The sequence below is a fragment of the Nicotiana tomentosiformis genome, chromosome 4, assembly GCF_000390325.3.
Source record: "Nicotiana tomentosiformis chromosome 4, ASM39032v3, whole genome shotgun sequence".
In the NCBI taxonomy this organism is placed as follows: domain Eukaryota; kingdom Viridiplantae; phylum Streptophyta; class Magnoliopsida; order Solanales; family Solanaceae; genus Nicotiana; species Nicotiana tomentosiformis.
Window position 1 is genome coordinate 38,574,513 of NC_090815.1, and position 72,089 is coordinate 38,646,601.

At 38.8% G+C, this 72,089-nt stretch overlaps 1 protein-coding gene across 2 annotated transcripts; it reads right to left on the bottom strand.

The window, feature by feature from the left end:
• Positions 1-24,491: 24,491 nt before the first annotated feature.
• LOC104094221 (phosphatidylinositol 4-kinase gamma 7-like) lies at positions 24,492-28,930 on the bottom strand. Of its 2 annotated transcripts, none has more exons than XM_009600106.3 (2): positions 28,679-28,930; positions 24,492-26,710 (listed from the first exon to the last, which is right to left on the bottom strand). In XM_009600106.3, exon 2 carries the CDS (start codon positions 26,702-26,704, stop codon positions 24,821-24,823), a length of 1,884 nt encoding a protein of 627 aa, XP_009598401.1. In that variant the 5' UTR covers positions 26,705-26,710; positions 28,679-28,930; the 3' UTR covers positions 24,492-24,820. The 2 variants fall into 2 exon arrangements, with proteins under 2 accessions (XP_009598401.1, XP_009598395.1); XM_009600100.3 differs by having other exon boundaries at positions 24,492-26,973; positions 28,679-28,928.
• Positions 28,931-72,089: the final 43,159 nt, after the last annotated feature.

Genomic DNA, 72,089 nt, shown 5'->3' on the forward strand with positions numbered 1-72,089 from the left:
TCCAAGTAGGCCATCAGATCAGCGGAAGATGTTGGTGCGCTCCATTTGCTCTGGAGTTGCTTCTTTGGTCAGTATGATTTAGACATGTATTGTTTGGTATGGCGGGGCCCTGCCCCGACCTTTGTGATAAGTATATACTCTTAGAGGCTTATAGACAGATGTCATGTATACGAATGCTTGTATGGCCTTGCCGGCCTATGTTTAGAGTTTATAAATAATCATGTTAGCCTATTAGGCCCGTATGTCACATGTATATGATGATGTAATAAGAAAGATATGTTACGTTGGTACTCGATTGAGTAAGGTACCGGGTGCCCATCGCGGCCCATCGGTTTGGGTCGTGACAAAAGTGGTATCAGAGCAGTTTTGTCCTAGGGAGTCTATAAGCCGTGTCTAGTAGAGTCTTGTTTATGGGTGTGTTGTGCACCACACTTATAAGCACGAGGCTACATGAAATTTAGGACTGTCACTCTTTCTTCTTACTCTAGATCGTGTGGTAGAGTTCAGTTGTAGGAACTCAATTTCCTAAACTCTATCTTATTCATAATATGACGATGCCTACATCCAGAAAGACGATTGGTAAGGGATATAGTTGTGGAAGAGTTGAGTCAGAGGAACTCGACTTTTGCATCATGCTTATGATGGATAAAGATAAGGTATTCAGCAGATCATGTGTATACTAATATATGTAAGCTTCTTGATAAGGATCCCTAATATAAGAATGCCTATCCACTCTTATGGTAAAAAGCAATGAAAGAATTAGAATGTATAAGTTTCAAGAAGTAAAAGAAGCAAGATGAAAAAGGGTACGAGGTATCTAGTTAATAAATATTATCATTATTTACCATTCAGGAAGAGAGATATAAGCATTTTGAGTTACTTTCAACAGTGACAGATGTTTGTACAATCGGCCACACCGATCTCAGTTATGCCCTATGGGAGCTAACAGACATAGTTTAAGAGAAGGACGAGTTATCAGGATCCGACTGGGGATAGAGTAACCGAAAATAGTGGATGGATTGGTAGAGTTAGTTGACGTTTCCGAAGGATAGAGCAAATGTGGTAATGGATCTCCTTGTGAGACACCTCGATGGTGCACCCTAAAATAGTACAGCTAGATATGAGTACTATACAGATAAGCACTGGAAGCCTGGAAGAGATAAATATTATCTTAGTGTGGCTCCCGTCCCTAGCAGAGAGAGAATGTCAGGCAACCCGAAGGGCCGGTGGATGGAGCAAGGGGAGCTAAAAGCAAAAGAATGTCTTGTTAGAGTTTTCAGAATAAAGTGATAGTCATAAATATTTGCAGGGGAATAAGAAGAGAATTAATGAAGCATTATGAGTAAGATGTGATACATGGATGACAACGGTAGATCAAAAAGATGACAGTATTACAGAGTCTATTGTCAAGTGAATGAAAAGACGAGAGGTGACAGGCCTTGAGACAACAAAAAAGTATAGGCCATAAAGCCATATCCTCATTCGAGAAATAAGTTCGTGACTCTAACGCGACTACCAGAAGGAAAAGTTTGACCCCAGAATAATAGAAATCAGTATGGGCGGGTGAACAAAATAAACTAAACATGAATTAGGGGCTGAGTGATTTGATAGTGGTCGACATCATGAGAATTTCAGATTTCATTCTGACGATAAAAGAATGGACAACAGAAGAAAATTCATGAGAAATTCAGAGAATGGTCATTCAGGAAGACGCTTCCCTAAAGCAAGCAATATGAGTAAAGTCAAGGTTAAGAGACTGTATGTGCCAGTCATAGCAATTGCCACCCTCGCGAGTAAGGAATTTTGTTATCCTTAGTTCAGAAGGATTACCGCAAGGCGAGTAAGGGTCATCGATGATATGAAAAGACGCCGAAAATGAAGAGGTAAAACATCTATAGGTAGATTGTTGTAGCTCTAACTCTTAGTACTTCCCTAAAGAGGGGGGGGGGGGATATGGAGTGATATGACAGTACGTCAGAATTTAGTGGTTCAAGTAACTATGGAATAGTAAAGGAAGAATACGATAAAAATGAGAAAGGGATGAGATTGCACCAATTCAAATCCTACGTATATGCTACTATTCCAGAGCATTAAGCAAGCACGGCGCCAAGGAGAGGAAGTAAGGATTCCGGCCGGGATGTTATTGATAAATAAAGAGCCAGCGCAAGATGTAAGTTAAGACAAAGGAAATAACCCAAGAAAGGTTACTCGGAATATTGATATGAGAATGGGCCAACGCTTAGTTAGTAGTTGATTCAGGAAGAGCCTAGTTATGGCTAGAAAAGAGGCTACAAATAAATCAATAGATCGTGCAAGATAAATAGAGTGAACCCCAACATGGGGAAATCAGTCTCGCAGATATTGATATCGTGATCCTTGAGAAATATTCAGATAGGAGTAGGGGTAGTTAAAGGTACCGTATGAGTATTACGGAAATAAAAGAGAATGCCACTGGGAAGACAACCAAAATTTCAGTTCAGAAGCAACCCTACGAGCATAAGGACGCGAAGGTAAGTAACTACGGATATTTATAGGCAAGTAGGACATCAAAAATTCCATCGAGTATAAGATGTAATAAGCTCGCAGCCTTGCAAGAATAAGAGGGTCCTCCCTAAGTACTACAATGAAAAACTAGCTGAGGAAGTAAGGAAGAAGTCTTCAACCTAAGCACAGTGACCTAAAGAGGAAATGCTCATATAATCACAACAACATTGTATGTACTCCATAAGAAAGTGGCACCTATTGTGGCTATGAACAGGAAGAAAAAAAATCAAAATCAAAAGGTGATATTCAAGATCATATGGATTGTACGGAATTCCAATATGTGTGGGCACTAAGATAAGCCAAGCATTCATGCAACAAGTGGCAGAACGACCACAAAAAGTTATTGCTTACATTTAAATAAAGTTGAGAAGGAACGAAAGGAATTATTCGATCAATGATCCAAAGTTAGTTACGTTATGAATGCACTTAAGAGTTCGGAGTATTATCCATGCAGCGTATATACTGACATTCATACAGCCGTAGAACGACTTAGGTATAAGTTAAAAGAAAGAATTGAGCCCAGGGTATAAACAAAGGATTGAATTGTTAGAAGATTGTATCATAGATATTCTATAGCACCCATGGAAGGCTAAAGTAATAACTAATACTAGGAGCCACAGATCAGAAGATAGCTCAAGCCTACATAAAGGCTGATCAGAAAGAATAGGAAACTAAAGAGTTACATTAACTGAGTAAATCAAGAGTCTGATTATTGGACCCAGAAAATTATAGACATTATGATTGAGAACATTGCAAAATCACTCTTAATATCAGAGGTACAAGAGAGATAGTACAATAGCCATATTCTATAACGGCTCTACGATAAAGCCAGTTAGAAGAGTACTAGCTTCATAAGAAGTCAGTATGAATCTCCCACCGGATTGTGTATGCACCAGAGGTGCAAGTATTATTATAGAGCTTCAAGTTGTGGATGTAAATTATACCTATATGGAAGGGAGGTCATGAAAGAGATAGAAGATATGATGCGAGACTTTAATGTAAGTAAGGTAAAGGTGGACAACGTACGAGATACTCAAATGCAGAAAGTTGTAAATAGTCCATACTTCGGATAGACGTCTAGTAACGCGGGGATTCAATATCCAAGAATGATAACGGCATCGTCAGTGGCATATTTTCTAGCCTATGGTTTCTAGGTACCGAGATATCTAGTTAAGAGAGTAAAGAAGAGTTAGAGACGATGTGATGTCTCGCTTGATGTTCCAAAATCACATAAGGAAATCTGTGGTGCAAGCAAGTTGAAGGAAGGTTGCGAGTAATATAAATAGATATGTGTAGGCCGCAAGCTAAAGTATAGTAAAGCGACAAGGTTTTAGGAAGACAGGAGTAAGGATAAGAAAGGGTGAGTGAGGAGGTGACGAGAATGGATAAGTCCTCGGGATTAAGCCCATGAAAACAAGAAGAGTAGATAGTTTCTCTAAGTTATACAAAGCTCACTGTAGCCTGAATGAACTCAAAGAGTCTAAGACTAATAGCATTTAGAAGAGATGGAATGCTGCCCTAGTAATAGAATGAGGGTGTAATTGTGATAGATAAAGGATGACGTTTGGGCCTTCGATTGAGTAATTATCTGACGAAGAAAAGAAATGGATCCCATGAATTAGACAGGATTAAAATACCTATGTAAGGTGAATCACATTGGGATGCTGTGAGATACCGTTATGAAAGCATGGTATCACCCCAGGTGGATCAGTCTAATCATTTCAGATGTTCCCCGATGAAACATGAACCCTAGCGGCAATGTTACATAAAAGGTTAAGTTATCAGAGGTAGATCATAGATCAATATAATCAACAATGGATGGATAAAAGTTATAAAGTATGAGATGAGATTAGGCCGTCATTCTTAAGATGAACAGTAATGTGGAAGCAGTAAAAGACATAAATTTATACATATGGGATAAGCAACAAAAGTAACCAGGAGTTTGGTAGCAAACCTCAGTAAGGATAAATCGAGATAAGAGTTATGGTATAATATGACCTACCTAGGTGCAGTAAATTCATACGGATAGATAAACAAAAATAAGGTATAGCAATATTCGTGAGTTCAATAAAGTACCGAACAAAGAACGTCAGTATCCCATAGATGCCCAGAGGGACATCTTGTCAAGCTCTATATATGTTTACAAAGTGAAGCCTAGAGATTGGCCAAAAGCTGGAGGAAAAAGGGGAGAAGAGTCACATAGGCGCACATATAAGGAAAAGGTTGTATATGCTACATGACAGAAGGTAGCAAGAGTTACGAGATTAGAAGAATTCTGACCACAGACCGTGGTGTGAGAAAGAGACCTACAGGTGGGAATACCTTGGACTTTGTATTTATTCACAGAACAGTTGCCTAGATGGCAAGGAGAGTACTAAAGTATTCGGAAGACATAAAAATGATAAGTGCACCAGTCAACATTCGAGGGCGAATGTTCCAAAGGGGGGAATAATGTTACACCCCATGTTTTCGTACGTGAAAGTACGCCATAAGTAAATTGATGAAAGCTCGGAAATGAGATATTATATCCCGCATTTTTCGTACGTTAAAGTTTTATCGTAAGTTAATCGACATAAGTTTGGGAATGAGCTTATTTTAAGATTATAAGCATTTTATGCTATTTCAAACAAGTAATGAGTAAATTCGTGAAGGTGAGAGGGTAAGCAAATTGAAGAAAATGAATTTCGTCGAAGTTCGACATTTTGGTATAAAATATGGCCGAGCTAAAATACCCGGTATTTATGGACTAGTACCATACAAGGTACCACATGGCCATGATAGTAAAGTATATAAGGTATGTTAAAAGTGAGTAGTATTTTAAGTAAGTGAAGATAATTCTTGGTTATATGGGTAATTGATTAATTATTGGGTAATGAGATATTACCGAGTTAATTAATAATTTTTGGTGGGAGATTAGCTAATTAATTACAACATTTGGATAAGTCTAACCTCCCTCCCCCCTAACGTGGCTGCCCAAAGGGGCCTTGATGATGAGTATTAACTCACACAAAAAAAGGTGTCAAATTTTGGAGGGGTTCTTTGCTAAGTCATCACTTAGTGAGGCCCACACTCACTAAAGTAAGACTTCTTAAATTCAACTAATTTCATACAAGAATGATCAATTCACAATCTTAAGTCTAATTCACAAGAAACGTGAATTAGAATTAAGGAAAGTGACAAAAGTGGGTAAGAGTAATAATTGTCTTGTCCACGTGGGACCATGAAAACTAAAGGTTAGTATGACTAATAAGTATTATACATTGGTGTCATACTTTGAGATAAGTGATCTTTCTAAGCATTAAAGTCAAGTGGGGCCTACTAATCAAGACATTGAAAGAACTCATTTGAAACTTCAAGAATTCATTTTAAACTCCAAGGCTTTGGACGTGAGCTTCATATTCAGTAACGTGAGCTTTCATGGATCTTTAAGAATTCAAAAACGTGAGATTTCATACAAAGTTATACTATGTAATAGCAACAGAATTTTGCTATTCTAAGGGAGTACGGTGCAATCCTTCTCAAGAAAACTGGTATCAGAGCGAGGCAGAGAGCTTAGCAGGAAGTGCTCTGATAAACTGATATCAGAGCTTCGCAGAACTGCTCGGATATACGAGTATCGAAGCATAGCAAGATTCGTGGCGGTGGTAAGACGATCAGTAGCAGATTTAATGTTGCTGGTTGAGAACATGGCTTGTGGCAAAAATGCTGAATTGCGCCAAGGGTGGAACAATTTGTGTGAGCAAGTAGTGCCAAAGCCCAGGAAACTCTCTTGTGAAATGGAGCAATAGGGGCGTTATCTGTCAACAACTCCTTGGTGCAGATCCATTAAGATGGCTCGACGAGGACGTTGATTTTAAAGGGTGTGGGTGGTTTGTTAGGACCCAAATCTTTGACATCGGACGTGGCGCAGCTGTGGCAAGGATTGAGGCATGATGGCCTTTCCATTGGCCTATGCGGGAGCAAAATGATCATGTGGGACAATGGACGAGAAACATTGTCATGAGAACAAGTATTGGCCAAGGTCTTGAGACAGGCAAGACAAGCTTGGCAAAGGCTTGAATAGGCAGTTGGACAAGTTTGGGCGGTATGGCACGGCATGCGCGCCAAAGACAAAGGTACGGGCAGTTCAAGTTGTGGGAGCGCCAAGTACAAGCAAGCTAAATCACGGAGACACGGAATAATGGCAAAGGTTTTCAATAGCTAAGGCAAATCTATGTGAGACAAAAGCCAAGAAATGGCATGGGTGAAACAAGGGTTGACAAAGACAAGGGAGAAATGCGGCTAAGGCAATGTGCGGTAAAATTATGGACAGCAGGTTGTGGACAAGACATTGGCGCGGAGCAATGTCAAAATCATCCAAGGCTGGGCGCAATGCCAGACTTGGGGTGTGCAATAGCTGACCAAGAAAAAGGGCACATGTAGTGCACATACCAAAGCAGTGGGCCGTTGTATTTTTGTAATAACTTGTATCCATGTCTGTTTAGTGCTTGTAGCTAATGTCATTTCGTGTAAGATAATGACCTATGTAGTTGGAGGATGTCAACTACTAGATAGGATCAGATTTAGCAAAGCTCTATGTAAGGCTTGGTTCAGTGGGAGGTAAGACCAATGCTCCACCAGAGGGCTAAGTGCTCCACCAGAGAGATAAGTGCTCCACCATGAAAGTTGAGTGCTCCCCAAACAAAACTAAGTGCTGAAGAGGGCCATTTTGTAGGTGAGTACCCCATTAAATGGTTAAGTGCTTATTTAGTGCTTTGACTGGGCAAAGCACAATGCCAGAATTGCCCCTTTGTAAGTTGTCCTTTCAAATATGCCAGTGACAGCCCCTTTATCTATATATATGAAGGCATTTCGTGAAGAAGAGGCATCAAGGCTAAGAGTAGTCTTGCATGAGAGATCAGATAAAAGAAGAGGGTCTTCCACAGAGAAGAGGGTCTTCAAGATCTGAGAGGGAGTTCAAAATATGATCCTTCTAGAGAAAAAAGAAGGTCACATGTGAGGCTTCCAAAGAAGGAGAGGGTCTTCAAAGAAGAAGAGGGTCTTCAGTGAAGAAGAGGGTCTTCAAGAAGAAGAGGGTCTCCGAGCAGAAGGAAAGGGTCTTCGAATGAAGAAGAGGGTCTCCAAGATGATGTGGAACTAAGGCTGGGCATGGGCAGGTCTTAGTGTGTCAAGATCGACCTGTGATCTTGACTAAGTGGGCTACGAACGACTTATGTTCATAGCAAAGAAAGGGAAACAAGTTAGGAAGGTGAGTCTTTATAAATGTTTCAAACGTGGGCTAAGGCTAGGCGTTGAGCAGGTCTTAGTTTGCAAGATCGACATGTGTTCTGTGTAAAGTAGGAAACAAGAGGGAAACGTGAGTGTTTCTAAGTATTTCCGAAAAAGGGCTAAGGCTAGGCGTTGAGCAGGTCTTAGTTGCAAGATCGACTTGTGATCTATGCAAAATAGAAAACAAGAGGGAAACGTGAGTGTTTCTAAGTGTTTCTAAAACGGGGGCTAAGGCTAGGCTTTGTGCAGGTCTTAGTGAGAAAAGATCGGCTTGTGATCTTTGCAAAGTGGGAACCAAGAGGGAAACGTGATGTTTCTAAGTATTTCCAAAAGAGGGCTAAGGCTAGGCTTTGTGCAGGTCTTAGTGAGCAAAGATCGACTTGTGATCTTTGCAAAGTGGGAAAACAAGAGAGAAACGTGAGTGTTTCTAAGTGTTTTCAAAAGTGGGCTAAGGCTGGGCGTGGGCAGGTCTTAGTAGTTATGAACGACTAGTGTTCATAGCAAAGTGGGAAACAAGAGAGAAATGTGAGGGTTTCTAAGTGTTTCCGAAAGTGGGCTAAGGCTGGGGCATTGGCAAGTCTTAGTGTAAAAAGATCTATTTGTGATCTTGGCCGGACGAAGTGGGCTGTGAACGGTTTGTGTTCATGGCAAAGAGAGGTCCTTTGTATATTTTGAAATTAATACAAAGGTTGGGTTTTCCCGTATCTGATGTTGTTCTCTTTATGTTGCTACCAAATCTTGTGTGAAGCCAAACTTGATGAAAAGTTGGCTAAGTATTGGGAAAGGTTGAGTAACTTGAGTGTCAGGTTGCTGCCGCGCAGTGTCAATCGGTTGCGAAAAATTAGCCCAAATTGACCCTGTGAAAACTGGTATCAGAGCGAGGCAGAGAGCTTAGCAGGAAGTGCTCTAATAAACTGATATCAGAGCTTAGCAGAACTGCTCGGATAGACGAATATCGGAGCAGAGCAAGATTCATGGTGGTGGTAAGACGATCAGTAGCAGGATGTTGCTGGTTGAGAACATGGCTTGTGGCAAAAATACTGAATTACGCCAAGGGTTGAACAGTTTGTGTGAGCAAGAAGTTCTAAAGCCCGGGAAACTCTCTTGTGAAATGGAGCAACATGGGCGTTGTTTGTCAACAACTCCTTGGTGCAGATCCATTAAGACGGCTCAACGAGGACGTCAATTTCAAAGGGTGCGGGTGGTTTGTTAGGATCCAAATCTTTGATATCAGACGTGGCGCGACTGTGGCAAGGATTGCGGCGTGATGGCCTTGCCATTTGCCTATGCGGTAGCAAAACGATCATGCGGGACAATAGATGAGAAACATTGTCATGAGAACAAGTACTGGCCAAGGTCTTGAGACATACAAGACAAGCTTGGCAAAGGCTTGAAAAGGCAGTTGGACAAGTTTGGGCGGCATGGCAACGGCCGAGCTAAAATACCCGGTATTTATGGACTAGTATCATACAAGGTACCACATGGCCATGATAGTAAAGTGTATAAGGTATGTTAAAAGTGAGTAGTATTTTAAGTAAGTGGAGATAATTCTTAGTTATGTGGGTAATTGATTAATTATTGGGTAATGGGACATTACCTAGTTAATTAATGAATTTTTTATGGGAGATTAGCTAATTAAATACAATATTTGGATAAGTGTAACCCCCCTAACGCGACTGCCCAAAGGGGCCTTGATGATGAGTATTAACTCACACAAAAAAAGTGGCAAATTTTGGAGGGGTTCTTTGATAAGTCATCACCTAGTGGGGCCCACACCCACTAAAGTAAGACTTCTTAAATTCGACTAATTTCATACAAGAATGATCAATTCACAATCTTAAGTCTAATTCACAACAAACGTGCATTAGAACTAAGGAAAGTGACAAAAGTGGGTAAGAGTAATACTTGTCTTATCCACGTAGGACCATGACAACTAAAGGTTAGTATGACTAATAAGTATTATACATTGGTGTCACACTTTGAGATAAGTGGTATTTCTAAGTATTAAAGTCAAGTGGGGCCTACCAATCAAGACATTGAAAGAACTCATTTGAAACTTCAAGAATTCATTTTGAACTCCAAGGCTTTGGACGTGAGCTTCATATTCAGTAACGTGAGCTTTCAAAAAAATTCAGTAAAGTGAGCTTTCAAAAAAAATTCAGTAACGTGAGCTTTCATGGATCTTCAAGAATTCAAAAACGTGAGATTTCATACAAAGTTATACTACGTAGTAGCAACGGGATTATGCGATTCTAAGGGAGTACGGTGCAATCCTTCTCAAGAATATCATACGGATTTTCCCCTACTTCAATCCGCCATTACGTGTTCGTCACAAAAGACGTGTGTTAGAGGAATTTTCAAGAGAATCGGTCCAGGTATGTTAAAGCTATCCCTTCTTTCTTTTTGGCATGATCTGTACGATACAAACGAAACGAGCAAAATACGCAAGTTTCATAAATGACTCTATTCATAGAAATACTAGGGGTGTCTATATTCTTGATTCTCCATGTGAATTATTATTATATCCTCTGTTCATGGGTCTTAGAAACATACATATTTGATAAAGTTTGTCCGAAAGGCAAATGAATTTTATGATATTCGAGAAATCTTATTAACGTATTTTTTATGCATTTCATGCATTTATTCATGTACATTGACCCATGACCAGAAGGTTTTATATACACGTATATTATATGTATATGGGATGTGAAAAAAGGTTACGACGTTATATATGTACCACCACCCGATCAGCTGGTATACGTTGATGATTTAGCCTACAGTGGCCGAGATGATATGATGGGATTCCCTCAGAGGCCTGATGATGTTATGAAACATGTACTTATGCACGACATGACATTCATACGCATATGCATGGCACTATAATTATTTCATGATTTACAGAGTTATCCAGACTTACAGGTTGAGTCATTTACTCTATATTTCTTCCATGTCAGTTATGTACTTATTTATGTGCCTTACATACTCGATACATTATTCGTACTGACATCCCTTTTGCCTAGGGACGCGGTGTTTCATTCCCGCAGGTTCCGATAGACAGGTCGAGAGTCCTCCAAGTAGGCCATCAGATCAGCGGAAGATGTTGGTGTGCTCCATTTGCTCCGGAGTTACTTGTTTGGTCAGTATGATTTAGACGTGTATTGTTTGGTATGGCCTGCCCCGACCTTTATGATAAAGATATACTCTTAGAGGCTTGTAGAGAGATGTCATATATACGAATGCTTGTATGGCCTTGCCGGCCTATGTTTAGAGTTTATAAGTGATCATGTTAGCCTATTAGGCTCGTATGTCACGTGTATATAATGATGTAATAAGAAAGATATGTTACTTTGGTACTCGGTTGAGTAAGGTACCGGGTGCTCGTCGCGGCCCATCGGTTTGGGTCGTGACAATCGGAGTTTACAATATTTGTTCAAGCAAAAGAATCTCAACTTGAGGTAGATGAGGTGGTTGGAGCTGTTGAAAGACTGATATTACTATTTTGTACCATCCTGGGAAGGCCAATGTGGTGGCCGATGCCTTGAGTAGAAAGGTTGTGAGTATGGGTAGTCTTGCATATATTCCAGTTGGTGAGAGGCCGCTTGCTACAGATGTTCAGGCTTTGGCCAATTAGTTCTAAGGTTAGATGTTTCGGAACCCAGTCGTGTTCGAGCTTGCACAGTCGCTCGGTCTTCCTTGTATGAGCGCATCAGAGAGCGCTAGTATGATGATCCCCATACGCTTATCCTTAAGTACATGGTAAGGTACGGTGGTGCCAAGCAGGTTACTGTTGGAGATGATGGGGTTTTACGGATGCAGGGTCATATTTGTGTGCCCAATGTGGATGGACTTCGTGAGTTGATTATTGAGGAGGCCCACAGTTCCCGGTATTCTATTCATCGGGGTGCCACCAAGATGTATGAGGACTTACGACAGCTTTATTGGTGGAGGAGGATGAAGACGGATATAGTTGCATATGTAGCTTGGTGTCTAAATTGTCTGCAAGTAAAGTACGAGCATCAGAGGCCTGGTGGTGTGCTTCAGAGGTTAGAGATTCCTGAGTGGAAGTTGAAGCGTATCACTATAGATTTTGTTGTTGGACTCCCACGGACTTAGAAGAAGTTCGATGCGGTATGGGTCATTGTGGACAGGTTGACCAAGTCGGCACATTTTATTCCAGTGGCAGTTACCTATTCTTCAGAGCGGTTAGCTGAGATCAACATCCGCGAGATCGTCCGTCTTCACGGTGTGCCCGTGTCTATCATTTCTGATCGAGGTATGCAGTTCACATCACAATTCTGGAAGGCCATACAATGTGAGTTGGGCACGCGGGTTGAGTTGAGTACAACATTTTACCCAGATGAACGGACAGTCCGAGCGCACTATTCAGATATTGGAGGATATGCTTCGCGGTTGTGTTATGGATTTCGAGAGTTCTTGGGATCAGTTCTTGCCGCTTGCGGAGTTTGCCTACAACAACAACTCCCGGTCAAGCATTCAGATAGCTCCCTATGAGGCATTATACGGAGGCAGTGTCGTTCGCCAGTTGGATGGTTCGAGCCAGAGGAGGCTCGGTTTTTGGGTACATATTTCGTACAGGATGCCTTGGATAAGGTCAAGATTATTCAGGATCGACTTCACACCGCTCAGTCCAGGAATAAAAGCTACACCGATCGCAGGATTCGTGATGTTGCATTCATGGTTGGAGAGAGGGTATTGCTCTGGGTTTTACCCATGAAGGGTTTGATGAGGTTTGGAAGGAAGGACAAGTTAAGCCCTAGGTATATTGGACCCTTTGAGATTCTTGAGAGAGTGGGTGAGCTGGCCTACAAGCTCGCATTGCCGCCTAGTTTATTAGCAGTCCATTCGGTGTTCCATGCTCCGGAAGTATCTTGGTGATCCGTCTCATGTGTTAGATTTCAACTCAGTTCAATTGGATAAGAATTTGACTTATGAGGAGGAGCTAGTGGCTATTCTAGCCCGGTAGGTCCGGCAGTTGAGTGCAACGGAGAGGTCAGCCGATCGAGGCATCCACATGGGAGTCTGAGTCAGACATGCGAAGTAGATATCCACACCTTTTCATTAGTCCATGTATTTTTCTATGTCCGTTTGAGGACGAACGATTGTTTTAGAGGTGGAGAATATGATGACCCAATAGGTCATTTATAAATTTAACCTTTCATTTCTGTGTTCCGAAACCTAGAATAGCCGTTCAGCCTTCCTCGATTTGCGTGCACAGTATGTGTCTTTTTTCGGAAAGGTTTTATGAGAAGAATTGATGAAAATGTGAAATCGTGCCTTAAAAATTCATTTGAGTTGACTACGGTCAATGTTTTGTGTAAATAAACCCTGATCAGTGTTTTGACGGTCCCGGTGGGTTCGTATCGTGATTTTGGACTCCGGCGTATGCTCAGAATAAAATTCGGAAGTCCTTAGCTTGATTTAACGTAATTTGTTAAAAATAAGAAATTTAAAGGTTTACAAGATTTCTAAGTTTGACTGTAGTTTGATTTTGTTGTTACTGTGCTCAGATTTTTGGTTTCGGAACTTGATATAAGTTCATTACAGTATTTTATGATCTTTCTGCAAAATTTGGTGCCAGACAGATTTGATTTGACTTGATTCGGACATTCGGTTGAAAAATTAAAAGTTCTTAAGTTTCTTTAAAAATTTCCTTTGTTTTAGTGTCCGATTTGTGGTTCTAGATGTTATTTTGGTGTTTTGATCACGCAAGTGAGTTCGTATGATGTTATTACACTTGTGTGATGTTAGGCTACATATGATTTCGGTCTTAAAAAATTTCTGGTTTTTGACTTCTGCTAGTTACTCATGTGTTCTTCTTCGCGATCACGAAGATACTCCCATGATCGCGAAGAGTAATGTGGGTTGGGGAGGCTTTTCTTCATCGCGAACGCGATGGCTAGTACGCGAACGAGAAGATTTGGGGGGTTGCCCTTCGCGAACGTGGGCAGCCTTTTGCGAATGTGTAGTGTTGAGGGACCTAGGAAGGGGGGTATGTGGTTTGCTCTACGCGAACGCGAGCCCTGGCTCGCGAACGGGAAGGTGATATTTTGCTTAAAATATATATATTTATATGTATATCGCCTCATATTTTACTCGTATTTCGTGGATTTCGGATATGTAATGTATTGATTTATGCTTATTTGTGGTATTTTTATATGTAGGAATCATCCGGAGATAATAGGGGATGAAAGGTGTGAGATTAGAGAAAAAAAGGAGAAAAAGTTGAAAATGGCGATTTCCAGTGCCACAGGCAGCGTGGGGCGCTACCTGTGGCCCAATTTCTAGAATGTTTATTTTCCCAGCGCCAAGGCTAGCGCCCCACGCTACCCTGGGCGCTGATGATGGGAAACATCTCCTACTTTGCCCGGGACAAGGTTATTTCGGTCCAAGACTCCCCTGACTCGTATAAAAGCAAGTCTAAACCTAATTTGGAGGATATATAACATACTTTGAAGGAGAATTCACGTGGAGGAACACACACCACGCTTGGAGGAGACTTCTAACTAGTTTTTCTTCTCTTCTCTTCGTTTAATTTCATAGTTTATTAGTTCTAGAGTTGTGGGGTGCTACATAAACGTTGTAGTTTGAATCTTGAATTGTTATTATTATTATTTTATCATACTGATTTATTTAATCAATCTTATGCTTAATTATTTGATTGCTTGATCACCAATTGAATACTATCTATGAATCTAGGATTGAACTCGAGAGAGAGAATTCTAGATTGCATAAAAGATCGAGTAGAGCAAGATCTTGAACTCGAGTATCGGGAATGAATTTGCGGTTAGGATAGGGATATACCTAATCGCCTTGCTTGGTTATTATACGAGAATTATTAATGCGTTCTTATTAATCCTAATTCCATATGAATATAGGCGTTAGGTTAACTTGAATAGGCGGGTAGTACTTCGGGAGAAGGCTACGAGTAATATTAACCCTATCAACCAATAAACCAGATAAATTAATTAGATAATTTAAGCGGAAGACTCAACGGGATTGTTAGCTAACCCATAACTCTAGAATATCGGCTCCCATTAAATTCGTATCTAATTTCGCCAACTTGTTCCTTTAATCTCTTAGTTTACTACTCTAGATTAGTTTTAGTTAAATTTTCATACTTTAGAAAATCGCTTGAATATATTAATTGTCTTAGTTTAATTTAGTAAATAGTCAATCACAAGTCCATGTGGGTACGATATCTGAACTTACAATCCTATATTACTTGTACGACCGCGTATACTTGCGTGTGCATTTGGGAGCAACAGAAGTCCTGGGAGGAGAAGCCTTCGCGAGCGCGTGAGGAAACTCGCGAACGCGTAGTCCATTTGGGCCGCTGTGCATCGCGAACGCGAAGAAGGCCTGACGCCCAGAGCTTAAAATATTCCAAATATGGGATTTCACTTTTGTTGACTTTTTGGGAAAAGTACAAAGATCTTAACTTTATGACTTGTAATTGATTTTCCTAGCATTATTTGATGTTGTTGAATCAATTTTGGTTAGATTCGATTGGTTTGGAGGCGGATTTTAGAGGAAAGGCCCCGATAGATCTTTGATTTGCTTGCGGAGCGAGGTATGTGTTGGGTCTAACCTTGATTTGAGGGAATTAGGGACCCTTGAGCTATGTGCTATGTGAATTACATATGTAGCGACGTATATGTGAGGTGATGAGTGTATATACACCGTCTAAATACTTGTTTCCAAGCTTTCCTACATTTCATTAATTATTTTATTGCATGTCTTAACTGTTACATATTTTAATTGCTTCTTATGTCTTAACTTGCTACTTGTCACTTATTTCTCTCATATTAAAATATTCGGTCCTCCCACATTTTTATGATTAATTGATACTTGTCTTAATTGTCTTACTTGTACACTTTAACTATCATATATTTGGCTTATCTGGTTGCTTAGTATTAATTGTGGCATTTCTTGAATTGGTACGAGATTCCTTTAAGATTTTACTTTCATATTCGTTAATCATAGAGATTCTTGTGATTTGAGTTGCTAAGTTGATTACAATTATAAATTTTGTTTATGGATCGGGTTGCACGCCGCAACAGATGGAATAAGGGAGGATTGATATTGATATGGTAGAATCGGGTTGCATGCCGCAATAGATGGAATAAGGGATGATTGATATGGTGAAATAAAGGAGGATTATGACATTGACTCTGATTATATAGTGGGATCGGGTTGCACGCCGAAACAGATTTTACTTGTTATTGATATGGTGAGATAAGGGATGATTGTGTTTGTACGGTGGGATCGGGTTGCGCGCCGCAACGGTTTGTGTATTTTATATTCCTTGTTGTATTATATTGGCATCGGTGTTTTCGTACGAGATTCTGAGGATTGGTATTTCTGGTTTTACTCATTTCGGGAATTGAGTTTATCTTCGTAAGTTATCTGCTTTACTTTTTCCGCGTTTCTTTTCTGTTATTATTATTATTATTATTATTATACTGCGTACAAGTTATTATAAATGACCCGCCTTAGCCTCGTCACTAGTTCATCGAGGTTAGGCTCAACACTTACATAGTATATGGGGTCGGTTGTACTCACACTACACTTTGCACTTCTTGTACAGATTTGGGAGTCGGTCCCAGCAGCGGTCAGTAGATTGCTCGGATTGACCATCAGACGGAGACTTGAGGTACAGTTGCTCGGCGTTCGCAGCCCTGAAGTCCTCTTCTACCTTATCCTAGTTGTTTATCTCTTTTCAGACAGTTTTACTTTCATTTAGATCATTATTTGTATTATTCTAGTCGCTTGTGTACTTGTGATACCACATCTGGGTTGTATTTAGATATTGCAGTTGTTATGACTTTTCGCACTTTATTTAAGTTCTATTTCAATTATTTTAGTTTAATTGGTATCAGTTAATTTATTTTGTTAAAAATGGCTAAAAACTATTCTAACATTGGTTTGCCTAACAAGTGAAATGTTATGCGCCATCACGATCCCGAAAGTAGGAATTCCGGGTCGTGACAGAAAGTCCACGTCAACTGGTCAATTTTCCAAAAACAAGGCCTTTCTATATAGGCATGAAGTATTGGAAATTATAAGTTTTGACCGGAAGAACAGAGCACAAGGCAGATAAAGAAGAAAGCTAGGCAGTATAGAGTTTGGTGGCAAACGACGCCAGGTATTTTCTTTCAATCTTTACAAATTTTGATATACAAAGTTATTCAATACTTATGTTGATAAGATATAGTAACATATATCCGTTAAATAAATTGATCCAAATACTACCGTAATTAATAAAACATAAAAATTAAAAGTTAGATGGCTGCTAACTTGGCGGCCTTATCTCTGATTGGTCTCAATTGTACCATATCGCCACTTGTTTTTGGATGTGATGAAGAGAAGGGGCCCGTGCAGTGGTTCAAGTCGGCATTTGTTTTGTCCCTTGAACCTTAAAGTTAGTTGGAGTGACATGTAGATGAAGTTAGATTCAAGATTTCTAAGTCAACGAAAACCGGGGAAATCTTGGCTATAGATTTTAGTTTTTTTTTTTAAAAAAAATTTAAAACATTGTTTGTTTATGAAATATGATTATGTTTTAGGGAGAAAATATCAAAAATTCTCAAAAACTAGTTTATGATAGTTTCTTGGATTTAATTTTTCTTCAACTTACAAAACTTCAACTTTTTTTCAAATAAAATGCATGTCCAAATACAATTTCAGCTTTTAAATTTTTTTTAACACAACTTCAAAAACTCTTTTTATAGATTTTAATCAAATCTATTTCCAAACGCTAGCTTAATAGCACAGTTGGTTGACAACTTGACTTTCACTTTGTTGGGGAGGGTTCGATTCCCCCAACTGGTATTCCCCTCCCCAATTTCTTCTTCCCTACCCGTATATAATTAAAAATATTTATAAAAAAAGTCAACAAATACCAGTATCATTATAAACACACACACACACACACACACACACACACACACACACACACACTATATATATATATATATATATATATACACACTATATGTACATCTTATATCGATGTACTATATATACATCTTATATACTATATATATTCGATATTAAATATTAAATATTAAAATTTAGGTCACAATTCTATAATAAAATTTACAAAGCATTGTTTTAGATATTTTTTTTAACATCCTTTTGTCTCTAATATCTATTTAATTTTATTTATGTTTTTAAAATATGTTGGGTCACTTAGCCCACTTAGCCCGTTTAGTCCGCGGGCCGGGACCGTTTAGCCCGGGACCAAACGGTCCCGGTCCCGGGCCGGTCCCTATAAAAAGCTCGTTAGGCCCGAACCCGTTTAGCCCGTTTAATTTGGGACCGGCTCGGGACCGGGGCCGGGACCGTTTGGACCGGCCCACTTGGCCCGTTTAGGTCCGAAACCGACCCACTTGCCAGCCCTACTCGGAACCGTGATGACGTCTAACATTTCACTTACTAGGCAAGACAACGTTAAAATAGTTTTTAGCCATTTTTAACAAAATAAATTAATTGATACCAATTAAACTAAAATAACTGAAATAAAGTGTGAAAAGTCATAACATCCGCAATATCTAAATACAACCCCAGATCTGGTGTCACAAGTACACGAATGACTAGAATAATATAGATAATGGTCTGAATAAAAGTAAACCTGTCTGAAAAGAGATAAACAACTAGGATAAGCTAAGGTAGAAGGGGACTTCAGGGCTGCGAACGCCGAGTAGTTGTACCTCAAGTCTCCGTATGATGGTCAATCTGAGCTATCTACTGACCGCCGCTGGGACCGACTCCAAAATCAGTACAAGAAGTGTAAAGTGTAGTGTGAGTACAACCGACCCCATGTACTCTGTAAGTGTCGAGCCTAACCTTGACGAAGTAGCGATGAGGCTAAGGCGGGTCACTTACGATAACCTATACGCAATATAATAATAATAATAACAGGAAAGAAACGCAGGAAAAGTAAAGCAGTTAACTTATGAAGATAAACTCAATTCTCGAAATCACTAAAACGAGAAATACCAATCCTCATAATCTCATACGAAAACACCAAAATCAACACAATACAACAAGAAATACAAAATACACAAACCGTTGCGGCGCGCAATCTGATCCCACAGTACGAACATGATCCTCCCTTATCTCACAACATCAATAACAATAATAAGTAAAATCTGTTGTGGCGCGCAACCCAATCCCACCATATAATCATAATCAATATCATAATCCTCCCTTATTTCACCATATCAATCCTCCCTTATTCCACATGTTACGACGTGCAACCTGATCCCACCATATCAATATCAATCTTCCCTTATTCCACCTATTGCGTTATGCAACCCGATCTATAAATAAAATCAATAATTATAATCAACTCAGCAACTCAAATCACAAGAATCTCTACGATTAACGAATATGAAAGAAAAACCATAAAGGAATCTCGTACCAAATCAAGAAATGCCACAGTTAATACTAAGCAACCAGACATGCCAAATATATGACAGTTAAAGTGTACAAGTAAGACAATTAAGGCAAGTATCAATTAATCATGGAAACATGAGAGGACCGAACATTTTAATATGAGAGAAATAAGTGACAAGTAGCAAGTTAAGACATAGGAAGCAATTAAAGCATGTAATAGTTAAGATAGAGAACAAAATAATTAATGAAATGCGGGAAAGCATGAAAACAAGTATTTTGACAACGTATATACACTTGTCACCTCGCATATACGCCGCTACACATGTAATTCACATAGCACAAAGCTCAACGGTTCCTAATTCCCTCAAATCAAGGTTAGACCCAACACTTACCTCGCCCCGCAAGCAAATCAAAGCTCTACCGGGGCCTTCCTCTAAAATCCACCTCCAAACCAATCGAATCTAATCAAAATTGACTGAACAACATCAAATAATTCTAGGGAAATCAATTACAAGTCATAAAGTTAAGATCTTTACACTTTTCACAAAAAGTCAACCCCAGGCTCGGTTGGTCAAAATTTGAGATTCAGATCAAAACCCAATTATCCATTCACCCCCGAGCCCGGTTATGTGATTAGTTTCGAAATCCGACCTCAATTAGAGGTCTAAATCTCAATTTTTCAACCCCTCCCCCCCTAATTCTTCCCAAATCCCTAATTTTCAACCATAAAAGAACATAGATTAAGGTTAGAAATTAATGGGTGATGATGGAAATGGAAGAAAATAAGTTAAAGTATACTAACCTATGAAAGGATGATGAATGTTCTCTTCAAAATCACCTCTAGGCCGAGCTCTAATGAAAATATGGTGAAAATTGGGTAAAATCCCGTGTTTGGAATATTTTAAGTCTGGGCGTCAGGCCTTCTTCGCGTTCGCGAAGGGCCTGTCGCGTTTGCGATGCACAGCAGCCCAAATGGCCTACGCGTTTGCGAGTTTCCTCACATGTTCGCGAAGGCTTCCCCCCGGCCTTCGCGTTGGCGAGTCAGGGATCGCGTTCACGTAGAGCAAATCACAGATCCCCTTTCCCAGGTCCCTCAACACTATGCGTTCGCGAGGGGCAACCCCCATGTAATGACCCGGCCTGTCGTTTTGAGAGAATTAGCCCCAAAACCCTAATTATTGATTCCTCTACTTTATTTTGTGGTTATGTGACTTGCCGGGAGGATTTATTTTTGGGTTTCGGAGTGAAATGAGACACATAGTCCCTAAAATAAAAGTTTAATTCGTAGGAATCGACCGTAGTTTGAACTGTGTGAAAAAGACTCCGGAATAGAGTTTCGACGATTCCAATAGCTCCGTAGGATGATTTTGGTCTTATGAGCCTATTAGGATGTTGAATTGGAGGTTCGTAGGTCATTTTAGCGTCAACTGGCGAAAGTTAGAAAATGGGATGATTTTAGAGAAGTTTGACCGGGAGTGAACTTTTTGATATCGGGGTCGGATTCTGATTCCGAAAGTTGGAATAGGTCTGTAATGTCAGCTATAACTTGTGTGCAAAATTTGAGGTCAATCAGACTTGGTTTGATAGGTTTCGGCGTCGGATGTAGAAGTTTGAAGCTTTAAAGTTCATTAGGCTTGAATCGATATGCAATTCGTATTTTTAGCATTGTTTGATGTGATTTAAAGGCTTGACTAAGTCCGTATGATGTTTTAGGACTTGTTGGTAAGTTTGGTTGAGGTCTCGGGGGGCTCGGGTGGATTCCGGATGGTTAACGGATCAAATTTGGACTTGTGAGAATGGCTGAAGGCGCCAGTTCTGGTGTAATCGCACCTGCGCAAGATTGACCGCAGGTGCGAGCCCGCAGAAGCGAGCAACTGGGTGCAGATGCGGGGCTCGGAGACTTGGCCAGTAGTCACAGATGCGACGTGAAGACCGCAGGAGCAGACTCGCTCCTGCGGAGGAATGAGCGTAGAAGCGAAAGGCCTGAAAGGCCTGTCGGTCGCAGAAGCGGACTTGGTCCGCTGGAGCAGGTGCGCAGAAGCGGAAGCGCATATGCACGTTTGGGTCCACAAAAGCGAATGTGCTTGGACTAAGTTAGAACCGCACCTGCGATGAAAATTCCGCAAATGCGGCTGAGGACTCGCAGAAGCGATTTCGCTGGGCAAAAAAGAGGGCAATTCCGATGGTTTATTTCATTCTTCATTTTGGACATTTTTGAACTCGGTCTAGGGCAATTTTTGAGAGCACTTTCGAGAGATTCTTGAGGTAAGCCACTTGTGAACATTTTAATTCAATAATCTTGTTTCCTCATTGATTTTCCCACCTAGTTAGTGTGCATTTAAGGTGAAAATTGGGAGTTTGAGGTTAGGAATTTGGAGTGTTTAAGGTGAGGAATTGAGTGGCGATTTGGTGTCGAATTTTGATAATTTTGGTATGGGTGAACTCGTGGTCGAGTGAATGTTCGTATTTTGCGACTTTTACCCGATTTCGAGACGTGGGCCCGGGTCAACCTTTTGGGCCGAATTTTCGATTCTTTGCTATAGTCATAGTTTTATTATTTAAATTAGTTTCTTGTAGTTGTATTATGATATGTAATTATTTTTTGCTAGATTTGCGCCATTCGGAGTCGGAAAATCGAGGAAAAGGCATTCTTACCGATTGATTGAGCGAGATTTGAGGTAAGTGACTTGTCTAACTTTGTGTGGGGGAAATCCCCTTAGGATTTGGTACTATTGTAATAATATATGATACGTGAGCGCCGTGTATGCGAGGTGACTACACGGGCTACTTGTGGAAATTTCGGTTCTTGCTGAGTTGTGTTCTTTAAATTCATTAACTGAGTTGCCTTAGCATATGCAGTGATCATGTTTAGTCTAGTATCGCATGTCTACGTGCCTTAATTCTTACTTGCAATTTGTGCAACATGCTTAATTGAATTACCTGCTTTCCTTGATCTGAATTAAATCTTTAAATGTGAGATTTCTTGCTGTAACTTCGTGTTTCCTTCGATTATCTGTTGCATATTTACTTTGGGACTACGAGGCGGTTTCTCGGGAGATCCCCATGTACTGCATATTTACTTTGGGACTACGAGGCGTTTACTCGGGAGATCCCCTTGTACTGCATATTTACTTTGGGACTACGATGCGGTTCCTCGGGAGATCCCCCTGTACTGTATCTTTTCATGTACTGCATATTTAAATTTGGGACTACGAGGCGGTACCTCGGGAGTGCCCCTGTTGTTTACCTCTATTTACTGTGTTGATATTGTCTGAAACTTCTTATTGCTTAAATTCTTAGTCATTTCAAAATATTATTATATCCCCTGCCTTACTTTTCTTTTAAACCAGTAGGGCCCTGACCTGACCCCGTCACTACTCTACCGAGGTTAGGCTTGACACTTATTGGGTACCGTTGTAGTGTACTCATACTACACTTCTGCACATCTTTTTGTGCAGATCCAAGTTTTTCCCACCAGACCAGATACCAGTGAGTTGGACCGCACGTGGAGACTTCAAGGTATATCTGTCAGCGTTCGCAGACCTCGGAGTCCCCCTCTATCCTTACTATGTTGTTTTTTCTTATTTTCTTTAGACTCTAATGTATAGAGACACTTAGTATTTGCTCTTAGAAGCTTGTGACTTGTTTCCACCGGGTTTTGAGACTTGTAATTATGGATTTGTAATTTTATATTTATATATCATGTATTGAGATTGGAGTTTAAATTAATATTTATTTATTTCGCAAATTATTAGGCTTACCTAGTCTTAGAGACTAGGTGCCATCACGGTGTCATACGGAGGGAAAAATGGGTCGTGACACCCCCAAATCTTCGCGTCCGCAATGAGGAAAAACCTCCCCAGCCCAGATTACTCTTCGTGATCGCAAGAGTATCTTGGCGATCGCGAAGAAGAACACATCAGTAACCAGCAAAAGTCAAAAACCAGAAATTTTCTAAGTTTGCATTCATCTGTAGCCAATCTGAAACTCACCCGAGCCCTCGGGGCTCCAAACCAAACATGCACACATGTGTAATAACATCATACGAACACGCTCGCGCGATCAAAACACCAAAATAACACCTAGAACCACGAATCGAACACCAAAACAAAAAAAAAATTCAAAGAAACTTAAGAACTTTTAAATTTTTCGACCGGGCGTCCGAATCACGTCAAATCAACTCCGTTTTGCAGTAAATTTTGCAGACAAGTCATAAAATACTGTAATGAACTTATAACAAGTTCCAGAACCAAAACTCTGAGCCCGATAACAACAAAGTTAAACTTAAAAATTATTTAAAGCTTTAAATTTCTAGTTTTCAACAAATTACGTTAAATCAAGTTAGGGACTTACGAATTCGATTCTGGGCATACGCCCGAGTCCCAAATCACGATACGGACCCACCCGGGACCGTCAAAACAATGATCAAGGTCCGTTTACACAAAACGTTGACCGTAATCAACTCAAATGAGTTTTTAAGGCACGATTTCACATTTTCATCAATTTTCCTCATAAAACCTTTCCGGAAAAAGACACGGACTGCATGCGCAAATCGAAAAAGGCTAAACGGAGCTATTCAAAGTCTCGAAACAAAAAAATGAAGGATAAAACTATAAATCAACACACTTACACCAACTCTATCTGCTTATCGCCTTTTATCTCGCTTTACTTTTAACGTCAAAATCTGTCTTTTTCTGTTAAACTAGAACTGCAATTAAATTAAATACCAAACTGGAAATTTTCAAACTAATTAGATATTAGAAATATGTTCTGCAATGATGTTTATTTTGAACTCATCAATCATTGAAGGGACAAATGGTTTTTGAAGGGACCCAACCTGCACTTTTTTGTTGCCACCCCATAATTGTTTTTGCATCGCGTCACAAATGTCGTATTTTCTTTTATCACTTGTAAGAAAATACAAATATACAACCTGGACAGACATGACAATTTGCGAACAGATACAACTGAATGTATCCTTTTCGATGGGAGAAGAATAGACAAAATACACAAACCATTAAACAGATAATCAGATAATGTTACCTTGAAACATTGACTTGGAATATCATTGCTCAACATCTGTAATGGTTGTGATTAGATTAAGACGGACTTGAATAGCGCATATGAATAGTAAAGATTCGTATAATCAACTGTATAATTAATTCCACTTTGCTTGGAATTGAGGCGTTGTATACATCAATAACCCAAGCATAGATAATCAAGCTTATGCGCAAGAAATTATAAGAACATATCCAATATTTACATAAAACTATTTTTCTTTCTTTTTTTCATATTTCATTCTACATATTTATTTATGCAACAGTGACTCCACAACGCAGTGAAAGGGGAAAATTTGAAAAAAAAAATTCGAAGATGTCAACTAGAAGATACAACCAATTCTACTCAGCCCTTCCACTCGGCTGCCTCCAAAACTATTTACAGCATATCCTATGGCCCTAATCCCGCTCTATCACGACTTCAGGGAGAAAACCATCCTAAGCTAGAATTCCTTGATCACTTCCATAAGTCTGCAGTCTTATTTAGGCATAAGTCATCCTTATAGGGGAAATATAGTAATAACTCAAACTCAAAACTGGCAAGAAGTCCCAAGCCTTTGTCTCTGCCTCTGACCAAGGGTGATAGACTTGCGCTTGGCAAAAGCTGGGTAAAGCAGCTCTTCAAACTTCTCTAGAAACAATGCCCACTCGCAGTCATTCATATCTGCTAGTTTCACAAAGCTGACACTTGCAGGAAGCTGCTCATTTGCACTCCTATGTCCAGAGGAGGAACCAGCCATATAGCCATTTTCTGGTTTTGTTCCTGAAAATTTTGGAAATTTCAGTTTCTTCTCACCTAAGCTGGTATACTTGAGAGACATTGAAAGCTTTGACATAGTAGTAATGTTATTTGCTGGAGCAGGAACAGATGTAAAGCTCTTTTCCTCTTCTTCCTCGCTTTCCTCTTCCTCAATATTTTCATCTAGTTTAGAGAGTGGGAAGCAGCCATTTCCTCCAATTGGAAAATGAAATGGGTTTCGGTTCATGAAGTCCTGAGAAATCAATTTGGGACTATAGTCACATCCAGCATCTTCACAATCTATGTCAAATTGAAACTCCTCATCCACTTCAGCCTTTGGCAAAAGAATCTCCCTCTCAGCAATCAGCCTTCTTGCCTCCAAGCAAACAACTTCAAGCTCACTTGGTCCCTCCTCCCCACTACGGAATTCCCTGCTCATCATCTCACCAATTTCAGCAAGGCAGAGACCATAAGCAGCGGCTTCCTTGAGAAAAATGGTGGAAAGGACCAAGACACGAAGGCAAGCTTCACGAATCATAGGGAGCTCACTCCGTAGCATCTCAGAGTCCCGAATAGGATCAAGTTTCTGTATGTACTCAAGTTCATCGTCTGTGAAAGGAATAGATGCCTGGGGCCAATGGATCCACTCAAAATACGGATCTTCTAAGCTCTCTGGTAGACAGAGACCATGATCAATGGGGATGAGATCCACTTGACCAAACCTTCCAATACCATCAAGCTTCCTAACTAAAAGATTTCCTGCATGTCTATCTGTGTTAAAAATCCTAATGTCTAATATCCCAATCCGATGCACTGCAGCAACAGGGAAGTTTGAGGTTCCATGGTCACTGGCATCAAAATCATGGGGAATGAACTGTTGAAAAGACGCAATCTTGCTGACAAGCTGCTTCTTGCTATGAGGCTTGTCTCCATTTACACCATCGTTGACATTGAAGACTGAGTGAGTAATTTTCACCAATGCAGTAGCTGGCACATTGGCAAAATGATCATAGTCAAGAAGATATGCAGCCACCTCCCTAAACCCTGTTTCCCCAACTCTGACTGATCGTTTTAAGCCTGGCTGCCCAAGAGCTTTGCCAACAAATCCTTTCGGATTGTTTGGCGCAAATGGTTCTTCATCTGTGGGCTTGACAATAGCAACACTCTCACCTCTGCTATTTCTAAAATAATACGCCCCTCCAAGTCCACTATGGACAGGGAGTGGATCAACACCAGTCTTTATTGCCTTCACAATTTCTTTGATAATTTGCTTTGTCTTGGCAAACCGACCTGCGTTTCCCAGTATTTCAATGGGACCACTTTGATCTCTTGGTTGGATATCCCTCCCTGTGGGTGAAAGGCATGGAGTTGATGAACTTCTGTGCATAAAGTTCCTCGTCAGCAGTAGAGGGGAATCATTCCGGACAGCACTAAGATCATTCTTCAGCACCCTATCACCAAATGTCAAAGAACTCTCCTCAATTGGGTAGTTAAGTGCAAGCTGCAACCTTCTCTTCACAGTATGCGCATTGTCACTGCGGTCTAATTCCATCCCCAGTACACAACCAGTTTCAGTTTGCACAAAAACACGTCTCCTCCCAGCCGGTTTCCCTTCCGTCCTACTCTTTCCATGGTACTCCCCACCAAGTGGGCTCTTGAAGATTGCCACAGCCATCTGGGTCTGAACAGGACTATCCGTGTTACGAGACATAAAAGGTCGAGAAACACAGTTGGCAGTCACAATCGGCAACAGAGATGGCGGCAGAAGAGAGCTTTCCACGCACTCTCAATTGAACGCCAAACTCAAAAGCCGATTGTGAACAAACCAGGAAACGATTCAATTTGGAAATAATCATCAATGAGCAAAGAGGAACCAAAACCAACCCAGATAATATTACACTACAACAGCCATCTCACAATGTGGATAAGACAGTACACAACGATCTGTAAAGAGATACAAACCAGAATTAGAATACAACCTGGACCAATTCATGTCATTAGTCAAGAAATGTGATAAGAGCATCACAAGGTTATTCAAGCCATGAAAGACCAAAAGCCACCAGATAGAAACTAGGAAAAGGATGTAACTAATATATTATACTAAGAATATAAAGAAATTTTTTACACTATCACTGTAATTAAGTTACATCAGCTCCCCAAGTTTGAGACTGAAACGCAGTCGTCGTGGTGTATTTTAACAAGTTGTAGTAGGTTGGTTATCCATATTTTCTAAATTTCCAACTCAAGCTTAATGAGAATGTTACCTAGTTGGACCAGTTAAAAGTTAAACCTAAAAAAACAGATCACCAATTTGCATATCACACCAATATGGTAGCATTAAAATCCTGACCCTGTCACAAGCTTGTCAACTATGAAGCATAGAAAGACCTACAAGAAACTGATGAAGAATTCTTTGTTACTAAAATCACGTTTTCTAATTCCTTAGCACTTAAGAAAAGAAGAATCACAAACGTAACTCACATAAACTTTCAAATCTTGAAAATGCATTTACTGCTGTGCTCACAACCAATGCCAAGCGATAAACCACTTGAAACTGAAACTCGTTTGAAACACGTTATACATAGAGAATCTAACTAATTACACAAATAAAACTATCTACTATCAAATAACACTGTTTTTTGCTAAAAAGAAAGAGTGATATTTGAGAAATTTGTAACAGTCATCAGTAAAATTACTAGTACTCTTTTAAATGAATCTAATTAATCTCTCTCATTTCCAATGGTTAATAGAAACGTAGATTTTTTGTACTAAAACACAATCAAACTCAAGTCCCTCTAAAAAAATCCTTCAATAAAAAAGAAAATCAACAGCAAGCTAAAAACACTTGGAACCGAACCTCGTTTAAAACACATTACATACACGAAATTTTAGAGATTATAACTTACCCTCAAGAATTTAAGTTATAAACACAATCAGTGCAAAGAAATTTTACACCATCAGTGTAGTATAACCTACTATAGCAGGTTAGGATACTATTTTTATCATATTATCAATTAATGCTTATTGTAAAGCTTTAACTGTAATTAAACCATAAACTCATTACTCAAATAACACTTCTCTACTGCTAAAGAAACGTGTTACTGGAGCAATTAAAACGACCTTCTTGAAAATTATTCAGCATTAAACTCTAAAACTCTCATTTTCATTCAATAACATAAAAATAGCTTTAGAAATAGAATCTTAACCTGGTAAACTTGAATCCTTTAAGAAAAACATTCATATACAACCAAGAAAAACTCAAATAAGAAGCTACAAACACTTGAAAACTCAAATGCGAAGCTACAAACACTTGAAACTGAAACTCAAATAAAACTCTTTCTTATCAAATTAACACTGTTTACTGCTAAAAAAAGAGTGTTATTTGAGTCATTAAGAACACTCTTTTGTAGATTAATCTCAAACTCTAATTTTCTTTCAATAACTGCAAATAAATAGATTTATAAATTTATATCCTTCAAAGGAAAAAAAAGAAAATTATAATTCTTCAAAAAAATGTGAATAAAACTCGGATGATCCAGAACGAACATTGAAGAACCAAACAGGAACAAAATAAACAAGTAATTTATTTAGTAAAAAATAAATAAATAAATTTCCAAAAAGTTGAATGAAAAAAGCGGGAAAAGCTCACCGGAATGCCAGATCTGAAGATTGCACCTCTGTGTTTCCCTTTTTCCGGCAACCAGAACAAAAACAAAACACACCTCGCCGGTGTCTGAAAGATTCAAATCACTTTTTTAACCGTCTGATTCAGACACAACAGAAGATTCAACGGCTATGATTTGATTCAGTTCACTCCAAAGCCACCAAAACCCTCTCTCTTCCTTTTGCTCTTTGTAGCTTCAGCTCTCTCTATGCCTTATTTCCCATCATATGCATGTGCATCTATATATCCATAACTGGATTTAATTTTTTATTTTAATATTAATTTTCTTCTTCGGCTTTTTGTTATTTTCTGTTTTACCCTCAAAAGTCGTTTTATTAACTCTGGTTGTTCTCCACCAGTGGAGTTTCGTTTTGCGTGAATCGTGGTTTGGTTTGTTAACTAACTATAGTTTATCGTTTTGTAGCTTAATTCATGGAAAAGTCTAGAATATTGGATCTTCAGCCGTTGGATTTTGGACAGACGGCGGGATTTGGTCGGGAAATAAGGAGATGGTGACGTGGAGGTGTCTGATTAGAGACTGACGTGGCATAGTCAGCGGGAGTAAGTAATTACCGAAAATGTCCCTTATGGAATGTGATTGGTTTTCTAATGAGAGGACAGAGATATTCACCTTACCTGGAGTTAATACGTTATACGAGGTTTTACGGCGTGCTTCGCGCGTGTACGGAAAGATGATAGAATAGATTCTGGTTGATTTCCAGCTGGATGTAGGGTTAACGTTTTCATTAAGCAAAAGGATTTTTTATTTAATGAAAAGGAATTTATAGAATGGGTTGATTAATGATTATATCAAGAAATAAACACGAATTTATGAGAGTAAAAAATATGTGTATAAATGCAAGTACTATGTATCATGAATGTTCGAGAAAACTATTATAATTTTGTTTGGCGAATATTTCAAGTGAAATGATAGTTTTTAAATACTTATTTTTCAATTTTAACTTCAAAATATTTCTTTTCCGACTAACTTCAACCAATATTATTCAATCACCTAGTTAATTTGATGAATCAACAAATGTCAAAAGATACTCATACAATTAAAGTATTTAAGAACTAATTACAACAAAATATTTTTTTTATGTATGGCTAAGAATATTCAAAACATATAGATAGAATAAGTAATTTGTTCGAGTGATAAAATGATACTGAATTTTAATAAATAAAACTAAATTAAAGTATTTCACAAATTATAGGTCATGTTGATGAAAGACTTGAAATGGGGGACCGTTTGTTGTACTGTCACGTTTGCTTCGTAAAAAGATAATTCATCTGCAATATATTATAAATATGTCAGAATAATGAAATTATTTTCTTATTTCATCTCAAACCTCCTACTAGAGGTGAGTGTGGTGTATTCACCACCACTAGCATATTCATATTCTTTCAAGAATGAATATGTATTCATAAATCACATGTTATCACATTCACATCATGAATGGACCATAATCATTTATATGTGCTTTACAAATATCATGTCAAATCCATGACAAACATTACTTTCACAGAGTGAAGGATTATTTTGAGAATTCTTATTGTTCTCGTTACCACAATGATGATGATTATAATTTTGTCTATTACCATATCCACATCCATTGATACCTTCACAGTAATAATCTCGTCCCATTGAATTTGCTTCATTCTCGTTCCCTTAAGAGAATGTGATAGCAATTTGTAATAAATCTGAAAGAAGATAAAATTATTATCGTGGAGGTATCAATGGATGTGGATGTGGCAATAGACGAAATTATAATTGTCATCATTGATGTAATGAGAAGAATAAGGATTCTCAAAATAATCCTTCGCTCTGTGAAAATAATATTTGTCATGGATTTGACATGATATTTGTAAAGCACACATAAATGATTATAGTTCATTCATGATGTGAATGTGACAACATGTTATTTATGAATACATATTCATTCTTAAAGAATAAAAACGTGCTAGTGGTAGTGAATATACCACTCACCTCTAGAAGGAGATTTGATAGGAAATAAGAAAATAATATCATTATTATGCCATGAATAATCATTGGTGACGTACCTATTGCACGCCAAATATTATGGCAATGTTAATATTAAAGGACAACACTATGCAAGAAACGGAGCTTGCATATAATTTTTGACCATGACCATAATGGAATAACTTTCTCTTTGCGAGAGATATTTATCATATGGATATTGATGAATATATGATAGAACTAAATTAATTGAGAGCTCTAGAAGAGCCAATTAGCACTATTTTGGAGAAATAAAATTGATTATCAATAAGATATTGTGTCGTAATAAGTCTCAAAGAAACTTATTTAGTTTCTAAAGTATTCGCGAAAGCGGTTGGTTATGTTGAGACTTTAAATAAGGGAAAAATTTAATATCTTCTATTATTATAACTTTAGCGGGGTAGTATGTATGTAAAAAGTTACCCGCTTTATTCTCCAGTTTGTACTACACAAATAAAAGAATGACACAATAAAGTAGAAGTTTATTGATATAAAAATCCATATCATAATAAACTTGGAGTTTATTGATAATTGCACACGTCATGGTGTAAACTTGAAGTTTATCAATATTGATAATTTATTCAGTTGGCATAATTGGTATAGCCATGTTAATTTAAGTATGATGTGCAAAAATAAAAGGAAATTTACATGGGTAAATAGTAAAGAACTAGAAAGTTCTTTACGAATTTTCTTATGTTGCTTGTGATCGCGTCCAAATGCACACCTCAAAAGAGGTATGAAACGGTCATTTGCAATTATAGAAACCCAACTAAGAGTCGGCGTTGAATCTACAGGGAGCTAAGATGGGAGTTAGGGGTATATATTTCAATGTGCGTGATTGAATTATCGAGATTACACTTCCACAAAAAGATTAGTTTTCTATTTCTAATTTTACTCTATTGATTACAAAATAAAGAAAGAAGACAAGAAATAATTATTTTTGATGTTTTTCCAAATTGATAAAAAGTCTAGGTCTGTGACCATTACCTAGGTGTTTGCCTAATGTGATAAAGACTTTAATGCTTGTTCTGTTGATTGGGGTGTATTATAGCTATCAACTGTAAATTATCCACTTAATGTCTCTCGGTCAGAGAGTGGTTTTGCCAAATTTAACTTTCTCAAGACCAAATGGGTATCACACAAAATAGTTGATAAAAGCTCAAGTCGGGTTATTACTATCTCTAGATTGAACCCTTTAATTGGGTAGATCAATCTCTCAATTGACCCAATTCCTTGTTAGCCAAGTTATCCTAGACTAGGTCTCTCTTTCTCAAGAAGAGACTAAGTCAAATAAGCATGAACTAATGGTTGCAACCATTAATTCCTCAAATAAAAGCATGAACTAAGCTAAATAATAAATACTCAATCATAAACAAGTACTAAATTAAATACCCATAAGGTTTACACACTAGAGTTGGGTCATAACCCTAGTAAAACTCTAGCTACTCATACTTGGATTTGAAGAAAATGAAGAAGAAGAAAAACTAATTAAACTCATAATGAAAGCTTAAAATGATTAAATCTATTGTAAAATACACCAAAGCAAAGTAAACTTCCAAAAATGGCAAAGAAAAACGGCTACAGTAATTGCTGATATTCAAACTTGACCTAATTTTGTGAAACTCGTCTATTTATACAAGGCTAAAAATCTCGGACAAAAATACCCCTCGAGAGGTTCCGCGGCCGCACAATTCCATGTGCGGTCCGCAGATTTCTTCATCTGACAGGGGCTGAAGATCTGCGGCAGTGAAGCAACTTTTCTGTGCTCCGCAAATTTAGAACTGCGACCGCAAGACACTCTTCTGCGGTCCACAATGTTAAGGTTGCAACCGCAAGGCAATCATCTGCGACCGCACAAATATTGTGCGGTCCGCAATGCACTGAGGTTCTGTACTTAGTAATTTAGATACTCTCTGATCTTGACTCCTAGCCCAGCTTATGCGGCCGCATAATTCATGTGTGCTCCGCACTTTGTACAATTGTCTGCAGATTTTGCCTTCTTTGGTTGCGGCCGCAGATGGAAATCTGCGGTCCGCAATTTCTTCTGCGGCCGCAAAATTCCTTTTGCGGACCTCACATTTTGTGCTTCTGTGCCCTTTCATTGCCTTGTGCTTAGACTACTCCTTTTTTAGTTGGATTTCATCTCGGGAGCCCAACTTCCAGCATTCCTACAATTTAGCACAATTTCATTAGTTCCGAGAACACAATTCAATGCTTTTAGACTAAAACAAAAGTTAAAAGGCGATAATAAGTAGTCAAAATCCCCACTTATCAACTTCCTCAAACTTAAGTCTTTGCTTGTCTTCAAGTAAATAAATTAGTTCCCACCTCCAAAAGTTAAGGATCATTTCAGCGAATCGAAGGTGAACCATCCACACATCAGTTGGGACCACAATTAACCACACTACTTATGTAATATCAACAAGGCGGCAAGTTAAACATTTGTGCACGTATAGTTTTAGAGTGACATTTGAGTATCCAAAGTTGACTTTACTCATCAACGACTCTTTCCCTATCATGTAGGTCATGGTGGATCCCCAAACTCTTTCTCCTCTACTTTTCGGTTGCCTGGCTCACTTAAGAATTTTAATACTCAATCCAAAGATTTATGAAAGGTTCACTCATCTCTCTCAAGAGAATGTCGCAAGTACGGCTTCAAATACCATAGGTTTGGCCCTCATGTAGATCGCCACTAATGTAAGCTCACTCAGATCGAGATCAAATAGGACTTCTTTCGGGATTGTAATGAAGGCTTTTGGATTAGGGTTGGATACAATATGGTTGAGTGGTTACACCTTTCCTTAAGCACTTCATTTTTTTTTTTATTCTCGGCTAACATTTTGCCAATTCTTTGAGACACTTTCTTTTCCTTAGGGAACAAGAGAGACTTAACATCACTCTTTCTTGATCATTACATTCATTTTCTCCCTCTTTGATTTCTCCATGTTTGGAATCATTAACTTTCTTTGAATCCCTTCAAACTTTCCACTTATTCATTTTTTTGCATTTTTCTTTTTGTTCTTTTCTTTCCTTTCCTTCTCATCATTTCTTTTCTTTTTTTATGCCTTGATACCTTTTTTCAATTTCCTCGTCTCTTCCCCAAACTTACGTTTTTAGCCAATTGTTCCACAAGAGTGTTAAGGAAAGCTCAGGTGCCAAGAGAGGGTCATGACAAAATGGGTAAAGGCTTGTAACATGGTTATCAAACGAGAAAGGCTTGAGGCTCAAATGGGTTGACTAGGGATAACAACATTGGTAGGTAATAGAAAATTCAAACGGGTCAAGGAAAGCCTACAATCACTTCTCAAGTCAAGCAAAACTTAGTATTTCACCTTGAAACACATTCAGCGCAAGTTCTAGACCTTTCGCACGGGTACTTGGACTAGAAATAAAGTATCTCACCCCTCACACAACTGGATTGTTAAAAAGGATAGAGTCAAGGGTCCACAACGACCACATTCAAGATTGAAAATAACTATGGTTCAATTAAATCACTCGATAGTTTCTAATGTCAACACAAGAGTCACAGAGTCACTAATTAGATCTATTTCTTTTAAAAACCTTGTTTCTAACTATAAGCACATAGCTAAGTGTGTTGGTACCAAATGAAACATATTTGACTCTTCGAGCTTGACTTAATTAGGTCTTTTTATTCATTACTACTACTATTATTACCTAAACACTAAAAATGGACTCATTCCCTTAAGAAGGTTATCACGCCATCCATCATTGGGATGAGTCACCCGGTTCACACAACAACTACCTTTAGAAAGAACCGTGGCATTTATAAAACCAAAGGCTTATTGTCTATTAAAACATAGAAGAAGCTAATTAAACAAAAACTACTGAATATACATAATGAGAGAAAAAGAGAGAATATATACAAAATTAGAAAGAGAAAGAAAATAATATCAAGTTATTACAGGCTAATTGTCTCAGAATGTACCAAATATCATCAAAATAAACTCCACCCCCTGAATAAAAATAAGCATTGTCCCCAATGCTTAACAAAATAAGAGTAAAAGAGGGGAAAGAGTAAAGAAAACTCCCTATGGCTCCTTGGACATCTCTGTGCCACAGCAATGTTACCGCCCTCAGTTTCATCCAATTGGATCTCATCATCCTCATCTCTGGGAGTGACTGGGTTGGTGAACATCTGGCACGCTGCCTCGGCAATGTCGGCAGCAGAGTCTGGCTCCTCAGACTAGCCAACTGGTGCCACCGGTGCTGATGGTGCTGCGGGAACTGGGTCTGAAGGGTGTGGGTCAATCATCATGTCAAAATGGATATCTTCCGCTGCAGCAAGCTTGGTCACCTGCCTCCGAAGCTTGTCCACTATCTTCTTACTGGCCTGGGGCTTTCTCATCTTCTTTACTTCTTTTCCCAGCTCTTCGATCACTGACATGTGTTGTACCAAGGTAGCCATGATAGTGTTATGGTTCTCTAGGAGCTTCTTCAATGTCTCCTCAACTGTCGGGGGGAATCTGAGGTGCCTGAACTGAAGACTGTGCTGCAACAATATTGGATAGGTTAGACAACTTTACAGTGACTGTCTGCATCCAGTTGTTGAGGCTCGCCAATGTCTGGGAGACTTGCACTGCAGAAAGTGGAGCAGTAGGCATAGGCACCGGCTTCAAAGCCAAAGTGGAGACTATGACAGGAGCTGCAAAAGGGTTTGTGGATAATGGTGGTGGCATAACTGCGGCACTAGAGGAAGGCTTGGCCGAAGTAGATGGGACATCAACTCCCTTCGTAACTACCGCCGTTGGCTCATCAGACTAGCCTGTGGTGTTAGACGGCTGACCCTTTCTCGTGGGGTTGTTCGCATCCATCAGTAAGTACCATGAGAAAGGCTTCTTCGGCCGCACCTTTGTATCATAATCCCTCGGCTCTACCCTTGCATCCATGATACTCTGTAATAATGTTGGGATACGGGCAGGAAGAATCATCCTATCGGGTGATCACAGAGATGTTGGCCGACATGACGACACCCACATTGATGGGGTACCCAGCCATGATAGAAGCAACTAGAACTGCCCGAGGAATCGGGAGATATGTCTCATTCTGGCTCGGTCCAGTCTGCTGCAGACAAAGGTTTGCCACCCTTTTGCCTCAAAGCAAAGTGCTTCTGTGAATAGGAACCCCTGTTATGATCCATGGCGGTGGTCCAGGAGCTGCTAGAATCTCTGCTAACCAAGGTCGGGCCTTATCTCCCATTACATACTTCTCTAAATATTTTATTGGCTCAACATCTTCGAAACCCAAGTATGTGTTGAGAGTGGCTTGATCAAACCTCACTTTAAGGTTACGCACTTTGGTTATCTTTGCCCCCTTCTTGATATGCGCCACATTGGCGTAGATGTCCCAGACAAGATATTCTTTGGCATCCACCATACTCTGGGTGAACCACATCTACCCTTTGCGTTCCTTGAACTGTCTCAAAACTGCAGGGTTATATTTCTCCAAATCCTTCAACTGAAACTGCCGCTCAAGAGTAAGCGACCTTACTGGCCACCACTGACGGAAGCTGGTGAAGGCAGCAAACTAACAAATCGGTCCTCCAAAACCTCTTTCTTCTTTGTCCTTTCAAGGCTGGTAACTGTAGCATCTCCCCCTCTACTATCATCGGGGATGTCCTGAACTGATGTATCTGGTGCCTCATGGGGCAGGTATAGTAGATGGCTCAGAAGCCTGACTAGCACTTTACAAATCCTCGAAAGTGTTGTGGAATGATGATGGCTTATCCCTCAGTTGGTATATCCCTGACGGCCTGGATTGTACTTCTAGTTGCTCTTGAATGGAGGCTGAGTTGCCCTCTGATACGTCCCTAGACGGGGCGTATGAACTCATCTCAGAGATATGCACCTCTCACTCTCCCGGTTGCTGTCTTTTTTCTGATTTCAAGCTGTTGGGAACTAGGTAAGGGTCTCTTGCCTCGTCCCCGAGAAGGTTCACCCATGTCGCCTCTACCTCTAGATCGAACCATTTTCTGTACCAAGCAAAGGCGATCGTTAATTGCAATTCAAGTTCAGACATACAGTGAGATATGTAAGGACACACTAGAAGACACAGTGAGGAACACAGTTGAAACATGCTTGTAGGATGGGGATATGTGATCCGCACATTTTTCCTTGCGGCCACAGATTAGGCCTTGCTGACTGCACAATTCTCTCTTGCGGACGTAGATGTGAAGTGCGGTCCACACATTTCTCTTTGTGGTCGCAACTCGTAAACCAAAAATATGCCAACTCTCTGATGACAGAGAATAGGCTGATGTGCAGCCGCAACATGTTTTCTGCGGTCCTCACAATTTGTCTTGCGACCGCACATTGAATCACAAATATGTACAGATCTCTAAAGACAGTGAAATAGTTGTTTTGTGGCCGCAATGGAAATTATGTGGTTCGCACAATTTTCCTTACGGCCGCAGACCCAATTGTTACTTAAGTTGACCTAGACTCAACTTCTATGGACCGCACAAATTTCTTGCGGCCGCAATATTCAAACAATTATGATCATGCCAGTATGACTAACTAGGTTTTGCAATTTTTGAGCGATTTTTGACATGGCAACATCATAAAAGCATGAAAACACATTTGCCCAATCCCAAATAAGCAAGTATTAGATAATACACTACATAGTTACCCCCACATGGTTGTACAGTTGAATTCTACTAACGAATGGCCTAAACTTTGACTAAAAATCTAAAAATTAAAATAAAGAAAAGAGGAAAAAGAAAACGATTAACAAGATTGTGAAGCATACCAAATGACTGAGTGTGATGATTGATTGATCAAAGACGTTGTATGAATGAACAGGTAGACTCAGCAAGAAACTTCAAAAGATTATGTGATTTTTGCTCAGAGAGGGAAAAGGGTAACAGTGGCCCTAGCCCTCTATTTATACGTTTCATGTTCTTAAGGGAGAGAAGAGCGAGTGTGGCCGCAGAATTTCAATTGTGGACCGTACTCTGTTACCTGGTGCTTCAGTTGTGGTCTCCATCTACGGTCCGCAGAATTTTGTTTGTGGTCACAGATTCCTTATTGCGGCCGTAGATTTCCTGTTGCGGACGCAGATCGACCATTTTTCTGACAGACCAACTTCAGAGAATTGGCCTTTTACACCTTCCATTTGTGCGGTCCGCAAGTTAATTGTGCGGCCACAGAGCACCTTTTTGTTGTATAAACCATAATTGTGCGGTCAACACAATGCAACTGCGGTCCGCAATTCTTTCAACACTTCACCAGATTTCTGTCCACAATTTTTGTATGGCACACTCATCCCTGTAGCACACTTCAAATCAAGTTAGCATAAAAATAACACCTAGCTACAAAATAAGAAAAGAAAATAAAAAGGAAACATGTGTTGCCTCCCAAGGAGCGCCTGATTTAATGTCACGGCACGACGCAGAATACCATCAGTTGAAATGAATCACCGTCACGACGTGGCCATGTACAACTTTTTCCAAATAGTGCTTCACCCGATGACCATTGACTTGGAATACCTTATTGTTTTTGTTCTTCAAGTCCAATGCACCAAAAGGCGTCACACCCACAATTTCAAACGGACCACTCCATTTAGACTTTTGCTTTCCGAGAAACATCCTCAACCTCGAGTTGAACAACAATACGAGATCGCCCACCTTGAACTCTTTGTTCCAAATATATTTGTCATGACGATATTTCATCTTTTCTTTGTACAAGGACAAACTTGCATAAGCATGATACCAGAACTTATCCAATTCATTCAAATGTGCAACCCTCAAATTAGTGGCTACATCCTAATCATGATTCAACTTATTTAGAGCCCACATGTCTTTGTGCTCAAGTTCCACCGGAAGATGACAAGCTTTGCTGAACACCAACCAGTATGGCGATATTCTGATAGGTGTTTTGTAATCTGTCCGATAAGCCTATAATGCATCGTCAAAGTTCTTAAACCAATCCGTCTAGTTAACATTCACTGATTTAGACAAAACACTCATTATCTCTCAGTTGGAGACTTCCACTTGACCGCTTGCTTGTGGATGATAACGAGGTTACTTTATGAGTAACACCATACTTTCTAAGTAAAGTGTCGAAAGCCTTGCTGCAAAAATGCGACCCCACAACTCTTATGATAGCTCGCAGAGTACCAAACCTTGTGAAAATATTCTTCTTCAAGAATACCACCACACTTCTCACCTCATTGTTGGGTAGAGAAATGACCTCAACCCATTTAGACACATAATCAATCGTGACCAAGATGTAGGTTTTTCCACAAGAACTCACAAAAGGATCCATGAAGTCAATACCCCACACATCAAAGATATCAGTCTCCAAAATGGAAGTAAGAGGCATTTCATTTTTCTTCGAGTTTCCACCGGCCCGTTGACATTCATCACATCTTTTCACTACATCACTTGCATCCTTATAAAGAGTGGGCCAATAGAAACCGCAACTTAGCACTTTGGACGTCGTTCTTGCTCCACTATAGTAACCACCATATGGCGAAGAATGACAAGCCCTAAGAATTTCACCTTGTTCTTTTTACGATTTACATCTTCTAATTAACCTATCTCTGAAAATTCGGAAAAGGTATGGTTCATCCCAATAATAATCTTGACAATCCCGTTTGAGCTTCTTCCTTTGGTTTAAAGAGAACTCATCCCGGATAATTCCACACACAAGGAAATTTTCTAGATCCGCGAATCGTGGCACCTCCTTCATTGAAATAGCCAAGAGTTTCTCATCGGGGAATGAGTCATTGATTTCAAGGCCATCATGCGTCCTCCCTTCCTCCTCCAAACGAGACAAGTGGTCCGCCACTTGATTTTCACTCATTTTTCTATCTTGGATGTCAATATCAAACTCTTGCAACAAAAGCACTCATCTCATAAACCAAAATTTGAAATCATTCTTGCTCATAAGATAACAAAGTACCGCATGATCCGTGTGGACAATAACTTTCGCACCCATCAAGTACTGGAGGAACTTCTCAATTGCAAACATAATGGCAAGGAGCTATTTCTCCATAACGGTATAGTTGACTTACTATCATAGTAGACCAGATGAAAAATCTTGTTGATGCGTTGCCCCAAAACAGCCCCAACCGCTACGTCACTAGCATCACACATAAGTTCAAAGGGGACACTCCAATTTGGAGCGGTGATGATCGGAGTGGTTTTCATCTTGAACTTTAACAATTCAAAGGCTCTCGTGCAATCATCATTGAATTTAAACATAGCATCCTTCTCAAGAAGTTTGCACAACGGGTTCACCACCTTAGAGAAATCTTTGATGAATCGTCGGTAAAACCTCGAAACTCTCCGCATGCCTTTCACCGAAGTAGGAAGTGGAAGTTTAGAAATCACCTTAATCTTTGCCTTGTCAACTACAATTCCATTCTTTTAGATCTTGTGTCCAAGGACAATGCCTTCCTCGACCATGAAATGACACTTCTCCCAATTAAACACCAAATTCGTTTTTTCACATCTTGCTAACACTTTATCTAAATTTGCAAGACAATCATCAAAGGAATCCCCAACCACTGAGAAGTCATCCATGAAAACTTCAAGGTAATCTTCCACCATGTCCATGAAGATAGCCATCATACACCTTTGAAAAGTCGTCGATGCATTATACAAACCAAATGGCATCCGCTTGAAGACGAAAGTACCATAGGGACATGTAAAGGTTGTTTTCTCTTAATCCTCCAAAGCAATAAGGATTTGGTTGTAGCCCGAATACCCATAAATAAAGCAATAGAAAGCACTACCGGCCAACCTATCAAGCATTTGGTCTAGGAAGGAAAGTGGAAAATGATCCTTCCTTGTGACTTTGTTGAGCTTGCGATAATCCATACACAATCTCCAACCGGTCACCGTTCTTGTAGGGATCAACTCATTCTTGTCATTGGTGACCACCTTCATGCCCCCCTTCTTTGGGACACATTAAACCAGAGAAGTCCACGAACTATCAGAAATGGGGTAGACAACCCCGGCATCCAACCACTTGATAATCTCCTTTCTGACAACTTCTTGCATAGCCACATTTAGTCTCCTTTATGTTCAATAGATTGTTTAGCACCTTCCTCCAAGTTGATCTTATGCATGCAAAATGCGGGGCTTATCCCCCGAATATTCGCCAATGTCCACCCAATAGCCTTCTTCCTCTTTTGTACCACCGCCAATGTAGAATCTACCTGCACGTTAGTCAAATAAGAGGAAAGAATAATGGTAAAGTAGAACAAGGGCCAAGAAATTCATACCGAAGATATGGAGGCAATGGCTTCAACTCTAAGGTAGGAGGCTCTTCAATGAGAGGCTTTGTAGGAGGAATTTTCTTATTTTCAAGATCCAAGGATAGTTTCCGGGGTGCATAATTGTACGACCCCATTCCTTGCAAAGAGTTCACACATTCCATGAAGCCATCCATCTCGTCATCATCAAAGTTGAGCAATACGGCCTCCAACATATCACCAACATTGATTGTGGCACTTGTATCATCAACAATAACATCCGTCACCAAGTCCATAAAAGAACACATCTCGTTGCTATGCCACATGGACTTGCACACATAGAATACCACTTTTTCATCTCCCACTCGGAAAGTGAGTTCTCCGGCTTCAACATCACAAAGATCCTTCCCCGTAGCAATAATCATCTTCACAATCAAGAATGACAAAATCCGTCAGAAGAATGAATTTATCAACATGAACCAAGACATCTTCAATCACTCCCAAAGGTCTCTTCATGGTCCGATCAGCCATTTGCAATCTCATAGAGGTGGGACTTGGTTGCCCAATTCCCAAGGTCTTGAAAACTGAAGGGCATCAAATTTATACTTGCCCAAGATCACAAAGAGCTTTAGCAAATTTGGCACTTCCAATTGTACAAGGAATCGTAAAAGCACCGGGATATTCCAACTTAGGAGCCGTTTAATGCACAATTGCACTCACTTGATGAGTGACTTTGATAGTTTCAAAATTCATTGACCGCTTCTTCGTCACGAGATCCTTCATAAACTTGGCATAACTGGGCATTTGTTCCAAATATTCAACTAGTGGCACATTGATTGAGAGGCTCTTCATCATTTGAATGAACGTTTTGAATTGATTCTCGCCATTTTATTTGGCAAGTCTTTGAGGATATAGAGGTAGAGGATTAAGAAATGGTGCCTTAGCCTTTTTGCACTACCGATTCCGGTATGTCAATAATGTGATCCCTAGACGGGTTCACATCCTCTTGAGTCTCTTCTACATTATCATCAATATCAATCCAAACTTCATCATTTGGTTGAACCACATTGTTCGGGACCTCTTCTTCTTGTACCACTTTCTCATCATCCATAAGTTGCCTTTGACTTGAGGTAGGTGCATTCCCACCACTTTCACTTCTTGTAGTAACGGCCATGGCATGCCCAATGTTGTTCCCACCCTTTGGGTTCACCACCGTGTCACTTGGTAGTTCCCCCTTAGGACGAGAATTGAGAGCTTAGAGATTTTCCCCATTTGCACTTCTAAGTTGCGGATCAATATGGTGTGTGAGGCAAGTTGGGCATCCGAATCGGCATTCTTTTCCATTATTTGCTTGAACATGTTCTCAATATGCTTATCTCATTGGTTGAAAAACTAGGACCATGGGAAGGATAAGGAGGCAGGTTGTTCGGTTGTTGATACATCGGGGGCCTTTGAAAACCCGATCCCCTATTGCCTTAATTATTGTTCCATCCGCCTTGATTGTTACCCCTCAATTTCCTTGATTGTTGTTATGCCAATTCCCTTGATTGTTTCCACCATTCAAATTTCCTTGGTTGTTAGAATTTCAATTGCCTTGATTGTTTTGAGGTTGCCATTGTTGTTGGTTTGGGCCTTGGAAATTGTTTCGTTGCCCTTGAAAGTTGTTCATATATTGCACCTCCTCTTCTTGATCATTGTAAGAGTCATCTTGATCAAAACTACTATACTTTTGCACAAATTATCCACCCGATGTTGCACTTGTGGACCCTTTGTTCTTCTTTTGTTCATCATCATGTTAACTCCCTCCATGACATTGACTTGATTAGGATTTTTCACTTGTTGAAGTTGAGGCTTTGCTAATTGATTCATGGTGGCAGTCAATTCGACAATGGCTTGCCCATGGTCATGCAACTCTTTGTGAAGGTGGATCACGTTAGGATCACCTTGTGGAACATTTGCCCGGGATTGTCATCCCGAAGATGTTTCCGCCATTTCATCTAAAATCTCACATGCCTCCGCATAAGGCGTAGTCATGAAGTTCCCACCAGCAAGTTGATTCACTACATATTGGTTGGTTGTGTTGATCCTACAATAGAAAGTTTGTTGAATCATGTTCTCCGTCATATCGTTGTTGGGACATTCCTTAACCATTGTTCGATAGCGTTCCCATATCTCGTGTAATGGTTCATTTGGCTCTTTATTAAATGCCAAAATCTCATTCCTAAATGTAGCCATGTGCCCCGTAGAGAAGAAATTAGAAATAAACTTTTCCGCCAACTCATTCCAAGTATGAATGGAATGGTTCGGCAAATGTACCAACCAATCCAAAGCTTTCCCCTGTAGAGAGAAGGGAAAAAGCCTTAGCCTCAGTGTATCCTCAGAGACATTTGTTTGTTTGCTCCCCCAACAAGTGTCCACAAACCCCTTCAAATGTTTGTATGCATTTTGACTTGGAGCACAGGTAAAGAAACCTCGTTGCTCTAGAAAAGTGAGCATCACGTTGGTGATAAAGTTTCCCGCCCTAATACGGGGAGGAACTATTTTACTTGCATATCCTTCATTGGGTAACACCCGGTGTGGAGCCACTCGTGGCGGAGGTGGGGGTTGAACAAACACATTGTCCTGAGGCATTCAGCCTATTCTATTGGCTTGAGGTTCAATAGGAACCTCATCCACTTGGTTTTCCTCAACGTCCACATCTCCCAAAGCAATATTTCCGAGCTCATTGTTTACTATGGTTGTACCTACGATTTCTCAAACAAGCTAGTAACACAGAAGGAAAAGAAGATACTCCAAAAACAGACCCAAATATATAGCTAACACCGTTTTAAACTCCCAGTCAATGGCGCCAAAAATTTATCGCGTCCAAATGCACATCTCAAAAAGGATATGAAACAGTCGTTTTCAATTATAGAAACCCAACTAAGAGTCGGGGTCGAATCCACTGGGAGCTAAGATGTGATTTAGGGGTATAGATTTCAATGTGTGTGTGATTGAATTGTCGATATTTCACTCCCACAAAATATTGGTTTTCTATTTCTAATTTTACTCTATTAATTGCAAAATAAAGAAAGAAGACTAGAGATAATTGTTTTTGAGGTTTTTCCAAATTGATAAAAAGCCTAGGGTTGTGGCCATTACCTAGGTGTTTGCCTAATGGGATAAAGACTATAATGCTTGTTCTATTGACTGGGGTGTATTATAGCTATCAACTCTAAATTACCCACTCAATACCTTTCTGTAAGAGAGTGGTTTTACCCAATTTGGCTTTCTCAAGACCAAATGGGTATCACACAAAACAGTTGATAAAAGCTCAAGTCGGGTTATTACTATATCTAGGTTGAACTTTTAATTGGGTAAATCAATCTCTCAATTAACCTAATTCCTTGTTAGCTAAGTTATCCTAGACTAGGTCTCTCTCTCTCTCTTTCAAGAAGAGACCAAGTCAAATAGGCATGAACTAATGTTTGCAACCATTAATTTCTCAAATTAAAGCATGAACTAAGCTAAATAATAAACACTCAATCATAAACAAGCACTAAATTAAATACCCATAAGGTTTACACACTAGGGTTCGGTCACAACCCCAGTAAAGATATAGCTACTCATACTTGGGTTTGAAGAAAATGAAGAAGAAAGACTAATTAAATTCATAATGAAAGCTTAAAATGATTAAATCTATTGTAAAATACACCAAAGCAAAGTAAACTTCCAAAACGACAAAGAAAAACGGCTACAGTACTTGCTGATATTCAAACTTGACCTAATTTTGTGAAACTCATCTATTTATACAAGGCTGAAAATCTCGGATAAAAATACCCCTCGGAAGGTTCTGCGGTTGCACAATTCCATATGCGGTTCGCATATTTCTTCATCTGACAGGGGCTGGAGATCTGCGGCCGCACAATTCTGAACTGCGGTCGAGAAGCAATGTTTTTGCGGTCCACAGATTTAGAACTGCGGCCGCAAGACCTCTTCTGCGGTCCGCAATGTTAAGGTTGTGGCCGCAACAAAATCTTCTGCAGCCGAACAAATATTTTGCGGTCCGTAATGCACTGAGGTTATGGAATTTGGAAATTTGCATACTCTCTTATCTTGACTCCTAGCCCAGCTTTTGCGGCCGCATAATTCATGTGCGGTCCGCAATTTGCACAATTATCTGCAGATTTTGCCTTCTTTGGTTGCGGCTGTAGATGAAATTCTGCGGCCACAGAATTACTTTTGCGGACCGCACATTTTGTGCTTCTGTTCCCTTTTTTTGCCTTGTGCTTAGACTGCTCCTTTTTAGTCGGATTTCATCTCTAGAGCCTAACTTCCAACATTCCTGCAATTTAGCACAATTTCATTAGTTTTGGGAACACAATTCAATACTTTTAGACTAAAACAAAAGTTAAAAGGCGCTAATAAGTAGTCTAAATCCCCACTTATCAGCTTGTTCTCATAATTAATAGACCAATTAGAATTGGGATTGAATCCCATGAATACTGAAAATATCAAAGGTGAATATGGGCCCATTCACCTACCATGTATACTCATCTAGGACAAACCCACACCATAATTAAGTAATGAGGCGGTCAATGTAACAATAAACCCAACGAAGGTCGGGATCGAATCCTTAGGGAGTTAGAATATGGGAGGGTGTATATCTAAGTTAATTGCAAGTTTTGGCTCCAATTAAACTTCCACAACTTGATTGGTGTTCTACTTCTACTTTACTCTATTGTTTGCTAGTTTAAAACTAAGGACAATATTTTTGGTTTTGAGTTTTTCAAATAATTAAAAGGGACTAGGGTCGTGACTTCTACCTAGGTGGTTATCCAATGAGTTGTAAACTCCAGGGCAAATTTGATTAGTTGGGGTCGTGATGTAGCAATCACATCCGGGTACTCACTCTATACCTCTCGGTAGTTTAAGTGATTTTGCCCAATTTGGCTTTCTCAAGCCCAATTGGGAATTTGCACTATACAAATGATATTAGCTCAAGTCGGGTATTACTATCTCTAGGTTTAACCCTTTAATTGGGGTTATCAATTTCTTGAGTTCACCCCAATTTCTTGTTAGCCAAGTTTTTCTAGACTTAGTCTCTCTTTCTCAAGTAGAGGCTAAGTCAAATAGGCATGAATCAATGTTTGCAACCATTGATTCTAGGGTTCAATCATGAACAAGGCTAAATATCACTAACCCAATAAAAAATAAGCCCTAAATTAAACACCCATCAAATACCCACACTAGGGTTGGGTCACAACCCTAGCTAAAGATTTAGCTACTCATGAAACTCGACTTAACCTAAAAATGACAAATGGTTCTATTTATACTAAGCTGAAAATATCTGACAAAAATGCCCCTACGAAGGTTGTGCGGCCGCATAATTCTGGTGCGGTCTGCACAATGAGCTACTGCGGCCACACAACTATCGTGTGGTCTGCATTCTTGGGAACTTGGGCTTGGGACTTGGGGGCTTCTGCGGTCCGCATAAAAATGGATGCGGCCGCACAAAACTGATGCGGTCCGCACTCCTTGCTTTTTTTGACTTGACATAGCTCTCTGATTCTTCAACCTTTCGGACCGCATAATAATGAATGCGGCCACACAATTTCGGTGCGGTACGCATGCCTTTAGCTGGCCCAAAAACTACTCTTTGAATCTCTCCTCTACGGTCGCACTAGAATTGTGCGGTCGCACTGAAATTGTGCGGTCCGCACTGCTTGCCTTTTTGCCCTGTTTTGGTTCTTATTCACTTTTGACTCCTTTATGAGTTGATTTTGACTTTTTTGGCTTGTGTCCCAATATTCCTGCAAGTAAGCATATTTTGTTAGTTTCTGGGAATGCCTTTAAGCATTTTTGAGCTAAATCACAAGTAAAAGAGAGCAAATAATCGGTCAAAATTCCCACTTATCAATTCCCCTAAACTTAAGCTTTTGCTTGTCCTCAAGCAAATAAGGCAATTCCCACCTCCACTAGAAAAAGAGATATTTTAGCTGGCCTAAGCTGAATCAATCACACATCAATTGGGACCAACAATTACCCACAACACATATGAATTATCAACAATGCAATGATTTTCTAATGTGATACTAGAGCATCAAGAGTTTACTCTATTTATCAAGGAATCTCGTCCGTTCGCGTAGGTCATTGTGGATCCCAAACGCCTCCTCCTCTACTCTCCTTTAGCACATCTCACTTTAAAATGCAGCACTCGATACAAGGATTGTGAAAAGTTTGCTCATCTCTCTCAAAAGAATGCCACAAGTCCGGCTCTAAGTACCATAAGCTTGTCCCTCATGTAAATCACCACTAATGTAAGCTCACTCAACTTGAAATCATGTAGGGCTTTTGCGGAATGTAATGAAGGCTTTAGACCAAGGTAGGATTTGTTGGAATGGAATGGTTTCATCTTTCCTTGAGCACTCCATTTTCTCTTTTCGGCTCATACTTTCTCGACTCTTTGAGTCATTTTCTTCTTCCTCAGGGGAACTAGAGAGACGTAACGCCGCTGTTTCTTGATCATGACATTCATTCTTCTCTTTTTCTATTTACTTCAGCCTTTTATCCTCATTTTCTTTTGAATTCCCTTCAACTCTTCATTTTATTCACTTTCTTTTTGTCATTTTTCTTTTTGTTCTTTCTTTCTTTCCTTTTTGCCTTCCCTTTTCTTCATTTCTTTCTCTTCTTTGTACCTTTTTATCACTGCAAACTCCTCGTCTCTCCTCTAAACTTATATTTTTACCAATTGTTTCTCAAGAATGCTAAGGAAAGATTGGGTGCCAAGAGAGGGTCATTTCAGAACGGATAAAGGCTTGTAACTTGGTTATTGAAAGACAAAGGCTTCGGCTCAAAAGGGTTGACTAGGGATATCACATTGGTAGGCTATGGAAGATTTCAATTTTAAATTGGATCAAGGAGAGCCTACAATCATTTCTCAAGCCAAGTTATACTTAGAATTTCGCCTAGAAAAATACTCGGGGCAAGTTCTAGACTATTGGCACGGAAACTTGGACTTGTAATTCAATACCTCACCTCTCACACTGCTGGATTGCTAAAGAGAATGGAGTCGAGGGCCCACAACAACCCTAGCTAAGATTGAGATTCACAAATGGCCCGACTGAACCGCTCGATGACTGTTTGAGTCAACACAAGAGTTTAAAGGTCACAAATAGAGCTATTTTATGCCAACAACTTTGTTTTTAACCATAAGGTCAAAGGTAAATGTGTTGGTACCAAGTGAAGCATGCTCGAGACACTTTTATTCATTACTACTATATTTTGTCAAAACATAAAAGAAAACGGACTCAATCCCTTAAGAAGGTTGTCACGTCATCTATCGTTGGGAAGAGCCACCCGGTTCACACAAAATCCACCTTTGGAAAGAACCGTGGCATTAAGAAAATCAAAGGCTTATTGTTCACTCAAAACGTAAAAAGAAGCTAATAATTTAAAAAGATGCAACTAAAGTGAATAAGAAGTTATACTAGTAAGGAAAAGTAAACTAAAGAAGCTATGAAGTAAATTACGGGAAGCAAAATAAATGAATATACAAACCGAAGTCATATGAATATATACATAAGGGAAATGAATATCTACATCAAATGGGGAGAATATATACATACCAAAGGGAAAATAAGAATGAAAGAAAAATAGTATCAGAGTTATTACATGCCAAATGTCAAATGTCAGTTAATCAAAATAGACCACCCCCCAAATGAAAAATAAGCATTGTCCCCAATGCTTAATAAAAATAGGAATAGGGAAGGGGTAGAGAGTCAAGAGAACTCCCTATGAGGTCTCAGTCTGCATGGGATCATCAGCACCCTCTGTCTCCTCTAACTGTATGTCATCATCTCCTGGATGAGGGACAACTGGGTTGTTGAGCATCTGTATCATCTCCTCGGTAGTGTGTGCAGTCGCAATCGACTCCTCAGACTGGCCGACTGCTACCTCTGGTGCTGGGACTATCTGCTCCATAAGCAAGTCCAATGGAAGATCTTTGGCAAATGCAGTCTTTGCAACCTCTTTGCTCAGCTTTTCTCTACCGACTTCTTTGATGCGTCGGATCTACGCATCTTCTTGACCTGTTTGCCCAAATCCTCAATGACCTTCCCGTGCCTCGCCAGAGTATTAATAATGTTCTTCTGGTTCTCCAGAATCTTTTTCAATGTTTCCTCCACTAACGGAGGTACTTGTGGCTGAGACTGAGGACTGTGCTGCAACAATACTAGATATGTCATTCAGCTTTGTAGTAGCTGCCTGCATCTAGTTGTTGAGACTCGCCAATGTTTGGGAGACTCGCAGTGCAATCTGAGGATATGTAGATGAAGCCGGCACTGATAATGACACTGATAGTCTAGCAGAAGCAGGTGGTCCAGAAGATGAAGGTGGCATGGCTGATGTCCCGGTAGAACTACCGGCTGTGGTGGATGGCTCGGTAGCTGAATCAGTAACCACTACCGCTGGCTCCTCAGACTAGCCAGTGGAGGTAGTAGCTTTACCCTTGAATTTTGGGTTGTCAGCTCCCTGAAGTTGGAACCAAGAGAAAGGCTTCTTGGCCTTCACCTTGATGTCATAATGCCTTGGCTCCACCCTTTGATCCTTGAAATATTCTGTAAGGAAGTTCGGTACGGATAAGATCTTTCACCCTTCTGGACAGCTAAAGTGATGTTGGTGGACATGATGGCACCAACATTTATCGGATACCCCTCCATAATTGAAGCCACCAAGACTGCACGGGGAAGTGGAAGCATGTTTTCATTAAGGCATGGGTCAATGCGGCTACACACGAACGTTTTCCATCCTTTTGCTTCAAAGTTTAGGGTGGCTCGAACTATTAGAACTCCTGTTGTGAGCCACAGAGGTGTTGACCCTCGAATTGCTAGAATATCAACTAGCCATGGGTGAGCTGCTTCACCCATAACCAACTTCTCCATGTATTGGACTGCCTCCACTTCCTCAAACCCTACATACGTGTTCAAGGTGCAGACATCAAACTTGATTTTCAAATTTTGAACTTTTGTCACCTTGGTACCCTTTTTGATATGAGCTACATTGGTGTAGAATTCCTTAACCAAATGCTCATTGGAATCCATAATGCGGTGGGTGAACCATTTCCAACATTTTTGCTCCCGGAATTATCGGAGGATATTGGGGTTGTGCTTGTCTAGATCTTTCATCGAGAACTGCCGCTCAAGGGTCAGTGACCGTTGCGGCCACCATTCCCTAAATTTAGCAAAGGCAGCAGTACTGACGAATCTGTCCTCCCATATCTCTGGTCTCTTTGATCTCTCTAAACCTCCTACTTTAGTATCCCCCCCATCATCTGGGACATCATTATCACCGTCCATATTAATTGGATCAGCTGGAGCATATGAGGAAGAGGGCACAGAGGCTTGACTACCCTCTTCCGAACCATCAGAGGAACTGGCAGACGAAGACGACTCATCTACTAGGTGGAATCTACAAGGAAACTGTTGTGATTGGGCTTCCGGCTGTGATTGCACGGAGTTACCCTTAGAAGCTTCCCCAGATATGACATACTCACTGGTTTCCGAGGGTTTGGGAGGTTTGTTGGCTGTAACTTTCTTATTTATAACCTTTTGAAGTGCTTAGAGGTAGGTTGCTTTTACCTCGACCTCGGCCTCAGGAGGGTTCTGCCCTCCCTTGCGATGCACCTACTCTACCACGTGAGAGAACCATTGTCTGCAATGCATAAGGATAAGAGTCAGTTAGATTTGTAAACCATCAGGTGCATGCATAACAATTGCAGTAAGGCAGTCTTAGAAGGGGCAGTGCGGACTGCACAAAAGTGAGTGCGACCACAAACTGCCTAGTGCGGACCGCACAAAAGTGAGTGCGACTGCATAACAAAATGTGTGGACCGCACAATTTTGAGTGTGGTCGCACAGTCCTAGGTTCAGACTACTAGGGTCTCTGATGTTTCATCAGTGCAGACCATAAAAAAAATGAGTACGGCCGCACAATTTCACTACGTATCGCACAATTTTGAGTGCAGCCGCACAATTCAAGCACACAAGGTTCCTAACTCAGAGAGCTGCGGACCGCACAAAAGTGTGTGCGGCCACACATCCTCTAGTACGGACCGCACAAAAATGAGTGAGGCCGCACAATTCAATATTCATGGGCACTTTTTAGGGTTCATGCAATTTGTTTATAATCTAGACATGATTTTCACAATTAAACATGGATAGCTACTTACCCAGACCCCAATTAACACGCAATATGCTACCCACATGATTGTAAGCAGAAAAAGACTAACTATTGACATTTTAGACATGTAATTAACCCTAAATCAAAGAACAAAACAAAATAAAAGATGAAAATCTATAGATGAAATTAACATACGAGTTATGAAGATGCAAGTGATGAAATGAGGGACAATTTGATAGCAATGGGGAAATTTACTGTGCTAGTCTAGCTTCAGGGCTCAGAAGATCGAAAAGTGTAAAATGATGAGAGAAGCCCTATTTATACTTTTACCCGTGTGGGCCAGATTTTTACCTGAGTGCGGCCGCATAATTTTGATGCGGACCGCACTCCTCACCTGCCTTTGAGAGGTCTCGCTGCGGACCACAAAAAAGTGAGTGCAGCCACAACATTAGTGCGGACCACACAAAAATGTGTGCGGACGCAATTTGTTCAGCATTTTTGACAGGCCAAACTTCAGAGACCATGCATTTTGACACTTAGCCAAATTTTCTTGCACAGTCCCTGCCATGCACACCCATTCTTGTATACACTTCAAAACTAGTTAGCATAAAACAAAGCCTATCCAATCTAAATAAGAAAAATAAAAGAAAGAAAAAAACATGGGTTGCCTCCCAAGAAGCGCCTGATTTAATGTCGCGACACGACGCATGTTACCATCAATCACTTGAAATGGAGCAACGCCACAATGTGGCCATCATCAACCTTGCCAAGATAATATTTAACCCGGTGCCCGTTGACTCTAAACACCTCATCATTCTTATTTTTTAAATCTAGAGCACCAAAGGGTGTCACATGTACAACTTCAAATGGGCCACTCCACTTTGATTTCAGCTTTCCCGAAAATATCTGCAACCGAGAGTTGAACAAAAGCACAAGATCACCTTCTTTGAATTCTTTATTCCGGATATACTTGTCATGGAGGTACTTTATCTTGTCCTTATACAAGGACGAACTGGAGTATGCATGGAACCGAAACTCATCAAGTTCATTCAATTGCTCCACCCTAAGATTTGCAGCTACATCCTACTCAAGGTTAAGCTTCTGCAATGCCCACATACACTTATGTTCAAGTTCCACCGGAAGGTGGCAAGCTTTTTCGAACACTAACCGATACGGAGACATACCAATTGGTGTTTTGTAAGATGTTCTATAAGCCCAAAGAGCATCATCAAGTTTCTTCGACCAATCTGTCTGGTTGGCATTCACAGTCTTTGACATAATACTCTTGATCTCCCGGTTGGAGACTTCTACCTGTCCACTTGCTTGAGGATGATAGGGGGTCGACACTTTGTGAGTGACACCATACTTGGAGAGTAAAATATCAAACGCTTTGTTGCAAAAGTGTGATCCCCCATCACTAATGATGGCCCTTGGAGTACCAAACCTTGTGAATATGTTCTTCTTCAAGAAAGCTACAACACTCCGAGCTTCTTTGTAGGGCAAAGCCACAGCTTCAACCTATTTGGACACGTAATCCACATCTACCAATATATAGGTGTTCCCACATGAGCTCACAAACAGACCATAAAATCAATGCCCCAAACATCAAAAATATCAATCTCTAGGATGGTAGTGAGAGGCATCTCATTTTTCTTAGAGATCCCACCGGCCCTTCGGCATTCATCACAACGCTTAACGAGATCGCTAGCGTCCTTGTAAAGGATAGGCCAATAGAATCCACAGCTTAGCACCTTTGTAATAGTTCTCGCTCCACCATGGTGACCACCATATGGAGAAGAGTGGCAAGCTTCAAGAATACCCAATTGTTCTTCTTCTGGTACACATCTTCGGATAACACCATCAGTACAAATTTTGAAGAGATATGGCTCATCCCAATAGTAGTCCAGGCAGTCCCGATTGAGCTTCTTCCTTTGGTTTGAAGAGAGCTCATTCGGAACAATTTCACTCATAAGATAGTTGGCCACATCGGCACACCATGGCATCCCAGTCATAGAAATGGAAAGGAGTTGTTCATCAGGAAATGAATCATTGATCTCAAGGCCATCATGTGGCCTCCCATCCTCCTTCAATCGGTACAAGTGGTCCGTCACTTGATTCTCACTACCCTTGCGGTCTTGAATCTCTAGATAAAACTCTTGAAATAAAAGCACCCACCGCATCAACCTTGCCTTAGAGTCTTTCTTGCTCATAAAATAATGAAGTGCCGCATGCCCGGTGTGAACAATCACCTTTGTACCCATTATGTACGGGCGGAACTTCTCCATAGCAAAGACAATGGCTAGGAGTTCTTTCTCGGTCACCGTATAGTTGACTTGGGCCTCATTCATGGTCTTGCTAGCATAGTAGACCGGATGAAAGATCTTGTTGATTCGTTGCCCCAATACCGCTCCAACCGCCACATCGCTTGCATCACACATGAGCTCAAATGGTAAGCTCCAATTTGGCACAGTGATAATAGGAGTGGTAGTCAACTTATACTTGAGTAGTTCAAATGCCTTCATACAATCTTCATTGAAAAGGAACTTGGCATCTTTCTCCAAGAGTTTGCACCAGGGGTTTACCACCTTAGAAAAGTCCTTGATGAATCGGCAATAAAACCACGCATGACCTAGAAAGTTCCTCACTCCCTTCACGGAAGTAGGGGGAGGGAGTTTGGATATCACTTCAATTTTTGCTTTATCAACCTCAATACCATTCTTGGAAATCTTGTGACCAAGGACAATGCCCTCCTCGACCATAAAGTGACACTTCTCCCAATTCAACACGAAGTTAGTTTCCTCACAACGTGCCAATACCTTATCCAAGTTATCCAAGCACTCTTCAAAAGAATTCCCCATGACCGAAAAATCATCCATGAAAACCTCGAGAAAGTCCTCCACCATATCAGTGAAGATGGCCATCATGCACCGTTGAAAAGTTGTTGGTGCATTGCATAACCCGAATGACATCCGCGAGAATGTGAAAGTGCCATAGGGACAAGTGAAAATGGTCTTTTATTGGTCTTCAGGAGCAATAAGAATCTGGTTATACCCGGAATATCCATCAAGAAAGCAATAATAAGCATGTCCGGCTAACCTTTCCAACATTTGATCAAGAAATGGAAGCGGAAAATGGTCTTTCCGAGTAACTTTGTTAAACTTCCTATAATCCATGCACACTCTCCACCCAATGAAGTTCTTGTGGGGATCAATTCATTTTTGTCATTTGTTATCACAGTCATGCCCCATTTCTTTGGGACACATTGCACCGGCGAGGTCCACAAACTATCGAAAATGGGGTAAACAACCCCGATATCCAACCACTTGATGATCTCTTTCTTTACTACCACTTTCATGGCCTCATTCAATCGTCTTTAATGTTCCACAGAGGGTTTGCATCCTCATCCAAAATGATTTTGTGCATGCAAAAGGCGGGGCTTATACCCCGAATATTCACCAATGTCCAACCTATTGCTTTCTTCCTCTTTTTGAGCACCGCAAGTGTGGAATCTACCAGCATATTAGTTAAGCACGAGGAAAGAGTAATAGGTAAAGTGGAACAAGGGCCTAAAAACTCATACCTGAGGTGTGAAGGCAAAGGCTTTAACTCCAAGGTAGGAGGCTCCTCGATTGAGGGCTTTGTTGGTGGAGTCTTCCGGTTTTCGAGATCCAAGGAAAGTTTTCGGGGATCATAAGTATATGATCCCACTTCTTGCAAAGCATTGACACAATCTACAAAGACTTCCTTCTCATCCTCATCATGATTCAACAATACTACTTCCAAGGTATCTTCAACATTTATCACAGAACTCGTGTCATCAACAATTACTTCGGTCACAAGATCCACGAACGAACACACTTCGTTGCTATTTGGCTGCCTCATTGTTTTACAAACATGAAATACCACGTTTTCATTGCCCACCCGAAAAGTGAGCTCGCCAGCTTCCATATCAACTAACGCCTTCCCTGTAGCAAGGAAAGGTCTCCCCAAAATGATTGGCACCTCGTAGTCAACCTCACAGTCAAGTATCACAAAATCTGCGGGAAAGATGAACTTCTCGACCCGAACTAACACATCATCAATTATCCCCAATGGATTTTTCATTGTCCGATCCGCCATTTGCAACCTCATGGATGTGGGTCTTGGTTGCCAAATCCCCAACGTTTTGAACACAGAATAGGGCATTAAGTTAATGCTTGCCCTTAAGTCACATAAAGCTTTGGCAAAATCGGCACTCCCAATAGTGGACGGGATTGTGAAAGCATCGGGGTCTTCCAACTTTGGAGCCATGGAGTGCACAATAGCACTCACTTGATGTGTCATTTTGATCGTTTCACAGTTCATTGATCTCTTCTTTGTTACCAAATTCTTCATGAACTTGGCATATCCCGACATTTGTTCTAAGGCTTCAACCAACGACATATTTATGGATAAACTTTTCATCATATCAATGAATTTCTTGAATTGATTCTCATTATGTTGCTTTGCAAGTCTTTAAGGGTATGGAGGAGGAGGCCTTGGAATTTATGCCTTAGCCTTTGGCACTACCGGCTCCGGCATGTCAATCACGTGCTCCCTAGACGGATTTACATCTTCTTACGTCTCCTCCACATTTTCTTCAATATCAATCCTCGATTCTTTATTAGCTTGAACATCATTGCTTGGCTCATCATCATATTGCACCAATACATCATCACCCACATGTCTTCTTTGGTTTGAGGTACTAGCAACTCCACCTCTCCTACTTCTTGTTGTTACGGCCATTGCATTCCCCGTATTCCCACCTTTCGGGTTCACCACCGTATTACTAGGTAGTTCCCCCTTTGGAAGAGTATTTAAAGCTTGAGAAATTTGGCTAAGTTGGACCTCCAAGTTGCGGATAGAAGTGTTGTGGGAGGCTAATTGGGCATTGGAGTCGACGTTTTTCTCCATCATTTGCTTGAACATGTTTTCAATCCGTCCCATTTCACTATTAAAAGAACTAGGACATTGTGACGGATATGAAGGCAGGTTGTTTGGTTGTTGATACATCGGAGGTCTCTGAAAGCCTGACCCACGATTTCCTTGATTGTTATTGTTCATACCCCCTTGATTATTGTTGCCTCCCCAATTGCTTTGATTGTTGCCACCCCAATTACCTTGATTATTACCTCCCCAATTGCCTTGATTACCTTGATTACCCCAATTTCTTTGATTATTGTTCTTGCCACCACTCCAATTTCCTTGGTGGCCTTGGTTGTTCCAATTTCCTTGGTTTCCTTGTGATCTCCATTGTTGTTGATTTGAAGCATTGCTTCTTTGACCTTGATAATTGTTGACATATTGAACCTCTTCATCTTGCTCATCATATGAATCATCTTGATTATACCCACTATTACTTTGCTCAAATTGTTCCGGATGGTTTTGTACTTGTTGACCTCGTCGCCGTCTCTTGTTTACCATAATGTTCACCCCTTTCATAGCATTCACCTGTTTCGGCCCTTGAACCTGTTGAAGCTAAGCCTTGGCCAATTGGTTCATGGTGGTTGTCAACTCCACAATAGCTTGCCCATGATCATGTAGCTCCTTGTGTAGGTGAATAATATTTGGGTCACCTTGAGGAACATGGCTCTACTTTGCCACGCCGAAGAGGTGTCCGGCATCTCATCCAAGATTTCACAAGCTTCAGAATAAGGCATGTTCATGAAGTTACCCCCAGCGAGTTGATTAACCACACACTGATTTGTTGTGTTGATCTCACTATAGAAGGTCTGTTGGATCATGGCCTAGGTCATATCATTGTTCGGGCATTCTTTGACCATGGTACGATATCTTTCCCAAATCTCATGCAATGGCTCATTGGGATCTTGTTTGAAAGCTAGAATTTCATCCCTTAGTATAGCCATGTGCCCCGGAGAGAAGAATTTGGCAATGAACTTCTCGGACAACTCATCCTAAGTGTGGATGGAATAATTGGGCAATCTCTCTAACCAGTCCAAAGCCTTTCCGCATAAAGAAAAGGGAAATAGCCTTAACCGCAGTGCATCCTCGGAGACATTTGTTTGCTTGCTCCCCCAACAAATATCGACGAAACCCTTTGAGATGCTTGTAGGCATTTTGGTGTGGAGATCCGGTGAAGAAACCCCGCTGCTCAAGCAGTGTAAGCATCACGTTGGTTATTTGGAAGTTTTCCGCCCTAATCCGGGGCGGGACTATTTCACTTGCATAGCCCTCATTCGGCAACACCCAGTGCACTGCTCTTGGTGGAGGTGGGGGGAGGGGGGGTTTGGGACATTATCATTAGGCGGTCGACCTCGCATGTTTACTTGAGGCTCGGGATGAACCTCATCCACTTGATCATCATCTACCTCCTCCCCCAATGGTAAATTTTTGAGGGGCTCGTTGTTAAGGGCCATTTTGTACCTAAAAGCAATTCACAAACAAAATTAGTGACTTGGAAGGAAAGAAAAACAAAACACACAAATACCTAGATATATAGCTAAATCTGTTTAACTCCCCGGCAACGGCGCCAAAAATTGATCTAGTCCAAACCCACACCACAATTAAGTAATGAGGCGGTCGATGCACTAATAAACCCAACGAAGGTCGGGATCGAATCCTCAAGGAGTTAGAATATGGGATTAGGTATATATTTAAGTTAATTGCAAGTTTTGGCTCCAATTACACTTCCACAACTTGATTGGTGTTCTTCTTCTACTTTACTCTATTGTTTGCAAGTATAAAACTAAGGACAATATTTTTGGTTTTGAGTTTTTCAAATGATTAAAAGGGACTAGGGTCGTGACTTCTACCTAGGTGGTTATCAAATAAATTGTAAACTCAAGGGAAAATTTGATTAGTTGGGGTCGTGATGTAGCAATCACATCCGGGTACTCACTCTATACCTCTCGGTAGTTTGAGTTATTTTGCCCAATTTGGCTTTCTCAAGCCCAATTGGGTATTTGCACTATACAAGTGATATTAGCTCAAGTTGGGTATTACTATCTCTAGGTTTAACCCTTTAATTAGGGCTATCAATTTCTTGAGTTCACCCCAATTTTTTGATAGCCAAGTTTTCCTAGACTTAGTCTCTCTTTCTCAAGTAGAGGCTAAGTCAAATAGGCATGAATCAATATTTGTAACCATTAATTCTAGAATTCAATCATGAACAAGGCTAAATATCACTAACCCAATCAAAAACAAGTCCTAAATTAAACACTCATCAAATACCCACACTAGGGTTGGGTCACAACCCTAGCTAAAGATTTAGCTACTCATGAAAAGTACATAAATCAAAGAAGAAATTAAGATAGAATGCATATTAATTGATTAGGAAAAGAAAATCTAATGTATAGATGTTAATCTAGTACAAAAAGCCTCAAAATAGCAAAGAAAACGTCTCATGTACTCTTCTGAAAATTCGACTTAACCTAAAAATGACAAAAAGTTCTATTTATACTAAGCTGAAAATATCTGACAAAAATGCCCCTATGAAGGTTGTACGGCCACATAATTCTAGTGCGGTCCGTACAATGAGCTACTGCGGCCGCACAATTATCGTGCAGTACGCATTCTTGGGAACTTGGGACTTGGGGGTTTCTGCGGTCCGCATAAAAATGGGTGCGGCCGCACAAAACTGTTGCGGTCCACACTCCTTGTTTTTTTTGACTTGACACAACTCTCTGATTCTTCAACCTTGCGGACCGCACTTGGCCTTCTGCGGCCGCACAATTTCGGTGTGGTCTGCATGCCTTTAGCTGGCCCAAAAACTACTCTCTGAATATCTCTTCTGCGGCCGCATTGCTTGCCTTTTTGCCTTATTTTGGTTCTTGTTCACTTTTGACTCCTTTATGAGTTGATTTTGACTTCTCTGGCTCGTGTCCCAATATTTCTTCAAGTAAGCATATTTTGTTAGTTTTCGGGAATGCCTTTAAGCATTTTTGAGCTAAATCACAAGTAAAAGAGAACAAATAATCGGTCAAAATCCCCACTTATCAATTCCCCCAAACTTAAGCTTTTGCTTGTCCTCAAGCAAATAAGGCAATTCCCACCTCCACTAGAAAAAGACATATTTTAGCTGGCCTAAGGTGAATCAATCACACATCAATTGGGACCAACAATTACCCACAACACATATGAATTATCAACAATATAATGATTTTCTAATGTGACACTAGAGCATCAAGAGTTTACTCTATTTATCAAGGAAGCTCGTTCGTTCGCGTAGGTCATTGTGGATCCCAAACTCCTTATTCCAGATTCTTTATTCAAGATAGTTCATCTTGATAAGTTGGTTTACATCACAGTTGGTTTAACAAAATAATTTATTGAGTGCCTCCACTTAATACCTAAACTTTTACTTCTGAGAACAAAGATATCTATATCAGTTTGATATACGTTATATGTGAAAGTATATTACATTCTCCCCTCACAAGTGGTTCAGGGTCAAGAACCAAATAATTTCATCTTATTATTATTGATGTGCGGTATATATTTTGATTAATACCATAATGCACAAAGATGGGTTTCCAAAATTGAGGAAGTAAGTTAGTTTTTCTAATATAAGGGGGAGACAGAATAAACAGTTAAAAAAAATTACGTGGAATGAATTATCATTTGTATATCTAGATTCTCGAATAAGATAGTATGAACTTGAAGTTCATAAAAAGATAATTCATCTGTAATATATTGCAAAGTATTCCAGACGGATTTGCTTACCCAAAGAAAGTAATTATATTCTCACTGCAAATGCTCCTATTAGAATAAGTCCTAGAAGGACAAAGTCTATGGTACGCTTAAAGTGTATAGACAAATCAGTTTCAAATAAAATTCTTGATAAATAAGATGGGCAAATGATCAAAATGATCATAATAAGGAGGCAGGTGATCTAGAAGATCACACGACATAACACTTCATAAAATTTTAGGAGAGGTTCACGTACCTGAAAATATGAATGAAGAGATCTCTATGTTATGTCTTTATGAAAAAGGGAGTTTGGGACCGATACAAAATGTTCGTATACTACATTTATGATAACGCTAAATATATATGAGGATCTTAAGTCTGGAGAAATAATTCAAGTAGAATTGGTTTCATATGACAGACATGTAGTTTTGGACATATAGTTCAAACACTCAAAAATATAAGTCAATGGTGTATGTAATCACTTTCATGCATTTTATATGTGTGGCATGACATGAAAACTTGATTATAAATCTAAAGTCTATTTATATGGCTTATTTGACTATACTTATATGACAATCCCCAAAGGATTTAAATTGCTTAAAGCATATACAATTCTTGATCTTGAAGTACCACATCCTCAGTGCAATTTGTGCACAAATATATCCTACTATAATTATACGCATGATAATATGATAGCAAGAGTTTTTTTCCCTATGTGATGATATTAAAATGACGATTCCAACAAGATCATATGAAGACAATTCATCTCTATCGGGAATGATTTCAAGGTGCAACATATTCATTCAAGTTAATATGGCTGATTTGTTCACCAAATCTTTACCGACGTCAACCTTCAAGAAGCTAGTGAACAAGATCCGGATGCATAGGCTTAAAGATGTGAATTGATGCTCCCACCAAGGGGAGTTAATACGCGTTGTACTCTTTTTCCCTTATAAGGTTTTGTCCCACTGGATTTTTCTTGTAAGGTTTTTAACGAGGCAACCAAAAGGCGTATTTCTAAACATGTGTACTCTTTTTCCTTCACTAGAATATTTCCCGTTGGGTTTTATTTTAGTTAAGATTTTAATGGGTCACATTATTTGTTGAATAGACATTCAAGGGGGAGTGTTAAAAATAGAATTGTATTTAAGATGATTGTCTATATTTTAGAAAGATTTTAGGGTTTGTTACTTGGTGACTAAGTCACGTTTTTCCTATAAATAGAAGGATTCTATTACATTATAATTCATCCAAAATCAATAATAATTCTCTATCCATACTTTTCTCTGTAATACTCTTCTTTTTCTTTTATTATTTTATAACATTTTCAATAAATTGGAAAAAACAAGTCGCACGTTTTTTTTTGGCTCTTTTGTAAAACAAGAAACTCGATACATTTATTATTTGTTTAGTTGGTTTGAGTTTTTTTACTCAATACCAAACCAAATCAAATCAAACCAAGTCGAATTTTTTAATCGATTTGGTTTGACTTTTCGATTTGGTGCGATTTTTCGGTTCGCTTTGTACACCCCTGCTCACATCAAGTTATTAACAACACTTTCTTCACATTAAAAAAAAAAGCTTTTCACTAAATTGGAAAAAACAAGCGGCTCAAATAAATTGGATCGCGTGTTTTTCTTGGGGGGGGGGGGGGGGGTGGGGGTGGAGGTGGAGGGGGCTCTTTTGTAAAACAATAAACTCGATACATTTTTTTTGTTTAGTTGAAAGAATTCTCTAAACCATAGTAAAAAAAAAATAAAAAAATTCTTAGTTTGTTATTAGAAGAACGGTCAGATTCACAATGACTATTAACAAAGTTTTAAAAGTTTTAATTAGAAGAACGGTCAGATTCAAGTCTTCAACCATAAGATATTTGAGTCATTCTTTAAAACAAAAGTTTTTACTCAATCAAGTTATTAACAACACTTTCCTCACATATCAATAGCTTTATTTTTATTTTTAAAAGAAAGAAATTTATCTTAATTGAACTGATATTATTGTGTTATGACTAGCTTTAGAGTACGTGCGTTGCACATGTTAATAAACTAAAAATTACATGCAAAAAGAATAAATTATGTAAAATTAAATGGGCATTAAAATTGATGCAATACTCATTTAAATGACAACAATAATGTTGTTATATTGACTCATTTATTGAATTTAAAATAATTAAATATCTTTTAAACTTGCAACAATGTACAATTTAATTAAGTTAATTATATTAATAATTATAGCTATTTTCTTTATGAGAATGTTGTGTTGATGTTAATAATCATAGCTATTTTATTTTAAGATTTGAGAATGAATAGATTGGTCCTATAATTATTTTTAAAAAGCGGACAGTGACAATATAAAGTCTAAAATTAATTAATATTAATCTCTCTCTCTCTCTCTCTCTCTCTCTCTCTCTCTCTCTCTCTCATATATATATATATATATATATATATATATATATATATATATATATAGAGAGAGAGAGAGAGAGAGAGAGAGAGAGGATGAAAATAGAAAGAAAAATAATTATCACAAATTATTTAAAATACATATCATCTTCTACTGTTGCATTATATAGTAACTCTTTCAAGGTTGTGTTTCAACCAATTTAACTAGCAATACTATATTATAACTTATTTTACTCTATTTTTTTTGGATATCCTTTACCAGTAGCATTGTGCTTATGAAAATAAATTTATGAACCCTAAGAATCTATCAACTTGAAAAAAATAATTTTACTTATATGATGAATTTGAAAAAAAAAAAACTAATTGATATTTTTTGCTAATTATCTTAATCAAAGACTTAATTATCTGTTCTAAATAATTTAGTTCTTGTCGATTCAAATTCTTAATATTAGCTCGTATCAAGTTTTAATATTTAACTGTAAATATAATTATATCTAATAAAAGTTTAATTATTTTCAAACGATAAAACATAGCGCATAAATATTGTCTAAAATACGACAACAAAAATAAAGAGAAGTAATTTTATATATTATGGTCACCCTTTTTTGTACTAATGGTATTTGAGGTGATCAACATATCAATTTTTTTTTTTAAAAAAGAAGTCATATTAACAAAATAAAAAAATAGTTATTTGTAACTATTGGATTTGTACAATATATCAACCACGTAGTATAAATAATTAGTAAAAGCAACTAATGTTAATTCAGTAGTCGAAAAAAGTTCAAAAATGAGAAACTCGACTCATCACCCAATCAGTCGTTCCATCAAACGAATTAAAAAATTACAGTAAAATAACTTGTATAAGAATATAAAGACTTCCTCTATTCAATTTAACATATAGATTTTACAAATAAAAGTTCAAAAAGAAGAGGCATGCATGCTAACATAGTTGAAGTACTTATTCTTCTTATATCGAAAGTTAAACATAACCTAGAAAATAATGATCACAATTAAAAATTCAAAAATTCAAGCATAAATAAATATAGAATATTTTTCTCAAATAAAGAAAATCCGGAAACTCACAAAGCTAGAGACCCAATAACGAAAGCCAACCTATGATAATGAAGACCGTGGAATACTTTTTTTTTTATAGAAGTATTTGCCAATGCAATTGAAAAAGGGAAAGAATCTATGTTAGGTAAAATTATGTATAGTTTCAATAGACAAAGAAAAAGAGTTCTAAAAAAGAAAAGAAAAATAAAGCCTATTAAAGGTAAAATTTCATAACCCAAAAAAGTACCCACAACCTAGAAAAAGGAACTAAAACTGAAGAAGAAAAGAAAAATAGGAACTCCAAAAGCGAAAATTTTATAACAAAACATAACACTCGTGGCCCTAAAAGTACTCCTAAACTTAAATGGAGTTGATGGTGAAAGATTCTTGAAAAGGAATTGAGAGAAATAATATGATTTTTAAAATCAAAATCCTAAGTATTAGGCAATAATTAAATGAATATTATAATTTTTCAAATTAAAGTCCTAAACATTTGGCAAATAATTAACTAGCTATTTTTAGTATTAGAAAAAGAATTAATGACTATTCTTATAGTAGGAGAATAAGTTAAATTACTATTGTGTTCAATGTGAATATATTTTTAATGGGCATAAAAGGCGAACGACATTTCGCTAAGGGTCTTTGTACTTTTAATATAGGGTACGCGTTTCACGCGTGTACCCCATATCAATGAATATATAAGTTTCTAAGTGTGAGGTCTTGAAATTAGAAAATATTGATCTATTTAGCTATCTTAATAAAGGAAGAAATCCTTCTCTACATAAATCCTCAGATGCCTTATTACAATTTTTAAAGAAATATGGGAGTATCTTATGAAATTTGTTGTTATTTTTGTGACCTAATACTAACCGGTATGTGCTTTGTGCGTATTAAGTCAATGAGCAAATACTTTTAAAAAAATAAGTCAAAATATGGACTACACTTTTAATGACAAAGAATATTTATAGGAAAATAATTATAGAAAATTGATGCATATACAATAGTTTATATCTAATTTGGGAAAAAGTATATGTTGAATGAAGTTTAAAAATTTCTTTATAAAATTCATATGTGCATGTCCCTAGCGTACGTTTACGAACAATAAATAAAATATTATAAACAAATTATTTAATTTAAATAAGTTAAAATAATGTCAATAAGGTCATTAATGACTTCTTTTATAGGAGTATTTGGCCTTATATAATACAAATAAAAAAGAATTTAACCAATGAAATCATGTATAACTCAAATATAGAAAAAAAGAAAAGAAGTAGCCAATATTATTTGTAGTTTTATTTTTTGTGCTCTAATTCAGTAACCAACTTTATTCGTTGTTGCTTACTGTTTTTTAAAATAAAATAATTAAATTATGAATGCTTAATTGGTTATAGTACCAAAATACAGAAACTCTTAAACCTAGAGCAACAAATATCAATGACGGTAAATTGAATTAATTTCTCAGATTTCGTTTGAAGAATTTTTGTGGGTCCCTCTTTCATAATAATTATTAAGTTACATAATTTAAATAAAACTAATTTATATAAGGTCAAATTTGATATTCCTAAAAAGTAGAAAATTTAATGACTATTCCTAAAAAGTAGAAAATTAATTACATGGATATTCCTAAACAGTAGAGAATTAATTAAATGACTATTCCTAAATATTAGAAAAATAATCAAATGACTATTTTGTCCAATGTGAACTTTATTTTTAAAAGATAAAAAAGACGAACGACATTTCGCTAAAGGTATTTGTGCCTCTAATATAATATAGATGTAATTACTTTTCTCACTTGTCTTACAAACAATTCGTGATGGTATCTAAAATACGACATATATATTTTTTTAAAACTATGCTTAACAATGGCAATTACGAGAACACAGTAGTAATAATTCAATTTTGAAAAGAGATTGACATAGTTCTTCTTGTTTTCCTTAAGAAGTTTTTCCTTATCATATATTCTACTGGCGTTTGTTTTAAATCTTTCAAAAAATAATTAGCAAACTCAATTTTTTGATATTTTGAGAAAGTATTTTCTTTTTGCCAAAAAGTTAGAATCCTGCATGTTCGAAGCACTCAAGTAGGGGCAAAATGAGCAACAAGTTGGCAAGAGTAATTAATTATTAACTAGTAGTATAAAATTATATTCTGAGAGTCTTGTCTATCTGTCTCAATTAAGAATCTCAAACTGCATATAAAAACAATATCTGGGGATATTATACGATTTTGTTATTATTAAAAACGAGTACAACATTAAATAATAAGATATTGGTAATCTTTGTCACAGGTGGTAGTTCATCAAATGGTTATGTACTGCAAAATGTATAATAAACTCAATTCTTTAGATATAGTCAAATCAACAATTAAGGTTATTAATTTCCTTTGTGTCCACTCTTCGTCAGACCAATTAAATAGATAATAATAAATCGATACATGATACATCACAATTGACTGAAAGCAACTTTAGCTACCAGTGTAAAGCTTTTCTTTTCATTTATTTATTCTTCTGGGTGAAATAAATGCCTCAACTACTAAAAATTCATTAGAATTGCCCAATACTGTGAAGAAAATTTACTGCTCCCCAGAGGCGGACCTACATGGTTATTAGAGGGGTCACCGAAATCCGTTAGCTTCGACAAAAATAGTGTATATATAAATTTTATGTGTATTGTATATCTAGATAGGACCCCTTAAATAATTTATTTGGGCTCCCTAAAAAACAAAAACTGGATGGCAGCAGTGGTTGAGCTGCTTGTTTAAGCATCCTTCTAACTTTTCTTACCATTTGGTCTAGTGTTCGAGACCTAGTTCAAGCAAAATTAGCATTTGTTTTCTTTCTTCTTTTGTTTTCTTTTACATTTTTGGATTCCATGATAGTTTCTGTCCTTTTAACCTTGCAGGTTTCGAAACCTTGGCCTCTTACTTTTACATTTTTGGATTCCATGATAGTTTCTGTCCTTTTAACCTTGCAGGTTTCGAAACCTTGGCCTCTTACTTCAAAATTGAAGGCTTCGTTACTAACCTAGTAAATCAGTTTTGTCAAAATATTTTATAACAAAACACTGATAACAATGTTTATTTTGCATATTACTTACCTATATATATATATATATATATAAGAAAAATTAAAGAAGCAGTGCCGAACGACACCGCTTCTATCAACATTGCTTCCTATAGCACCTATTTTGCAAAGTAATCTTTCACTCTTTGCTTAGTGCTTATTCTTTCTTTAAAAATTTCGGATTGTTTATATATTGCGGATAAGTTGTCATACTTATTAGTTTCTTAAAGAACTGCACACAAAATTTTATCGTTAATTATTGGCATATTAAAGGTTGGTGGTGCCCCGTCGCGCTCAAATCCTGGGTCCGCCTCTGCTGCTCCCACCTTTCATATCAAGGTTTGCAGACTACTGTTTAAAAAGTCATCTAATAGTTTTAATTTATCTAAATTACCCTTTATAAGTTTTTAAAATTATCCTTCTCCTGCTACTTGTGACGAATTTTCTTGTTTTTGCATGTGCTTTTCCCACTTCCATGGCTATATATAGTAAGGAAGGCAGACTTTTCAATAAAGAATTTTTCTTTTGTTTATTAATGGTGTAAAACTTTTAGACGCATTAAAAAAAGTGGATTAAAAAAGTGAAATCAGTTGTGTATAAGAACCTTGAGATTGAGTTTGAAATTTGAGGTATATTAAATTTTTATGATTACAAAAGTTTTAGATTAAGTATATGTTTAATCTGTTTCATAATTGGAAGGTTTTGTGATCCATTAAAAACTTATTTTTAGTTTTATGACTATATTTTTTTTTTTTTTAGACATGAGAGATTTGCTTTTACACATGAGAAATTCGTCTTTTACACGTAAGAAATTTAAAAAAAGATATTTTTTTAATTTCAACGCTGTAAAAAGTCACGAAAGCCTAAAACTCCGAAGGGATATGCTCTGTTAAGTTAATCCTCCATTTTTTTTCACAGGAACAAAATGTTGACTGCTTTAGTGTTTAGTCAGACCAAGAAAACGTTATGCTTCATTCAAAACCTTCACTTTTCATATACTGTATTGCAAATTAATAAAGCACTTAGCACTTTATATTTAATGATTAATTTTTTTTGTATGCTTAAGAGGGGTATTTAAATCTAATTTTTTATAGGTACATTCTACATATTTTAAATCATGAGTTATTCATGACACGAAAATATTATAAGGTCCAAATGTGATCGTACAAATTGTTTGTTGACTATCTCCAATTTCAAGTACTTGAAGACAGGGGCGGAGGCAGAGCACGGGATGCGAGTTCGGTCGAACCCAATAACTTTTATTCAAATCATGTATTTGTCTTAATAAATTTATTAGATATATAAAATTTATTAATTTAGAATCCAGTAACTTGAAATGATTACAATCCCGAACTCATAAGGTTCAAATCTTGGCCCCGCCTCCGCTTAAATATGGTAATGCATTGGCCTAATCCCTGTTAAGTGCATTTACCTTTATTTTCCCTCCAACTTTGGGACTGCCACACGAGAAAATATCAGATTTATCGATCTTTTCAATTGAAGTTGGAAACCATTTACGGATTTAGGAATCAAATAGTAATTAGCTAAGATTATAGGAAGATTTATTCAGTCTAAACTTTGTCTTAAATATTAAACCTCCCCTTTTGTAGTAAAAACTTTAAGGATATTTTTCCTTCCTATACAATATTTGAAACTTATTTACTAAATTGTCCTAATGTAACGATCCGACCGATCGTTTTGAGAGTTGTAGCCTCGTTCCCCATTTACTGTTCATTCTGTACTTTTTAGCTGCTAAGTGACTTGCCGGGTAGTTGGTTCCGGTCAGGAGAGGTTTCGAAATGAGTTGAGACACTTAGTCTCAAGGTTAAAAGCTTAAAGTAAAAAAGTTAATTGGATGTTGACTTATGTGTAAACGACTCCGGAATGGAGTTTTGATGGTTCTGTTAGCTCCGTTGGGTGATTTTGGACTTAGGAGCGTGTCCGGATTATAATTTGGAGGTTTGTAGTTGAATTAGGCTTGAAATGGCAAAAGTTAAAAATTTATAAGTTTGACTGAGAGTGAACTTTGTGGATACCGGGCTCAGAATGGGGTTCCGAGAGTTGGAGTAGGTCCGTAGTGTCATTTGTGACTTATGTGCAAATTTTGAGGTCAATCGGGCATGATTCGATAGGTTTCGGCGTCATTTGTAGAAGTTAGAATTCCTTAGTTTTAATAGGCTTGAATTGAGGTGCGATTCATGTTTTTGATGTTGTTTGATGTGATTTGAGGGCTCGACTAAGTTCTTATCGTGTTTTGGGACTTGTTGGTATGCTTGATGGAGGTCCCGGGGGCCTCGGGTGGAGTTCGGATGGTTAACGAATCGAATTTGGAGTTTGAAAGATTGCTATAGCTGAAGTCTTCTAGTGCAATCGCACTTGCGGAACTTTGTCGCAGGTGCGAGCTTGGAAGCGCAGTAGCACAATTTGGATTGGGGTTGTGGAGCGCGGATGCAGAAGAATTTCCGCAGGTGCGGACTCGCACCTGCGCGTGAAGGATCGCAGAAGAGGAAAGGGGCTTGGAGTCCCTGGTCCACAAAAGCAGATGGTTCTGCGCAAATGCGCACCCGCAGGAGCGGATTTGTGACCGCAGAAGCGGTTGGTCGGCCCTTAAGTGGCCTCCGCAGATGCGGATGATTGACCGCAAAAGCGAATTTTTGGATCGCAGGAGCGAGAAGGCCTAGGTAGAATATTAAATCGAGTGTTCCGTGGATTTTCTTCATTTTTGAATATTTCAACTCGGTCTAAGGTGATTTTTGGGAGGATTTTCGAGGGAATTCTTGAGGTAAGTCACTTGTGGTTTTATTCAATAATTGTGTTTCCCCATTGATTTTTCCATCTAGATTGTGTGGTTTTGAGGTGCAATTTTGGAGTCTGAGGCTAGGGATTTGGAGAATTTAAATTGGTGATTTGGGTGTCGATTTGGTGTTGATTTTAGAAAATTTAGTATGGTTGGATCCGTAGTTGAACGAGCTTTCGGATTTTATGACTTTTGTTGGGTTTCGAGACGTGGGCCCGGGGGAGGCTTTTGAATGAGCTTTTGACTTTTTAATTAAGAACTTAGTAATTTCATGCGGAATTGATTCATTTAGCTCATGTTGATTGTACCTGTTAGCCCAAGTGAAGGTTAGTTTTGAAGATTGACAAAGAAAGCTCAGGCATGAACCAGGTCCATCCCTTGTGTGCATAGACACAGGTAGATTCGAGCATGTGGATACACGTGAAGGAAATAAGCTTAACTTGGTCTAATTAATATCTCCTGATCGAAAAGGTTGCATAATTGATAAGGAGAAGGACTCCTTTATCAAAGAGAACACTATCCAAGATAAGGGAGGAGTTAGAGGTTGAGCTCAACTAGAACTCTTCCACCAAGGAAGAGTAGCATTAGAACTCTAGTTATTTTCTACTCTACTAACTCTATAAATCGCATGATGTTCTCATTCTACAGGCGGACGCACAAAAGCAGAAGTTAAACGTGAATTGAGAGCAAAATAGCAAGGCATTTTGCAAGCAGTTCGTGTGTGATTCAAGTGTGCGAACCTGAATCTACATGAACCCGATAGAAGAACCAATTCCAAGTGTCTGTCTTTTATTCTAATTCAATTGTAGTGGGTGTTTTCATATTGTACCTTTCAGGTTTATCTAGAGGCAATTGTAATAGGTACTCAGAGTATTCAAGTTAGAGTTAACTTGAAGTTGTCGCAACAGTTAGAGAATGTGTGCCACAACGGGATTAGAGTTAATCCTAGGTTTACAAAAGTGTTTTGTAAATGTAGTTTTTTGGCTCAGTGATTTAGTGAAGAGTTTTGGAAAAATCCTACTAGGAAGTAGGTCATAATATTTTCACCTTTTGAGCCGGGTATTTTTCACGTAAAACTCCTTGTGTTCTTTAATTTATGCATTTATTATTCCGCAACAGTAGTATAAGGAACACATAAAAGAACCAGGTCCTTCCGTAATCAGTTTACGCGAAAAATTAGACACCACACCAATCACCCCATGTTGTGTGGTATTGAAGTTAAAACATCAATTGATATCAGAGCGGGTTATCCTTGAAGAGGCTAACACCTTAAGAGAAGATCAAGATGAGTGCACCACCTGGAAACTGGGAAGGGCAATCCACTGCTAGGCCACCACTCTTCAAAGGCCAGTATTACTCTTGGTGGAAAAACATGATGAGAGATCACATCATAGAAGAAGACTATGAGCTATGGGACATTGTCACAGATGGTCCAATGGCTACCATGAAGATAAACGCCGAACGAGAAGAGGTGCCAAAAACAAGAATTGACTGCACTGCTGACGACTTGAGGAAATGGGAGAAGAATGCTAATGCGAAGAAATTGCTTATTTGTGGACTCGGTTCAGATGAGTACAGTAGAATCCAAAGCTGTACCACTGCTAAGGAAATCTGGGACACTTTGCAAGTGGCCCATGAAGGAACACCTCAAGTGAAGAGGTCCAGAGGAACACTACTATATTCTCAATATGAGAATTTCACCATGAAGGAAGGGGAAACCATCCAAGAGATGTATACAAGGTTCACCACACTGACAAATGAACTTAAGTCTCTTGGAAGGATTATTTCTGAAGAAGAGAGAGTTGAGAAGATTTTGACAAGAGTTCTGCCAGTTACTTGGGAGAGCAAATTCACTGCCATTCAGGAATCAAAAAACATTGCCACTCTTAGGTTGGATGGGCTAATTGGAAATCTCATTGCTTATGAACTTAGAAGGAAAACCATGAAGATGGATGCACCCATGAAGGAAAGGAGCCTGGCACTCAGAATCACTGAAAGTACTGATCTAGAAGATGATGAAATGGCTATGGTCACAAAGGACTTCAAAAAGTATCTAAAGAGAGGAAAGGGTTCTTCAAAAAGTGAAAGCTACAGCAAACCAAAGGCTTCTGAAAGGCAAACCAATGAGGGATACTACAAGTATGGTAAGACTGATCACCACATCAAGACCTGCCCTCAATGGGAAATTGAATGGAAGAAGGAAAGAGCTGAACGAAGAAATAGGAAGAAGGAACAGGTTCAACCCAAGAAGAGCAAAGGATCAATAAAGGCTATGGTTGCTGCTTGGGGAGAAAGCTTAGATGAAAGCTCACATGATGAAGATGGAGATGAACAAGCACTTATGGACATTGGAGAATCTGATGAGGAATCTGAGGTAAGTGTAATTCATCTCAAAGACAAGATTAATTTTTTGTCTAAAGAAAGGCTATCTAAATTACTTCTAGATTTCGTTGATGAATCTGAGGATGTAAACAATGAAAATGAATAGTTGTCTAAGGAATGCGTGATTTTGAAAGCAAAGTGTAATAACCTGGAACTTAGGGTTAGTGAAACTATAAGTGAAAATACTGCGTTAAAGAACCAAGTTCATGCATTTGAATCAAATTTCCTAGAACTTAAGATCTGAAAACCTAAAACTGAAATTAGGAACAAGTAAGAAGACATCTGATTGCACACAACTCACTCTAGAAGAAAATGTTGGTAAACTAAAAGATGAGTTGCATAAGAAGGATGCACAGGTTAGAATTTTGAAGGAGGATCTAGGCAAAGTCAAGCATGAACTAGATAGAACTTGTAAATGGAACAGGTCCTCCGATGCACTTTCATGGCTACAGGAACATCATAGTAGCAATAGAAGAGGACTTGGCTTTGGGAATCTGCCACCTAAATGGAATCCCAAAAGCAAGTACCTTACACTTCCTGAGAACAAGATTTGTACTCACTATGGTAAAACAGGTCACTATAAAAGTGAATGCAATGCAAAAGATAAGGCAAGCCAAAAGAACAAAGAATTTGTTCAAGGGAAG

What these genes read in the sequence shown, in the direction of transcription:
- LOC104094221 (XM_009600100.3), bottom strand. Translation starts at nt 26,740, where the DNA reads ATGTCTCGTAACACGGATAGTCCTGTTCAGACCCAGATGGCTGTGGCA.